The sequence below is a fragment of the Scyliorhinus torazame genome, chromosome 5 (genome assembly GCF_047496885.1).
Source record: "Scyliorhinus torazame isolate Kashiwa2021f chromosome 5, sScyTor2.1, whole genome shotgun sequence".
Lineage (NCBI taxonomy): Eukaryota > Metazoa > Chordata > Chondrichthyes > Carcharhiniformes > Scyliorhinidae > Scyliorhinus > Scyliorhinus torazame.
The window spans coordinates 143,608,523-143,660,470 of record NC_092711.1 but is presented as its reverse complement, the minus strand read 5'-3'; the positions used below and the strand labels follow the sequence as shown (position 1 = coordinate 143,660,470).

Genomic DNA, 51,948 nt, shown 5'->3' with positions numbered 1-51,948 from the left:
ATAAATGTACAAATAGCGAGGATCAGAGCATAGGGGCTAAAGATCAGGAAATAGCCAAAGATCAGGAAAAACCTGCCCAGAATGCAGCAGAATAGGCTGAGCAAGCTGATACTGAGCTGAAAGGGACCAGGGTCTGGACAGACTCTGAGCTAAAGAGGTTTGTGCACACAGATATTGATCTGAAGGACTTTTATATTCACAGACCCCTGAAGCAGATAATTCCAAATCGCCCTGAGGGAATTTCAGGTGGTGCTGTTCCCATGTGTTTGCTGCCCTTGTCCTTCATGACAGTCAAGGCTATGGGTTTAGAAGGTGATGTCGAAGGAGCCACAGGTCACTGAAAGGTGCAACACAGGTGGAGAAGGTAGTCAAGAAGGCATACGGCATGCTTGCCTTCATTGGTCGGGGCATTGAGTATAAGAACTGGCAAGTCATGTTGCAGCTGTATAGAACCTTAGTTAGGCCACACTTGGAGTATAGTGTTCAATTCTGGTCGCCACACTACCAGAAGGATGGGGAGGCTTTAGAGAGGGTGCAGAAGAGATTTACCAGGATGTTGCATGGTATGGAGGGCATTAGCTATGAGGAGCGGTTGAATAAACTCGGTTTGTTCTCACTGGAACGACGGAGGTTGAGGGGTGACCTGATAGAGGTCTACAAAATTATGAGGGGCATAGACAGAGTAGATAGTCAGAGGCTTTTCCCCAGGGTAGAGGGGTCAATTACTAGGGGGCTTGGGTTTAAGGTGCGAGGGGCAAGGTTTAGTGTAGATGTACAAGGCGTTTTTTACACAGAGGGTAGTGGGTGCCTGGAACTCGCTGCCAGAGGAGGTGGTGGAAGCAGGGACGATAGTGACATTTAAGGGGCATCTTTACAAATACATGAATAGGATGGGAATAGAGAGATACAGACCCAGGAAGTGTAGCAGATTGTAGTTTAGTCGGGCAGCTTGGTCGGCATGGGCTTGGAGGGCCGAACGGCCTGTTCCTGTGCTGTACTTTTCTTTGTTCTTTGTTTGTTCTTTGAGCCCTGGTGAGCTCATAGATCATAGAATTTACAGTGCAGAAGGAGCCCATTCAGCCCAGCGAGTCTGCACCGGTCCTTGGAAAGAACACCCCACTTAAGCCCACGCCTCCACCCTATCCCCGTAACCCCACCTAACGTTTTTGAACACTAAGGACAATTTACTTTGGCCAATCTACCTAACCTGCACATTTTTGGACTGTGGGAGGAAACCAGAGCACCCAGAGGTAACCCACGCAGACACGGGGAGAACGTGCAGACTCCGCACAAACAATGACCCAAGCCGGGAATCGAACCTGGGACCCTGGAGCTGTGAAATAACTGTGCTAACCACTGTGCTACCGTGCTGCTCCTCCCACTGTGCTACCGAGTTGCCCTGTCACTGTGCTAACATCCTGCCCTATCACTGTGCTACCGTGAAATATCTTGTAGATGGTACACTCACTGCCACCATTGTGCTCTGGAGAGTCACTGTTTCGGGTGGTGGATGGGGTACTGAACAAGCAGATGCATTGTCCTGTATAAAACATGATGTGAAGATGCCGGCATTGGACTGGGGTGGGTGTAGTAAGAAGTCTCACAACACCAGGATAAAGTCCAACTTGTCTCACTTCACCTGATGAAGGAGCAGTGCTCCGAAAACCTTTGATTTCAAATAAACCTGTTGGACTTTAACCTGGTGTTGTGAAACTTTTTACTGTATAAAACAGATTCCATAATTTAAATAAGACTGACCGATAAATAATAATTGTTGCCGAAAGGACTGTGACCGAGAAAACATAACCAATTCAGTCCACTTGAAAAAAGATCTGCTCTTCAAAGATATATCAGAAGAAATCCCATTTGGTGTTTGTAGTTGAATTTATTTCCTCAGCAGCTCACTCAGACACCAAACTGACAAAGGCATTGACTGGACAATAGTGGAAACAATGATCTGAAATGTTCTGTGAGCGAAACTTCTCTCTTTAACCCGGAATGGACTATGTCAGAGTTAAAGGCTAAATTACATTGAATATAAAGCACAGAAACAGGCCATTCAGCCCAACCAATCTCTGCTAGTATTTCTACTTCACTTCATCCTCCTCCCATGCTTTCTCATCTGACTCTATCAGTGTATCCGTCTGTTTATTTCTCCCTCATGTGTTCATCCAGCTTCCTCTTCAATGTATCGATGTTATTCACCTCCACCACTCACTGTGGTAGTGAGTTCCACATTCTCACTACTCTCTGGATAGAGGTTTCTCCTGAATTCAGTTTTGCTCTTATCCCTACAAGTGGGAAACACCCTCTGTTTATCAAAACCTTTGATAATTTTAATGACCTCAATTAGCCCCTCGACCCTGTATTTTGAAAAGAGAAAAGTGACCAAGCCTATTCATTGTGAACATTGAGAATAGATGATTCACTGAGAATGGGTGGGCTGGTCTAGAACAAACAAAGAACAAAGAAATGTACAGCACAGGAACAGGCCCTTCGGCCCTCCACGCCCGTGCCGACCATGCTGCCCGACTAAACTACAATCTTCTACACTTCCTGGGTCCGTATCCCTCTATTCCCATCCTATTCATGTATTTGTCAAGATGCCCCTTAAATGTCACTATCGTCCCTGCTTCCACCACCTCCTCCGGTAGCGAGTTCCAGGCACCCACTACCCACTGCGTAAAAAAACTTGCCTCGTACATCTACTCTAAACCTTGCCCCTCTCACCTTAAACCTAGTAATTGACCCCTCTACCCTGGGGAAAAGCCTCTGACTATCCACTCTGTCTTTACCGCTCATAATTTTGTATACCTCTATCAGGTCTCCCCTCAACCTCCTTCGTTCCAGTGAGAACAAACCGAGTTTATTCAACCGCTCCTCATAGCTAATGCCCTCCATACCAGGCAACATTCTGGTAAATCTCTTCTGCACCCTCTCTAAAGCCTCCACATCCTTCTGGTAGTGTGGCGACCAGAATTGAACACTATACTCCAAGTGTGGCCTAACTAAGGTTCTATACAGCTGCAACATGACTTGCCAATTCTTATACTCAATGCCCCGGCCAATGAAGGCAAGCATGCCGTATGCCTTCTTGACTACCTTCTCCACCTGTGTTGCCCCTTTCAATGACCTGTGGACCTGTACTCCTAGATCTCTTTGACTTTCAATACACTTGAGGGTTCTACCATTCACTGTATATTCCCTACCTGCATTAGACCTTCCAAAATGCATTGCCTCACATTTGTCCGGATTAAACTCCATCTGCCATCTCTCCGCCCAAGTCTCCAAACAATCTAAATCCTGCTGTATCCTCCGACAGTCCTCATCGCTATCCGCAATTCCACCAACCTTTGTGTCGTCTGAAAACTTACTAAACAGACCAGTTACATTTTCCTCCAAATCATTTATATATACTACAAAGAGCAAAGGTCCCAGCACTGATCCCTGTGGAACACCACTGGTCACAGCCCTCCAATTAGAAAAGCATCCTTCCATTGCTACTCTCTGCCTTCTATGGCCTAGCCAGTTCTGTATCCACCTTGCCAGCTCACCCCTGATCCCGTGTGACTTCACCTTTTGTACTAGTCTACCATGAGGGACCTTGTCAAAGGCCTTACTGAAGTCCATATAGACAACATCCACTGCCCTACCTGCATCAATCACCTTAGTGACCTCCTCGAAAAACTCTATCAAGTTAGTGAGACACGACCTTCCCTTCACAAAACCGTGCTGCCTCTCACTAATACGTCCATTTGCTTCCAAATGGGAGTAGATCCTGTCTCGAAGAATTCTCTCCAGTAATTTCCCTACCACTGAAGTAAGGCTCACCGGCCTGTAGTTCCCGGGATTATCCTTGCTACCCTTCTTAAACAGAGGAACAACATTGGCTATTCTCCAGTCCTCCGGGACATCCCCTGAAGACAGCGAGGATCCAAAGATTTCTGTCAAGGCCTCAGCAATTTCCTCTCCAGCCTCCTTCAGTATTCTGGGGTAGATCCCATCAGGCCCTGGGGACTTATTTACCTTAATATTTTTTTAAGACACCCAACACCTCGTCTTTTTGGATCTCAATGTGACCCAGGTTATCTACACACCCTTCTCCAGACTCAACATCTACCAATTTCTTCTCTTTGGTGAATACTGATGCAAAGTATTAATTTAGTACCTCGCCCATTTCCTCTGGTTCCACACATAGATTCCCTTGCCTATCCTTCAGTGGGCCAACACTTTCCCTGGCTACCCTCTTGCTTTTTATGTACGTGTAAAAAGCCTTGGGATTTTCCTTAACCCTATTTGCCAATGACTTTTCGTGACCCCTTCTAGCCCTCCTGACTCCTTGCTTAAGTTCCTTCCTACTTTCCTTATATTCCACGCAGGCTTCGTCTGTTCCCAGCCTTTTAGCCCTGACAAATGCCTCCTTTTTCTTTTTGACGAGGCCTACAATATCTCTCGTCATCCAAGTTTCCCGAAAATTGCCGTATTTATCCTTCTTCCTCACAGGAACATGCCGGTCCTGAATTCCTTTCAACTGCCACTTGAAAGCCTCCCACATGTCAGATGTTGATTTGCCCTCAAACATCCGCCCCCAATCTATGTTCTTCAGTTCCCGCCTAATATTGTTATAATTAGCCTTCCCCCAATTTAGCACATTCATCCTAGGACCACTCTTATCCTTGTCCACCAGTACTTTAAAACTTACTGAATTGTGGTCACTGTTACCGAAATGCTCCCCTACTGAAACATCTACCACCTGGCCGGGCTCATTCCCCAATACCAGGTCCAGTACCGCCCCTTCCCTAGTTGGACTGTCTACATATTATTTTAAGAAGCCCTCCTGGATGCTCCTTACAAACTCTGCCCCGTCTAAGCCCCTGGCACTAAGTGAGTCCCAGTCAATATTGGGGAAGTTGAAGTCTCCCATCACCACAACCCTGTTGTTTTTACTCTTTTCCAAAATCTGTCTACCTATCTGCTCCTCTATCTCCCGCTGGCTGTTGGGAAGCCTGTAGTAAACCCCCAACATTGTGACTGCACCCTTCTTATTCCTGATCTCTACCCATATAGCCTCACTGCCCTCTGAGGTGTCCTCCCGCAGTACAGCTGTGATATTCTCCCGAACCAGTAGCGCAACTCCGCCTCCCCTTTTACATCCCCCTCTATCCCGCCTGAAACATCTAAATCCTGGAACATTTAGCTGCCAATCCTGCCCTTCCCTCAACCATGTCTCTGTAATGGCAACAACATCATAGTTCCAAGTACTAATCCAAGCTCTAAGTTCATCTGCCTTACCCGTAATACTTCTTGCGTCTGTATAATACGTCTGTATAAATTAGATAGATAATCAGATTGTTCATGAACAGGTACTTGGTATTTGGGAGTTGTCGAGCAGTTCAAGTGGCCATCTTCAATAAAGCATTAATTTTCATTTGGACAGCATATTTAAATAAAAAATTAGAGTACCTAATTATTTTTTTCCAATTAAGGGGCAATTTAATGTGGCCAATTCACCTAACCGGCACATCTTTGGATTGTGGGGGTGAAACCCACGCAGACACAGGGAGAATATGCAAACTACACACAAACAGTCAACCGGGGCTGGGATCGAACCAAGGTCCTCAGTGCCATAGGCAGCAGGGTTAACCACTGTGCTACCGTGCCGCCCTATTGGTTAGCACATTTGACTTAATAAGAAATGCCAAGGATTTTCCAGGAACATTGTAAAACAAAGTTTCAGGAAGGTTGACGAAGATCGGGATGTGACACAAAATACTGCTCTCTCAGAAATTCTACATCTCATTCCCCCACATATTCTCTCCTTCCCATTCATTGCAACACTAATTCATCCCACTATCCTGCTTTTCTCCAAAATCTCATCCCCTGAAGGCGCTGACTCTCGAGTTCTGTTTCACACTAATCTATTGCCCTCCCCAATATTTCACCCAGGTGTCTAAATCTTCACACCTTAACAAACTGTTTTGCGAAGGGGGTGGCACATTAAAATCCACTGACTACCCATATGTACTGTCTCAGAGTGGGACTTCTTCTTCTTCTTCTTCTCTCTCTCTCTCTCTCTTCTCCCCCGCTCTTCTCTCCTGTCCCTCCGCCCCGCGCCCCCCCCCCCCCCCCCCCCCCATTTCATCCCAGTACAAGGGGTTTGGAGACTGGAGTCCGGATGAATAATGGCGGCCACAGCACCCACAATCCCCCGCGGTAACGAAACCACTCTATTCACCGGGCGGGTTGCCCGGACTGCGCATGTCCCTGGGGGGGCGATGGACAGCTGCGCATGTGCAGGGAGAACCAACCCCCTGACCTTTCTGCTGAGGTGTTGACCAATGGGAGCATTTGTAGGACCGGAAGGACTCTCGTTCTGAAGGGAAAGGAAGTGACTCCAAGGAGGGTTCAGACTCTGGAAAGGTTGGCCCAGGTCTCTCGGTGAGTGCACGGATTGTGCGAAAATTGTTGGTGGTAAATAGTGAGGAGGATAGTCTTTGGTTACAGGAGGACAATAATAATCTTTAATATTGACAAAAGTAACCCTGCAGCGTCCATCCAATTCAGTTAGAAATTATTGATCATCTCTGCTTGAGAACCTTCATAGGCAGAAAGTTCCAGATCATGATCAATCACTACCTCCTGTATCTTAACCAACTGATACAATCCTTTACATTAAACACAATTTTAGTCCTGTTACATATTTCCGTTCGGCTGGCAGTCTGCATGAAGATTTCCAGGGCTCTCTGTCCACGATTGTAAGCAGTGAGCTTGGATCTGTCAATCAGCACCTTCAGGAGAATTGGGAGGGTGAATATTAGATACAGCAGAGTGAGAATGGAGGGAGAGTGTGTGGGACGGAGATTTACAGCTTTTGGGAAATAAGAGAGGACAGAATGTTCCATAGAAACTAGAAATGTCTATTCTGAATTCCGATCCTGTACTGATAATGATGGTTTTTGTAAACTCCTTTCACAGGATATCAGAAGAGGAAGAATTACAGACAGAAATCTCAAACCAAACCTCACGTCTCGATTTGACAGATTCACTCAATTCACTGGGACCTGAATATCATCGGCCTTTGAATCGAGAAGGAAAAAGGTTTGTCTATTCTGCCTCCTTCAGATCGTTTTAACCATCAGTGTGACTGGAAAATCGCCGAGACACACACACCTGAGTGAGAGTGTTCCAGAGCACTGACTGGAAAGAGCTTTAACCAGTTACACAAACTGAAAATAAACAGCAGGGAGAGACCGTACACGAGTTCTGTGTGAGCCTTCAACTGATTGTCCAACCTGGAGAGACACAAGGACACCAGCACCATGGAGAAACCATGGAAATGTGGGGACTGTGGGAAGGGATTCAGATTCCCATCTGTACTGGAAACCCATCGACGCAGTCACACTGGGGAGAGGCCGTTCACCTGCTCTCAGTGTGGGAAGGAATTCACTAAGTTATCCCACCTGAAGACACACCAGCCAGTCCATGTCGGGGCGAAGCCATTCACCTGCTCCACATGTGGGGAGGGGTTCAGTACTTCATCTGAACTGCGTACACACCAACAGGTTCACACTGGGGAGGGACCATTCACCCACAGTGAGTGTGGGAAGGGATTTACTCAGGTATCCAATCTGCTGGGCCACACTGTCACTCACAGCAATGAGAGACCCTTTAAATGCTCTGACTGTGGGAGCAGCTTCAAAAGGTCTCACAAACTGATGAACCATCAGTGCATTCACACCAGGCAGAGACTGTTCAGCTGTTCTCACTGCACAAAGAGGTTTCAAAACTCATCCCATCTGCTGACACACCAGATCCTGCACACCGGAGAGAGGCCATTCACCTGCTGTCAGTGTGGAAAGGGATTCACTCAAATAAGCAACCTGCGGAGACACGAGCGAATTCACACTGGGAAGAGGCCGTTCACCTGCTCTGATTGTGGGAAGGGATTCACTCGGTTATCCCACCTACAGACACACCAGCGAATTCACACTGGGGAGAGGCCATTCACCTGCTCTGACTGTGGGACAGGATTCACCCGGTTATCCCACCTGCAGGCACACCAGCGAATTCACACTGGGGAGAGGCCGTTCACCTGCTCTGACTGTGGGAAGGGATTCACTCAGTTACCCAATCTGCAAGCACACCAGCGAGTTCACACTGGGGAGAGGCCATTCACCTGCTCTGAATGTGGGAAGGGATTCACTCTTTTAGCCACGTTGCAGGCACACCAGCGTCTTCACACTGGGGAGAGGCCATTCATCTGCACCGTGTGTAGGAAGGGATTCACGCGGTCAACACTTCTGCTGAGACACCAACAAGTTCACGAGTGATGAAGGGGTTGGATTCTGCTGTTATTGCTGCTGTTCATCACATCCAGGACTGAACCATGTTCATTCTGACACTTGGTGAAGTGGGAGGGTCGGAGAGTTTCTTTCTGCTGGACTGGCCGGTCTCACGACTTTGCCTCCAGTGGGCTGATACGCTTTGAGCTTGGGAGAGCACATTTCCACTGAAGTGATCCACAAAAGCTGATGAAGGACATTTTTTTCCCCCCATTACAGGTCGATCTAAAATAAATACAGAAAGAACTGGAAAAACGCAGCAGGTCTGGCAGCATCTGTGAGAGAGAAACAGAGTTAATGTTTCACGTCCAATGTGCCACAAGGTGCAATGATCCGAGAGGTGTAAAATACATGAATAGGATGGGAATAGAGGGATACGGACCCAAGAAGTGTAGAAGATTGTAGTTTAGTCGGGCAGCATGGTCGGCACGGGCTTGGAGGGCCGAAGGGCCTGTTCCTGTGCTGTACATTTCTTTGTTCTTTGTAACTCTACCTCAGAACTAAACAGAGGGGGAGAAATGTGATGGGTTTGATGCTGGTGAGAAAGGGGGAGGGTCAGACAGAACAAAAGGGAAAGTCAGGGATTGGTGAGATTAAATGACAAAAATGTTCTGAAATGACTTCCAGTGGAGGCCATGAGTTTATCGGCCGCACACAAGGTGGCTCCTGCTTGGAAGCTTGGGTTTCTGGCCCTTTCTGCCCGGTTAATGGGGACTTGTTTGTAAAAAGTGCAGAATAAGTGGAGGGAGTTGGTTTCTCCTCCAAAGTGGAATATCAGCAGGTTACAACACCCGGCAAAGGTCGAGTAAAGCCTTGGCTTGAGATGGAGGATCTGTGTGGTGCAGCAACTGAGAGTATGACGGAGTTGGAGGGTGTTTCGGCAGCATCGGAAAGAAATGCAAAAGGACTGGTCCAGGGTGATTGAGGAAGCAGTAGCCCCTCTTCGTGGGGCTTTGGAGCGGGTGGAGGATCGCCTGGAGTCACAAGGTGCGATGATCCGAGAGGTGGAAAGGACGGTGTTGGATCGCAGTGTTAGATCGTGTTGCTGGAGGCAGAGATGGTGATGCTGGGAGAGGCCTGCAAGGTGCTGAGGGCGAAGGTGGACGGCCAGGAGAATCAGTCCAGGCGACAGAATCTGTGAATTGTAGGCCTGAGGAAGAGGTGGAGGGAACAAGTGCCACGGGCTATGTATTGAAAATGTTCACGAAGCTGGTTGAGGAGGGGGTCTTCGATAAGGCCCCGGAGGTGGATCGGTCCCCCCGATCATTACAATGGAGGCCGAGAGCTGGTGAGCCACCGTGGGCAGTGATCGGCCGGATGCACAAGTTCCAGGAGAAGGAGAGGATTCTGAGGTGGGTGAAGATGACGTGAGACTGTAACTAGGACGGGAATCTGATCCGGATCTACCAGGACATTGGGGCCGACCTGGCCAAATGGAAGGTGGGTTTTAACAGGGCCCAGGCGGCGCTCTTTCGGCCAATGGGTGTTGTCCCTGGACAAACTCTGGGTGACTTTCACAAGGGCAAAGGACACTATTTTACGATGTCAGAAGAAGCGGATGACTATGTCAAGGAGCTTGGGTTGGAGGAGGACTAATGGTGGGATCTGTTCTGTCTCGACGTGTATATACAAGTTTTGTAAATATTATGTTTTTTGCATGTTATGACTCGGGCTCGTATGGATGGGTTCTTCCCTGAGGTTGAGGACAGATGTGAGAGATACAGGAGTGGGCCTGTCAATCATGTTCACATGTTTTGGGTGTGCCCAAAGTTGGGGGATTCTGGCCATTGATTTCCGAGACCCTGCCGGAATTGTGGAGGTGACGATGGCGCCGTGATCTTTGGTGGGGCTTTCTGGTGTTTCGGATCTGCCAGAGCTGAAGGAGGGTAAGGGGGTCTTCACCACTCTGATTGCCCTGCGGCGAATCTCACTGGGATGGAGGTCAGTCACCCCACCGAAAGTATCGGCATGGTTGGGGGATTTGATGGAATTTCTACAGTTGGAGAAGACGAAGTACGTTCTCCGAGGGTGAAGAGGGTTCTACGTAAGACGGAGGGTCTTTCTGTCTGTATTTGAGGATCTGTTTGTTGCCCGGGGAAGGGGGGGTGGTCAGTTGGGAAAGGGATGTTGGGGTAGTTTAGGGAAGAAAAGAGGGAAAATTATAAATCGTTTGAAAGCCAATGGTATTTGATTGTTGTTTATTTGTATAATTGATTGTGTTTGGAATAAAATACATATATTAAAAACGCGAACTAAAAGTCTAATGATCTTGTCCATTGTTGGTAGAAAAAACCCATCTGGTTTACAAATTCCCTTTCGGGAAGGAAATCTGCCTCCTTACCTGGTCTGGTCTACAAGTGACTCCAGATCCACAGCAATGTGGTTGACTCTTAAATGGCCCAGCACAAAGCTGTAAGAATCTGCAAGGATGTTTATTCCATAGAATGGAATTCTACAGTGCAGAAGGGGACCATTCGGCCCATTGAGGCTGCACCAACCGTACCAAGAGCAGCTACCTCAGTCTATTCCCCCGCCATATCCCCATAAACCCACTTAACAAGTATATCTTTGGACTGTGGGAGGACTCTAGAGCGATGGAGGAAACTCATGCAAACACGGGGAGAATGTGCAAACTCCACACAGATAGTCACCCAAGGCTGGAATTGAATCCGGGTTGCTGGCACTGCGAGGCAGGAGTGATATTTGAATGAAACCAGACTATTTGTGTGCCAAACATCAAAAGCAGCAATCAATAGACAGAGCTAAACGATCCAACAACCAATGGATCAGATCTGAGCTCTGCAGTCCTGCAAGTATCTTTGAGCCGCACAAATGCCAGGCAATGACCACCTCCCTCATGAGAGAATCTAACCACCTCCCCTTGACATTCAATGGCATTACCATTGCTAAATACCCCACTATCAACATCTTGGACAGCAGACAGACAGGAACACCACCACCTGGATGTTCCTCTCCACACACCATCCTGATTTGTAAATGTATCACTGTTCCTTCAGTCGCTAATAGCAGTGGATGTATCAACACCACATGGACTGCAGTGGTTCAAGAAGGCAGCACACCAGTACCTTCTCTAAGGCAACTAGGGATGGTCAATAAATGCTGGGTCGAGCCAGCAACGCCCACATCCCGTAACTATATGTATTGTTTTATTTAAAAATTCGATTGGGCCAATAATGAACTTGGGAGAAATAATACTGAGTAAGAACTGTCTACAAGTTGGACGGGGGTAAAGAGGGAGCTGGAGAATATTTTACATCCATGTTTGATCTGTTGCTTAAAGCATCTGTCCTTATGTACCAGCAACTTAGAACTCACGGCGTTCCTTCAGGAGAAAAGGTCGAGTAGACGTTACCCCAGGCGGGGCTAGAACAGAACTGGAAGACAACGGAGTGAAATTGAGTGAGGAGTCGGAGAGAGAGTTCTCCTCCCCCTCTAGGTGTGGACTGTAAGAATCCTGGGGGACTCCGTGCTTTGGGTTTTCTTGTTAATTAGTGAACATTAAATTAAATTCTATGACTGGCTGTGGATTTATTCTGAATTTGATTGGAACACTTCTTCTGTTTTTATTCCTGTTGTGATTACGCTCTTGTTAAGGATGGTCGACAGATGACAGGATGGGAAATTGTGGTTTGGGTCTTCACTGACCAAATGTTTTATTGATCCGAAAGGTGTAAAAGGGACCAAACTCCAACAGAAATCGAGCAGAGCTGAGAAAAGTCGACTTGCTGTGTGGGAACAGGGAGATAAACAGTTCCCAGAGGACAGAGAAAACAAGAATGCCTGGAATCCTGGACAACACTTAGGTGTCAAGGCCACCATGTTTTCACTGCTTGGCATGGGAATGCTGGCTCCCTGTACCGGGGACGGAGCGTGGGGAAGACAATTGAGAGTTTGGCGTGGCTTGGGCGGGTCCAGATGGTTCAATGACAAGTTTTGTAATTGGTCCGTTCAAATGTTAGCTCGGCAATGATTGGGTTAAATCAGTCTCCATAGACTTTGTGATGTAATAAGAAGGGATTCACCGAGCACAGAGATTTGTTGAAGTTTTACATATTCCACTGACTGGGGCCATGGCATCTGGGGCAGAGCAGGGAGCATTTACCTGGAGATGGTGCGTCTACCCAGAGTGTAATGGGAATGCTGCTGCACTTTGATATTACTGCTCAGACATCGGGGCAGGAGCAGGCCATTCGGCCCCTCGAGCCCACTCCACCATTCAATAAGATCAGGGCTGATCTGATTGTGGTCTTAACTCCACTTTCCTTCCTCCACCCTTTCACTCCCTCGTCAATCAAGAATCTATCAAATTCAATCCGAAACATTCACTGACCCTGCTTCCAGCACCCTCTGGGGAAAGAGAGATTTACAGACCCACGGCCCTCAGGAGAAAAACAATATTCTCATCCGCGTCTTAAATGGGAGACCCCTAATATTTAAGCAGTGTCCCCTAATTCTAGTCTCTCCCACAAGGGGAAACATTCTCTCAGCAATCTCTCTGTCAATTCCACTCATGATCTTAATGAAACACATGAGAACCTCTCTCATTCTTCTAAACTGCAATGGATACAGGCCCAACCTGTCAAACCTTTCCTCAGAGGATAACCCCCTCATTCCAGGAATCCGGGGAGTCAACCTCCTCTGAACTGCTTCTGATGCGATTATCTCATTTCTGAAATAAGGAGACCCAAACTGTACACAGTGCTCTAAATATGGTCTCACCAAGGTCCTGTACAACTGCAACAAAACATCCCGACTTTTATATTCCAGTCTCTTTGCCATACACAACATTCCATTGTGCTTCCCAAGTGATTTCAACTCACTCGATAAAGCCTGATTAAACTGTTCAAGGATTCGATCGAGCTGTACCTGCAAACTAACTTATTGTGACTCCTGTACACGGACGCCCAGATCCCTCTGTACCTCATCGTTCTGTAATGTCTCACCATTTAAATAATATTGTTTTATTTAATCCTTCCTGCCAAAGTGGACAATTCACATTTTCCCACATTATCCTCCATCTGTCGAGTTTTGTCCATTCACTTAATGTCCTTTGCAGACTCCTTATGTCCACTTCACAAATTACTTTCTGAACTATGTGTCATCAGAACATTTAGTCGCCATGCATTCAATCCCATCACTCAACTCATTGATATAGATTGTAAATAGTTGAGGGCCCAGCACTGATCCTTGTGACACTCCACTTGTCACATCTTACCAACCCAGAAATTACCCATTTAAACCTACTCTCTGCTTCCTGTGAGCTAACCAATCCTCTATCCCTGCTGATATGTTAACCCCCTACATCATGAGCTCCTATTATGTGTAATAACCTTTGATGTGGCCCCTTGGAAAATACCTTCTGGAAATCTAGATAAACCACATCTCCAGGTTTCCCTTTATTGACATTCCTTGTTACTTCCTCAAAGAGCCTGGATAAATTAGTTCATCCCTGAATCTCATTTTTAAACATTGTGTGTCAAAAGAAAAGGTCTCCTCCACCCCTCTGTCTCCTTTGCTAATTACCTTCGAGGGGCTCACTCTCTGTTAAAGAGCCTGCCAACCCCTCTCACCCACTTTCCCCAAAGTGAATGAATTTAATCAGAAAAAGACCAAAAAAACCGAATATTTTTAATGAAACAAGTTTATTAATGAAACAGAACATGGGTTTAAAGAAAATTATCAGAAAATGACTTAAGGATCAAAGACAACCAGAGTAAAAGAATAACCAGAATAAAAACATGTTCACAATGTTCCAGACCCAAATGTTTCTCTTCAGCTCCCCTGTACCTTGCTCCAGTGACTCCCCACATTGGACACAGGGGCACTGAACCTTGGGGTCATGTCCCCATCAGCCCCAGTTACCCCACCGTCGAACCCCGATTGGTTGGGGATCCATTTTCCAGTCAGTCCTCCAGCACCTTCCTGTCCCTTTATTAGTGACATACCCGTGACAATTTCCCAACTGGGGCGCAGGTCCCAGCTAAATTCAGTCCTCAGCTCCTTTGCCTGTCACTGATGTGAGTAATAGAGAGACAGAAAGATTCCAAAGGCTCAAATGGGAAGTCAAAACTTGTGGATTCGGATCTCTGTGAAGATCAGTAATTAATATTTAAAAAATCAAATTCCCAGTCAAATTAAAAGATCACATGACAAGACGTCTTTAGGACTTTTGCTGCAACAAACAAAATAGAAACAACATTAATCACTATTTTTGAAGGAAACCTACACAAAGTATAAAATATAACTTTTCCCTTTTACACAATCTAAACTTCCACTCCACATTATTCTCTCCTCTACCCCGGAAGTCGACACTTAATTGTCTCAGAACCAGTCCAAAGTGATTATTCATTCCAGAGGTTTCCGTTCTTTTCTTTTCCCAATCTGCAGGCTTTAACCCCAGAACTGTCATTCACAGCGAATGATTGGCGAGCTACCAGAAAACAGGCATAAATAGGTCATTTTCTGGTTGGCAAGATGTAACGAGTGGAGTGTCACAGGGATCAGTGCTGGGATCTCAACCTTTAACGTTTATATAAATGACTTGGATGACGGGACTGAAGGTATGATCGTTACATTTGCTAACACTGTGGCCAAAAAGGGAGAGGAGGTGGTGCTGCGCCGTTAACAAGGATGATGTCAGTACGTAAGGGAGGATCACAGATCAGGAATACAAAATGTGGAAACTGTTTGGGTGGAGCTAAGAAACAGCAGAGGGCAGCAAACATTAGTAAGAATTGTTTATAGACCACCAAACAGTAGTGGTTTTGTGTGCACTGTAAAAGCTTCTATAGGTACGTAAAAAGGAAATATTTAGCGAAGACAAACGTGAGTCCATTACAGGGAGAATCAGTAGAATGTATAGTAGTGTGAATAGAGAAATGGCAGATTACATTTAAAATTTAAATTTTTTTAAAAATTTAGAGTACCCAATAATTTTTTTACAATTAAGGAGCAATTTAGCGTGGCCAGTCCACCTACCCGCCACATCTTTGGGTTGAGGGGGTGAGACCCACGCAGACACAGGGAGAATGTGCAAACTCCACATGGACAGTGACCTGGGGCCAGGATCGAACCCGGGTCCTCAGCGCCGTAGGGAGCAGGGCTAACCACTGCACCACCTGTATATTACCTCCTATCCCACGTGCTTTCATTTTGCTAACTAACCTCCTGTGGGGTGTTTGTCAAAAACCTTCTGAAAATCCAAGTGTACTTCGTCCACAGACTCCCCTTCATCAATTCTGTTAGTAACATCCTCAAAAACTCCAAAAGGTTCGTCAAACATGATTTCCTATTCCTAACTCCATGTTGACTATTCTGAGTTTGCTCTCATATTCTATTTTCTCTTTATCAATTTTGTGGTCCTCCTTTGCTGAATCTAAACAAGTTCCCAATCCTCAGGCTTACTACACTCTTACCCACTTTCTGAACCTCTTCCTTTGAACTAATGGGAATCTTAAACTTTGCTTGCCACGGTTCCATCGCGTTTCCTGTTGGATTTTTGTTTCTAAAGGAATTTATATTTGATGTAAATATCTAATAATATTTTAAATGCTAGCAATTGTCTTATTGTCACACCTTTTATTGTAAGTTCCCAATGTGCCCACAGACAACTTGTCCCTCATACGTTGACAGTTTCCTTCTGTGAGAAACACCCAGATAAATTAAACAAAAGAACCATGTAACCACCATAGCCCATCTTCATGGCAATGTGGCATTGGCTTTGGGGGTTTCCAATCAGGAATGGGAACAAAATATCTTCCGACGTCCAAATACCCTATCACTCTGGTCCTCGTGAAACTTGCAACCAGGTATTCACAACAAAGCTCAAAGGACATCAGCCAACTGGAGGCAAAGTCGTGAGACCGGCCAGTCCAGCAGAAAGAAACCCTCCCACATCCCCATTGACCAACTGACAGAATGAACACAATGCAGTTCTGGCTGTAATTAAGAGCAGAAATATTAACAGCAGAATCCAACCCCTTGTTCACTTGTGAACCTGTTGGTGTCTCAGCAGGTGCGATGAAACACAAAATCCCTTCCCACATTGAGAGCAGATGAAAGGTCTCTCCCCAGTGTGCACTCGTTGGTGGCTCCGTAGGTGGGATGGATGAGTGAATCCCTTCCCACACTGAGAGCAGGCGAATGGCTTCTCCCCAGTGTGAACTCGTTGGTGTGTCTGCAGGGTGGATAACCGAGAGAATCCCTTCCCACAGTCAGAGCAGGTGAACGGCCTCTCTCCAGTGTGAACTCGCTGATGTCTCTGCAGGTTGGATAACTGAGAAAATCCCTTCTCACACTGAGAGCAGATGAACGGCCTCTCACCAGTGTGAACACGCTGGTGAGAGATAAGTTCTCGAGAGCTTTTGAAGCCAACCCCACAGTCAGAGCATTTAAAGGGTCTCTCATTGGTGTGAGTGACACTGTGTCTCCGCAGGTTAGATAAGTGAGCGAATCCCTTTCCACAAACGGAGCAGGTGAACGGTCTCTCTTCAGTGTGAACTCGCTGGTGGGACATCAGTTCTTGAGAGCTTTTGAAGCCACTCCCACAGTCAGAGCATTTAAAGGGTTTCTCATTGCTGTGAGTCAAATTATGTCTCTGCAGGTGAAATAACTGAGTGAAACCCTTCCCACACACGGAGCAGGTGAATGGCCTCTCCCCAGTGTGACTGTGTCGATGGGTTTCAAGCACAGATGGGAACCTAAATCCCTTCCCACAGTCCCCACATTTCCACTGTTTCTCCATGTTGCTGGTGTCCTTGTGTCTCTCCAGGTTGCACAATCAGTTGAGGCCTCGTTCACACACAGGACACGTGTGCGGTCTCTCCCCACTGTGATTAGGTTCAGTCTGTGTAACTGGTTAAAGTTCTTTCCACAGTCAGTGCTCTGGAACACTCTCACTCGGGTGTGTGTGTCTCGGTGCTTTTCCAGTCACACTGATGTTTAAAATCTCTTGAAGCCGACAGAACAGACAAACGTTTGTTCTAGATTGAAAGACCAATGATATTCAGAACCCAATGAATTGAGTGACTGTCAGATGTTGATGCAACGTTTGGTTTGAGATGTCTGTCTGTAAATCTTCCTATTCTAATATCCTGTAAAAGGAGTTTACAAAAAGCATCCCTGTCAGTACAGGATAGAAATTCAGAACAGACAATTTTAGTCTCTATGGAACATTCTTTCCTCTCTCATTCCCCAAATCTGTAAATCTCCATCCCACACACTCTCCCTCCATTCTCATTCTGCTGTGTCTAATATTCACTCTCCCAATTCTCCTGAAGGTGCTGATTGACAGATCCCTGCTCACTGCTTCCTGTTCTGGACACAGGGACCTGAAAATCTTCATGCAGGCTGCCAGACAGATATGTGTCTATATTCCTGGACTGAAAATGTTTTAATGTATAGGATTGTTCCAATTGGTTAAGATACAGGGGGTTGTGACTGACCATGTCCTTGAACTTGCTGCCCATGAGGGGAGTCAAGCAGAGATGATTAATAATTTTTAAATGAAATTGGATGGGTGCTGCAGGGTTACAGAATGGGACCCACTCGACACTGACAGAATTGCTCAAGGAGTTGGCCTCGACGCAAAATGTCCAATGGACTCCTTCTCTTCTGTTATAAATCTGACTGGAAATATATAACGTAGCTACAGTACGGGACAAGAATAATTAATGTACTTTATTTCAGAACCATCAGTAATATATCGGAACCATCAGTAATATATCTAACCTGTACCATATAACACATGGTGAGACACAGTGGTTTGCACTACTGCCTCACAGCATGAGGGAGCCGGGTTCAATTCCAGCCTTGGGTGATTGTGTGGAGATTGCACATTCTCCCCGTGTCTGCGTGGATTTCCTCTGGGTGCTCCGGTTTCCTCCCACAGTCCAAAGGTGTGCAGATTAGGTGGGTAAGCCATGCTAAATTGCCCCTTAGTGTCCAATAAGGTTAGCTGTGGATAGGGGGGGGCTTGGGCCTCGGTAAGGTGCTCTTTTGGAGAGCTGGTGCAGACTCGATGGGCCCAATGGCCTCTTTCTGCACTGTACGGATTCTATGAAGACAAATCTCAGAGAATCAGAGAGTTTACAGCCGAGCACGAGGCCCTTTGGCCCATCATTTCTGCGCCAGCCATCAAGGACCTCTCTATTCCAATCCCACTTTCCACCACTTGGACCATAGCCGTGTGTGCTTTGGCCTATCAAGGGCTCATCTCAATGCTTCTTCAATGTTGTGAGGGTTCCCGCCTCTGCCACACTTTCAGGCAGCAAGTTCCAGATTCCCACCACCCTCTGGGTGAAAATGTTTTTCCTCAAATCCGTTCTGAATCCCCAGCCCCTTACCTTAAATTTATGCCCACTGTTTACTGACCTGCCAACTAAGGGGAAAGCTTTCTTCCGATCTACTCTAGCTATGTCCTTCATAAATTTGTACAATAATAATCTTTATTGTCACAAGTACGCTTATATTAACACTGCAATAAAGTTACTGTGAAAAGCCTCTAGTCGCCACATTCCGGCACCTGTTCGGGTACACGGAGGGAGAATTCAGAATGTCCAAATTACCTAACAGCACGTCTTTTGGGACTTGTGGGAGGAAACCAGAGCACCTGGAGGAAACCCATGCAGACACGGGGAAAAGGTGCAGACTCCACACAGAGAGGGTGGAGGAATCGAACCTGGGACCCTGGCACAGTGAAGCAACAGTGCCGCCCATATCACATATCCCCTCAGCCTCCTCTGCTTCCAGGAAACTCCTAACCAGCCTCTACTCATCGCTGAAACGCCCAGGCAATATGCTGAGGAATCGCCTCTCCATTCTCTCCAGTACAATCACATCCTCCGTCTAGTGTGGCAACCAGAACTGCACTCAGTTCTTGATTAATAAGGGGATCAGGGGTTATGGGGAGAAGGCAGGAGAATGGGGATGAGACAATATCAGCCATGATTGAATGGCAGAGCAGACTCGATGAGCTGAGTGGCCTAATTCTGCTCCTATGTCTTATGAATCTCCTCTGCATCCGGGGCTTTTCACAGTAACTTCATTGAAGCCTACTTGTGACAATAGGCGATTATTATATTATTATTATCCTCTCCAGTGCAATCACATCCTTCCTCTAGTGTGGCAATCAGTACTCCAGCTATGGCTTAACAAGTGTACAGTTTTATACAGTTCCATCGTAACCTCCATGCTCTTTTAATTCTATACCTCAGCGAATAGAAGTATCCCATATCCCTTCTTAACCACCTTATCTACCTTCCCTTCTGACTTCAGGGATCTATGACAGGCACATTAAGGTCCCTCTGACCTTATGTACTTCCTAGGGTCCTACCATTCTTTTATATTCCCTTGCCTTTTCATCCTCCCAAAATGCATTGCCTCACACTTTTCAGGGTTAAATTCCATTTGCCACTGTTCTGTCCATCTAACCAGTCCAACTATATTACCCTTTAATCTTTCCTCCTCACTACTTATCATACAACCAATTTTTGTATCATCTGCGAACGCACTTGATCTTACCTCCTCCATTCACACCCAGATCATTAATGTACACAACAAAGAGCAAAGGGCCCAGCACTGATCCCTGTGGAACACCACTGGACACGGGCTTCCAGCCACAAAAACAACCTTCAACCATCACCCTCTGCTTTCTATTAGTAAGTCAATTCTGGGTCCAATTTGCCAATTGCTCTGGATCCCATGGGCTCTTGTCTTCTTGACCAGTCTCCCATGTGAGACCTTGTCAAATGCTTCACTGAAGTCCCTGTAGTCTACATGAACTGTACTGCCATTAGCTACACACCGAGACAGCTCCTGAAAAAAATCAAGTCAAATTTGTAAGACATGATCTCCCCTTGACAAAACCATACTGACTATCCTTCATTAATCCTTACTCCTCGAAGTGGAGATCAATTCTGGCCCTCAGAATTTTTTCAAAAGTTTCCCTACCACTGAGGTTACGCTCACTGGTCTGTAATGTCCTGTTTTTTTTTTTACTTACTTCACTCCTTGAATAATGGAACCACATTATCTGTCCACCAGCCCTCCGGCACCACTCGTGTGACCAGAGAAGATTTGAAAATTGTCAGAGTCTCTGCAATCTCCTCCCTTGCCTCCCACAGCAGCCTGTGATACATCTCATCTGGGCCTGAGGATTTAAACAAGTGACCAACTGAAGGTGAGAATGCGAAAAGAAATGGAAAGGGGGAGAAAAGAAAGTGTTTTACTCACAGATGTTGGGGACAGGAGGAAGGTGCAGTCTGTGTGAAGCGCAATCTTCACTCACAGCCAGAGGAGCAGCAACTTTACTGGGCAGACAGTGGAAGAAGGTCCGTCCAACCATTGAACCAATGGCCGGACTTGATTGTCTGGAGGACCTTCCGGTCCTCCTGGGATGCCATCGGCCAAGCTGACGTAAGGGTGGGCGGGGTTTACAGGCCAGCCGCGATGAGCTGCTGTCCAATCCCGGATCAGTGATATTATTCCCAATGGGAGACCTTGCGCTGGGAAGTCTTTGTGACGTCACAATGACGCCGTGCCTGAATCGTCCAATAGCAATTAGTCTGCTGCGCGCTGACGTCTGACGTCTCAGGGCGACAGTGCGAAGGCCGGTCACGCGGACCCAGGAACCCCGCCCCCACCGATTGTGTCCCCTCTTCCTGCACCTCCTCGAGACAAGGTTTCCAGACAGCCGGCCGATATTCCAGCCAGAGTGAAGTCTCTCACTCCACCCCCGGCCTGGGACTGCTCATGTCCAAGGGAGAGGGGACGTTGCGCACGGGCAGAGGAGAACCCATCTCTTGAACTTCCTGCTGTGATGTTGACCAATGGGAATATGTTGACAACCGGAAGGACTCTGGTGCGCCAGCCAATCAAAGCGTGGCCTTTGTGTGAATGAAGATTGAGCTTTACACTGACTAAAACTTCATCCTGTCTCCATCTGTGAGTAAAACACTTTCTCATCTCCCCCTTTCCATTTATTTTCTCATTCTCACCTTCAATTGGTCACTTGCAGCAACTGAAGGGAAAGGAAGTGAATCCAGGGAGGGTGCAGACCATGGAAAGGTTGATCCAGGTCTCTCTCTCTCTCTCTTAAAGATAGGGACATCCTTTGCTCCCACTGCTTGACACATTTATTTGTCTGGCTGGAATGGAGGGAGTGTGTGTGGGATGGAGAATTACAGTTTTGGGGGAAACAAGAGGGAAAATAATATTTCATAAAAACAGAATTGTCTTTTCTGAATTTCTATCCTGTACTGATAATTAATTTTGGAAACTCCTTTTACAGGATGTTTAAAGAAGAGGATTTACAGACAGAAATCTCAAACCAGACATGTCAGCATCTGCCAAAGACATTCAGTTTCACGGGGGCTGAATATCATTGGCCTTTTGAGTCTCGAGAGGGAAATGTTTGTTTTGACTACTTCAAAAGATTTTAATCATCAGTGTGACTGAAAGAGCACCTGAGACACACACCGAAGTGAGTGTTCCAGTTAACTGACTGTGGAAATAACTTTACACAGCCTGAAAAAAAATCACACCATTCATAGCAGGGAGAGACCGTCCGTGTTCTGTGTGTGTGAACCAAGCCGTCAACTGATTGCCAAACCTGGCGAGTCACGTAAACACCTGCCGAATGGAGAAACCATGGAAATGTGGGGACTGTGAGAAGGGATACAAAGCCCCATCTGAGCTGGAATTTCATCGATGCAGCCAGACTGGGGAGAGGCTATTCATCTGCCCTGAGTGTGGGATGGGATTCGCTCGGTTATTTAACCTTCAGTTATACCTGCGAACTCACACCCGGGAGAGGCCGTTCAGCTGCTCTGAGTGTGGGAAAGGATTCACCAAGTCATCCAACCTGAAGTTACACTAGAGAGTTCACACTGGAGAGAGGCCGTACACCTGCTCTCAGTTTGTGAAGGGATTCATTGATTCATCCATTCTACAGAAACATCAGCGAATTCACACCAGGGAAAAGCCGTTCTCCTGCTCTGAGTGTGGGAAGGGATTCACTCAGTCATCCCACCTGCAGACACATCAGCAAATTCACAATGGGGAGCGGCCTTTTACTTGCTCTGCGTGTGGGAAGGGATTCACTCAGTTATCCAACCTGCTGTCACACCAGCGGGTTCACAGTGGGGCGAGGCCTTTCACATGCTCCATGTGTGGGAAAGGATTCATTGATTCATCTACTCTGCAGAGACACCAGAGAGTTCACACTGGAGAGAGGCCATACACCTGCTCTCGGTGTGTGAAGGGATTCATTGATTCATCCACTCTACAGAAACATCAGCGAATTCACACCAGGGAAAAGCTGTTCTCCTGCTCTGAGTGTGGGAAGGGATTCGCTCAGTCATACCACCTGCAGACACACCAGCGAATTCACACCGCGGAGCGGCCTTTTACATGCCCCGCGTGTGGGAAGGGATTCGCTCAGTCATCCCACCTGCAGACACACCAGCGAGTTCACAGTGGAGAGAGGCCGTTCACCTGTTCTGTGTGTGGGATGGGATTTATTTGTTCATCCGAGCGGCTGAGACACCAGGACAGTCACACTGATTAGAGACATTTTCGATGCTCTGACTGTGGTGTTAATTGTATCTGTTGGGTTTCAGTATCCACAGTATTGATTGGATGGTTACTTGAGCAAATATAAAGAGCCATTCTTCATGCCCGGTGGGCACTGCGGGGGTTGGGCTGCATCATTGACTCACAAGATAACATTTTAGTTTCAAGTTTTATAACTTTGGTAATTGGTTTTGTTTCACTGCCCAGTCAATGTTCTTGTTTGTTTTAAAGGAGCAGAAAGAGATGCTGACTGACATCAGGTGGTGACAGGTGGTGTATAAATGGAACATTTCACTCTGTGAACAAATCCACACCAAATAGAGATTTAGTCCACCCTAAGACTGGATTATTAATGGAGGTTCGAGCCCACACCAAACTGAAAGGTGAAGAAAAATACGCCACCACTTATAAAGGGGGAGATCAGGAATCAAAACCTCCATTCTGTTTACAGACCAGTAGAGAGAGGAGAAATCAGGGCTGTTTAAATTAATTCCCCTCCTTTCTGTAACAAGAAACACTTACAGACATGGAGTGGAGTGGGGTCAGGAGATATCTACCTGTAATGTTTAACTCTGTGAATAAATCTATACCAAGTACAGATTGGCTCCAGTTTCTTCCTTCACCATAAAGCTCTCAGGATTATAACATGGGAACACAGAATGCCTGCCGGATGGTGAAGGTTGGAAAATAACATTTCAGACAGAATCTTACAATCCCAGTAGTTTTTGTGAGAAATAACTGAAGCAAGTGGAAATTGTCAGGGTCTGATTACCCGCTGCTGTTCTCGAAGTCTGAGCCATACGACCAGTGGAAGAATGAAGTGGAGATGTGGACAGGGGTTACGTCCCCACCAAGGAGGAAACAAGGTCTGGCCTCGGCATTCTCACTTCCTAATAAAAGGCAAATCAGAAGCAAAGTATTCTGGGAGCTGGACTCCCGTCGGTTGGATCCTGATTAAAGTTTGGATTTTCCATGAGGGTTTTGTTGATGAGGTTTACAAGAAAGATGATCTATTGGATGTCTATGATGCACAGTTGGACTTGGACAGATTGTGAAGGAGGGTGAAAGCATCTTTTGCAGATCCAGATATCACAACAAAAGACAGAATTAATAGGTGAATGAACACCAGGAATGACTGGGGAACAATTAACAGGAGTTTCAGGTCCGACTGAAAATATCATTATGAGATGAACTGCCCAAATTGGAAAACCAGGGTCATCAAAGCGACACATGGCAGAGTGAATTCTGAGGCTGAAGGTGATGATGATCAATCTGAAGGAATTGTCTTCATCACAAGGAGCTTTGGTCCAGTATTTTATTTAGCAAATGCAAAGTCCCCAAGCCAAGCAGTTTCTTCCGGTCCTGCTGTAGTGCGGATAGGCCTCCACTGAGTCTGTGGATTGGACCATCTTGTATGATGTGTGCATAGGGAGCTGGTACGAATGCCCCATCTGTGGAGGTTGGTCAAGCAGGGGCCCTGGCTGGTTCTGAACCTGTTAAGTGTGGACACTCTTTCCTGGGAAGGTTGAAAGCAGGCAGCTGTTGGGTTGGGTTTGAGACCAGGTACTTGTTTGTCAAGTCCAATGATTCCCATTCATTTGCCCAGGTGGAATTTGCGTTGACATCCCGTGTGGGAGGATTTTTCCAGATTGGCCTTCTTGATGGGAGACATACTTTGGGTGGGCTGAATACATAGAAACATACAGAGAAAATAGAAGCAGGAGGAGGCCATTCAGCCCTTCGAGCCTGCTCCACCATTCATTATGATCATGGCTGATCATCAAGTTCAATAAGGGCAAGACTTCTGGTGGTGGCGAACGCACATCAGGTGGCTCTCCACCCAAACAAACCCAACAGAGGCTATTTATCGGGAATTCCGGTTTAAGAAGCCGGAGAACTGAACACCCTACCCTCCCCCCCTACACACACACACGCGGGGGGGGGGGGGGGGGGGGGGGGGGGGGACTAATGGAGAATGGTGCTGAAAAGGGAGCTAAAAGCCATGAAGGAGGCGTTCAGGACGGAGTTCCACACGATGATGAAGGAGGTGATGTCGGAGGCGACAAACACAATGCAGCGAACCATCGAAGGCCTGGGAAGGAAGGTGGAGGCCCAGGGGAAAACAATCCTGGAATTGGAGAAAGCTCCCTCGGACCAGAGCGACAGGATCGGAGCTCTGGAAACTGAGGTGAGAAGGTTGGTGACAGCCCAAGGGAGCCTAAGAGGGAAAGTGGAGGACCAGGAAAACAGGTCCAGACGGCAGAACGTCAGAATAGTGGGTCTGCCAGAGAGGACAGAGGGTAGGTTAGGTGGGGTTACGGGGATAGGTTGGAGGTGTGGGCTTAAGTGGGGTGCTCTTTCCAAGGGCCGGTGCAGACTCGATGGGCCAAATGGCCTCCTTCTGCACTATAAATTCTATGATTTTATGAATAACCTGAGCCTTCCCTCCATCGCCACTGATCCCTTTAGTCCCAAGAGCTGTCTAATTCCTTCTGGAAATTACACAACGTTTTGGCCTCAACTATTTTCTGTGATAGTGAATTGCAAAGATTCACTACTCTCTGGGTGAAGAAATTTCCCCTCACTTCAGCCCTAAAAGGTTTACTACCCATTTTCCTCCAATTATGACCCCCAGTTCTGGACTCCCCCACCATCGAGAATATTCTTTCTGAATCTACCCTGTCTAATCCTGTTAGAAGTTTGTAGGTCGGGCTGGTTTCTATTGATGTGATCCGATCAGTATGGTGGGAGAGGCTGTTATGATCTGGTCAGTATGGTCGGAGAGGCTGTTACGATCCGATCAGTATGGTCGGAGAGGCTGTTATGATCCGATCAGTATGGTCGGAGAGGCTGTTACGCTCCGATCAGTATGGTCGGAGAGGCTGTTACGATCCGATCAGTGTGGTCGGAGAGGCTGTTATGATCCGATCAGTATGGTCGGAGAGGCTGTTACGATCCAATCAGTATGGTCGGAGAGGCTGTTCCCAGCTTTTCTCGGTGGCACCACGTGTTTCCAGGATTTTACTCAGATTTTCCCATTTTGCAGAGCTATGAGCCGGGGCCTCCTCGACCGATTTCTTTAATTCCACCGGCAAGCTTTGGTGATGTTTCTCTAATCCATCCACCACAATGCGGTCGCCGTTGCCGATGGCTGACGATATAGTCGGCAGGGGAGAGGGAGAGCCCGCCCTTGTCACCTTATTACTTGCCGAGCCCTGCGACACCTCAGAATCTGAAGAGTAATTGCACCTTTCTTGTTTTTTCCCCTCCCTGGGTATTTTCAGTGGGTTTGTAACTTCACCAATCAGGTTGTTGGGTTTGGAAGTTCCCGTAAGTGTCTGTTGTACCTGAACATCTATATTTAGAACTTGTGAGTCCCCCTCTCCTAAATACGTCACTGAAGTCCCCCAGACTCACATTTCTGTCCTCGGCCTGCTGCAATGTTCCGGAGAAGCCCAACACAAGCTGGACCAACAGCCCCTCATCTTCTCATGAGGCACTTTACAGCCTTCTCAACTCAACACTGAGTTCAACAACTTCACACCCTGAACTCTCTCCTCCATTTTGATTTGTTTTTTGCCGAGTGCCAGTCTGCATCTTGTTTTCATGTTTTTTGCTTCCAGACAGAGCTGTCCTTTATTCTGCCATTAACACTTACTGTGGACCAATGCTTTGATTCTTTACTACAACCATTACCTCTCCCTTTGCCTTTTGTTCCAGGACATTTTTGACATTTAATCTCACCCACACTCTAACCAATCCCTGACTGATGGATCTGTGTGTCTATTCGGAACCCTGGATATCCGTTATCCCTTCTCAGTTCCCAAATAACAGAGGTCAAGTCTGTGCTTTTTGGCAAAGTCCACTTGGACTTTATTTGTCAGCTTGTGCCACTGGTAAACATGTTTTCAATACAAAATTTAGAAAGTTTTCAACTAGCCCTGCAGCAAGCTAGTCAGATTGATTGTCTTTAGCGAATACAGTCGTGAGTTTTCATTCAATTACAGATCGTAGTAATTCTTCAAATCATAATACAGAGGATGAAATAACTAAGTAATTTAAGCAAAATAAAGACGGTGATTGGTAAAAGCAAGCAGCAAAGGAAATAGGTTTCAGAAATATAGATGGGGTGATCCCAGGATGCGTTTTTCCATCCCGGTTTGTGATTTTTAAGGATATTGTTATCTTAATGTCTCACCTTTTTACTTCTGATTGGCTTTAACTAATTTATAATTACTCGATTGGCTTTAACTAATTTATAATTACTCAATTCGGCCAAAATGCCTGTCCCTCAATTTAAGAGAGATTGTATTTAAATGCACTGGTGCAAATTTTCCATTCCATCGCTTGCCAAGTTTCCAAATTATCCACACCTGCATCTAACATTAATTGAAAAACACAGTTTTGATTAAGACATTATCACCCTAGACTGGCTGTTACCACAGAAACTGGACTACTCGTTCTTAGGATAGCAGCACCAGTTCTTACGATACAATGGGGCCTTTTAGCTAGTTGACATCACTGACCTTGCAGATGTGAAACCTAAGAAATTAAAATGTATGATCTGGATTAACCCTTAGTGGATTCCCAGCTATTGTTGCACTCAAGTAATGCTGAAATGAAATGAAATGAAAATCGCTTATTGTCACTGGTAGGCTTCAAATGAAGTTACTGTGAAAAGCCCCTAGTCGCCACATTCCGGCGCCTGTTCGGGGTGGCTGTTATGGGAATTGAATCATGCTGCTGGCCTGCCTTGGTCTGCTTTAAAAGGCAGCTACTTAGCCCTGTGCAAAACCAGCCCCTAATATGCTTAATATGATTATACTTAATTATTCTTAATCAGTTCTCATTTAACCCTTTTACCTCTATCCACTTGTGGATCATTTCAGTGGATTATGTTCTCTCCCAGGCTCAAAGAGCATCAGCCGAGTGGAAACAAACCCAGTGAAACGGGCCAGTCCAGCAGAAAGAAACCCTCTAACTTCACTCGCTGTCAGAATGAACATGGTTCGGTCCTGGATGTGATTAACAGCAGCAATAACAGCAGAATCCAACCCCTGTCATCACGTGTGAACTCCTTGGTGTTTCAACAGATAGGATGACCGAGTGAATCCCTTCCCACACAGAGAGCAGGTGAATGGCCTCTCCCCAGTGTGAACTCGTTGGTGTCTCAGCAGCTGTGATGAAACACAGAATCCCTTCCCACACTCTGAGCAGGTGAACGGCTTCTCCCCCAAGTGAACTCGCTGGTGTGCCCGCAGGTTGGACGAATCTCCAAATCCCTTCCCACACTGAGAGCAGGTGAACGGCTTCTCCCCAGTGTGAATTCGTTGGTGTTTCCGCAGGCTGGATAACTGAGTGAATCCCTTCCCACACTGAGGGCAGGTGGATGGCTTCTCCCCAGTGTGAATTTGCTGATGTGACTTCAGGTTAGATAACTGAACGAATCCCTGCGCACACACAGAGCAGGTGAACGGCCTCTCCCCAGTGTGAATGCGTCGATGAGCTTCGAGCCTTGATGGGAAACTGTATCCCTTCCCACAATCCCCACATTTCCATGGTTTCTCCAAATTTTGGGTCTCCTCGTGTCTCTCCAGGTTGGACAATCAGTTGAAGCCTCGTCCACACACAGAACACGTGTACGGTCTCACCCCGCTGTGAATGGTGTGACGCTTTTTCAGGCTGTGTAACTGGTTCAAACTCTTTCCACAGTCAGTGCTCTGGAACCCACTCGGGTGTGTGTGTCTCGGTGCTTTTCCAGTCACACCGACGTTTAAAATCTTTGAAGCTGACAGATCCGGCAAACATTTCTCCTTCTAGATTCAAAGGCTGATGATATTCAGGTCCCAAGGAATCAAATGACTCTGACAGATCCCAGATGTGACATTTGCGACTTAGGTCTGTAATTCCTCCTCTTCTAATCTCCTGAAAAAGGAGTTATCCCTGTCAGTACAGGATAGAAATTCATAAACAGACAATTCTAGTTTCTCTGGAACATTCTTTCCTCTCTCATTCCCCAAAAGCTGTAAATCTCCGTCCCACACACTCTCCCTCCATTCACTGTATCTAATATTCACCCTCCCAATTCTCCTGAAGGTGCTGATTCAGGCTGATTGACAGATCCCTGCTCACTGCTTCCTGTCCTGGACACAGAGATCATAACAAATAGGAGCTGCAGTCGGCCATTCGGCCCATCGAGTCTGCTCAACCATTCAATGAGCTCATTGCCGACCTACCTCAGCACCATTTTCCACACTATTCGCCATATCCCTCGCTATCTTCAATATCTAGAAACCTATCAATCTCTGTCTTGAAAATACGTGATGACTGAGGCTCCACAGCCCTCTGGGGGAGAGAATTACGGCAGCATGGTAGCACAGTGGTTAGTACTGCTGCCTCACAATGCCAGGGTCCCGTGTTCAATTCCAGCCTTGGGTCAATGTCTGTGTGGAGTTTGTACGTTCTCCCCGTGTCTGCGTGGGTTTCCTCCGGGTTCTCCTAGATGTACGGGGTAAGTGGATTGGCTGTGCTAAATTGCCACTTCGTGTCCAGGGATGTGCAGATTAGTTTATGGGGTTGCAGGGATAGGGTGGAATATGGATCCGTGCAGGCTCGATGGGCCGAATGGCCTCCTTCTGCACTGTAGGGATTCTAAGAATTCCGAAGCAGCACCACATCCTCGAGTGAAGAAATCCCTCCTCATCTCAGCTTTCTCTACATTTTCCTGCCGGTTCCCCACAATCCTCGACCATCTCGTCAATCGGAAATCTGTCGTGAAGCAGGCGCGGGAATAGCTGCTTTCCGCAGGTTCTGGTTCCACTCGCCGAGAATCCGTCATTTATCCCGATTGCCCAGCACTCATCTACCTCATCTTGAATTAATATTTGTTGCCATGTCCCTCGAACGCTTCGGATTAGGTTTGGTAAGATTATGCTGAAAAACATCAAGAAATCCGCTGATAAAAGTGTGCAGGCGGATTCAGCGGGGCTGGAGCCGCCTTTTCAACATGGCAGCCTGACCCTCTGGAGGTCTCGCGACCCCGCGCTCTCCGGGACTCTCTCAGAGGCGGTGAAAATGATGACTGCCGACATTCTCCGTGTTGTTGACCAGAGGCTGAGTGAGCTGACTCAATATCTGTGAGCTCATGAGGCCGAGCTGCAAAACACCATGAAGAGGCTCGATGATCCTGAGGAGAGAATCCTGAATGTTGAGCAAGATGCCTCCTTGGCGAAGGCAACAATTCAATCCTTGGAAAACCGGCTGAGTGGTGTGGTGGACTCCTGGAGAACCGAGGGTCAGAGAAATAACATCCGAGTCGTCGGCCTGCCAGAAGGTGTGGAGGGTGAGGCTCCCGTTAGGTTCTTCGAGGACCGGCTGCCATGTTTTCTCAAGCTGGATGTGAAGCCTGGGCGTTTCAAATTAGAAAGGGCACATCATGGACTTCCAGTAGCAGCCACGGAGCGAGTGGGCGCACACAGGGCGGCTCAGCCACGGAGCGAGTGGGCGCACACAGGGCGGCTCAGCCACGGAGTGAGTGGGCGCACACAGGGCAGCTCAGCCATGGAGTGAGTGGGCGCACACAGGGCGGCTCAGCCACGGAGCGAGTGGGCGCTCACAGGGCGGCTCAGCCACGGAGTGAGTGGGCGCACACAGGGCAGCTCAGCCACGGAGTGAGTGGGCGCACACAGGGCGGCTCAGCCACGGAGTGAGTGGGCGCACACAGGGCGGCTCAGCCACGGAGTGAGTGGGCGCACACAGGGCGGCTCAGCCATGGAGTGAGTGGGCGCACACAGGGCGGCTCAGCCACGGAGTGAGTGGGCGCACACAGGGCGGCTCAGCCACGGAGCGAGTGGGCGCACACAGGGCGGCTCAGCCACGGAGCGAGTGGGCGCACACAGGGCGGCTCAGCCACGGAGTGAGTGGGCGCACACAGGGCGGCTCAGCCACGGAGTGAGTGGGCGCACACAGGGCGGCTCAGCCACGGAGCGAGTGGGCGCACACAGGGCGGCTCAGCCACGGAGTGAGTGGGCGCACACAGGGCGGCTCAGCCACGGAGTGAGTGGGCGCACACAGGGCGGCTCAGCCACGGAGTGAGTGGGCGCACACAGGGCGGCTCAGCCACGGAGTGAGTGGGCGCACACAGGGCGGCTCAGTCACGGAGTGAGTGGGCGCTCACAGGGCGGCTCAGCCACGGAGTGAGTGGGCGCACACAGGGCGGCTCAGCCACGGAGTGAATGGGCGCACACAGGGCGCTCAGCCACGGAGCGAGTGGGCGCACACAGGGCGGCTCAGCCACAGAGCGAGTGGGCGCACACAGGGCGGCTCAGCCACGGAGTGAGTGGGCGCACACAGGGCGGCTCAGCCATGGAGTGAGTGGGCGCACACAGGGCGGCTCAGCCACGGAGTGAGTGGGCGCACACAGGGCGGCTCAGCCACGGAGTGAGTGGGCGCACACAGGGCGGCTCAGCCACGGAGTGAGTGGGCGCACACAGGGCGGCTCAGCCACGGAGTGAGTGGGCGCACACAGGGCGGCTCAGCCACGGAGCGAGTGGGCGCACACAGGGCGGCTCAGCCACGGAGCAAGTGGGCGCACACAGGGCGGCTCAGCCACGGAGCGAGTGGGCGCACACGGGGCGCTCAGCCACGGAGTGAGTGGGCGCACACAGGGCGGCTCAGCCAGGGAGTGAGTGGGCGCACACAGGGCGGCTCAGCCACGGAGCGAGTGGGCGCACACAGGGCGGCTCAGCCACGGAGCGAGTGGGCGCACACAGGGCGGCTCAGCCACGGAGTGAGTGGGCGCACACAGGGCGGCTCAGCCACGGAGTGAGTGGGCGCACACAGGGCGGCTCAGCCACAGAGTGAGTGGGCGCACACAGGGCGGTTCCTGCTCGAAGGTGTTGGTTTTGTCCCTTTTTGCCTGAGTTCCGGGTACATTCAGTGGTAATGTGGAGCGAGAGTGCAGGGCAAGAGGTTCTCCCCTGGATGGGCATGTTTATGGGCTATCAGACCCGGCTGAAGACAGGTAAAGAGCTGGTGAAAGAGTTGGGGAGACTCTTGGCGCTGTTCCAATTACAAAGGAGGCGGGGGGGGGGGGTCATTGACAACGGGAAAACTGCAGATGGAGCAACTGATGGGCTTCATTAAAGAGGAGATTGGGCAGCAGAGGGAATGCAGAGCGACTGGTCGAGGCGATTGAGGGGGCAGTGGCACCACTTCGCGGGACCCTGTAACGGTGGGAAAGTGCCTCGAGATGCAGGGGGTGATGATCCGGGAAGTGGAGAAGGTGGAGACTGATCAGAGTGACCGTATTGTGCTGTTGGAGGTGGAGGTGGCGATCCCGAGGGAGTTGTGTAAGTCACTGCTGCCGAGGGCGGAGGAGCAGGAGAACAGGTCCAGGTGGCAAAATCTGTGGATTGTGGGTCTGTCAGAGGGAGTGGAGGGAATGAGTGCTACGAGCTTGGTCGCCAGGATGCTGGCATCATTGGTGGAGGAGAAGGTGTTGGACAAGGCCCCAGAGGTGGATCAGGCTCATTGGTCCGTGAGACAGAAGCTGAGAGTGGGGGAGCGGCCGTGGGCAGTGATCGTGCGGATGTAGAAGTTCCAGGACAAAGAAAAGATCCTGCGGTGGGCCAGGGCACGGCAGGACTGTGAATGGGAGGCAAACCGAATCAGGATATATCAGGACATTGGAGGGGAGCTGGCCAGGAGGCGGGCGGGGTTCAACAAGGCCAAGGCAGTGCTGTACCCGATTCGGGGTGCTGTACCCGGCCAGACTTTGGGTGACCTGTGGGAACCGGGAATATTATTTTGGGCCGCCGGAGGAGGTAAATGACTTTATCAAGGAACATAAGCTGGGGGAGAGCTGAAAGGTGACTCTTGAGTGGAGGAGTTCTGTCCGTGAAAGTTGGATTTTGTCATTGTTTGCCGATTGGGGGGGGGGGGGGGGGGGGGGGGAGGAGTTGAAAAGTTGGAAGCGGAGCAATTACACCCCCCCCCCCCCGACTTTTGTTGTGTTTTGGGTATTTTTTCTGGACGTGTTGGTATTTTCAGTCTTTACTGTAGTCCGGTGCTTGTTGCACATGGTCACGTTTCTACGAAAGGTCAATGCAGGTTGTATGGAGGCTGGGCTTGCGGCCTTCGGGTGGGAGTTGCCATGTTAGCAGGTAATGCCAGTGAACGGAAGTGTAGTGAGGCAGGGGGGGGTGGTGGTGGGGGCACGGCGACGTGGGAGGTATGGAGGATGGGTTTGGTCGTGGGCAGGGTGAGGGGCCATCTTGGGTGGGCCCGGTTCAATGTGGGGATGGGGGAGGGGGTGGTAACCCAATGGTGATGTTGGCGGACACTAGAGGGGGGTGGAGGCGTAAGCCTCTGGTGAGAATCGTGACATGGAATGTCTGCCGACTACATGGGTGGGTCAAGACGTCCTGTATGTTTCCACACCTGAAGAGTTTGGGAGCGGAGGTGATTTTCTTGCAGAAGATGCATCTCAGGGTGAAAGGTCAGTTGAAAATGAAAATCGCTTATTGTCACAAGTAGGCGTCAAATAAAGTTACTGTGAAAAGCCCCTAGTCGCCACATTCCGGCGCCTGTTCGGGGAGGCTGGTACGGGAATTGAACCATGCTGCTGGCCTGCCTTGGTCTGCTTTAAAAGCCAGCGATTTAGCCCAGTGTGCTAAACCAGCCCCATGAGACTGAGGAAGGGATGAATGGGTCAAGTGTTTCACTTGATTGGAAGTCAAGGGGGTGGCCATTTTGTTGAGCAAGAGAACAGGGTTTACGGGGGCCAGAGAGGTGTTGGACCTGGGAGGTTTGTGATAATGAGTGGGGCGTGAGAGGGGACGGCGGTGGTGTTGGTAAATGTGTCTGCGCCCAATTGGGATGATATTGGTTTTGTAAAGAGGTTACTGGGAGCGATTCCGGACCTGGACTCTCACCAGCTGATCATGGGAGTGGATTTTAATTGTGTAATGGAGGCGAGATTGTGGAGATCGAGCCCCAAGTCGATGGGAAGGTTGAGAATGATGAAAGAGTTGGGGGGGGTTCATGGAAAGGATCGGGTTGGTGTATCCGTGAAGGTTCGTGAACCCGGCAGAGAGAGAGAAAATAATCCTTCTTCTTGCATGTGTATAGGGTGTATTCCCGGATTGATTTTTTTGTAGTGAGCTGGGCGGTGCTTGAATCTACAGTGCAGAAGGGAGGCCATTCGGCCCATTGAATCTGCACCGGCCCTTGGAAGGAGCACCATACCTCAGCCCACACTTCCAACCTTCACAACTTCCCCGTAACCCCACCTAATCTTTATTGGACACAGGGCATATGAGCATGGCCACTCCACCTAACCTGCACATCTTTGGATTGTGGGGGGAAACCGGAGCACCCGGAGGAAACCCACGCAGACACGGGGAGAATGTCCAGACTCCGCACAGTGACCCAAGCTAGGAATCGAACCTGGGATCCTGGTGCTGTGAAGCAACAGTGCTAACCACTGTTCTACCGTGCCACCCATATCACATATCCCCAGCCTCCTCTGCTCCCAGGAAACTCCCAACCAGGCTCTCTTCATCGCTGAAACGCCCAGGCAACATGCTTATGAATTTCCTCTGCATCCTCTCCTGTACCATATAATCTGTACCATATAACTACACGAGACTGTCTCTGTGCTATATTAATTCACTGTCTCCTTAAATGTCAGCCATCTCCTGGAGAAACTAGCCCTTTAATTGTAACCATAAGGAAATAGACCATCCTTTTAGCCAGACAAGTTAATGTGTCAAGCTGAGGGAGGAAAGGATGTCAATGTCTTTAAGAGAGAGAGAGAGAGAGAGACCTGGGCCAACCTTTCCAAAGTCTGCACCCTCCTTGGATTCACTTCCTTTCCCCTCAGTTGCTGCAAGGGGAGAGAAAAGAAAGTGTGATGTTCGAGACAGGAGGAAGTTACCGTCTTTGTGAAGCCCCAGTGTTGCTCATTGTTCAGCTTCCGCATTCAGACAACGGGGGAGCTGATTGGATGGTGGAAGAAAGTTCTTCCGGTTCACCAACTCTTCCTATTGGTCACAAATTTACTGCTCACGCACGTGAATCCGTGGTGACGTCTCAGGGTTCCAGTGCGCAGGCCCGGCGCGCGGACATAGCAGCTCCGCCCCACTCATAGTTCCTTCTCCTCCAGACAAGATTTCCAGACAACCGGCTGACGGCTCCGGCGAGAGCGAGAAGCCGCTGGGTGATTCCCCTCCCCCCCCCGCGGCACGGGACTGCGCATGTCCAAGAGAGAGGAGAGGCTGCGCATGTGCGAGGGAAAGCCCAGCCCCTGACCTTCCTGTGAGGTGTTGGCCAATGGATAGAGTTAGGACCGGAAGGACGCTGGTCCTCCAATCAGCGCAGGCTTTGTGTGAAAGGAGATTGGGCTTCACACAGATTGAAACGTCCTCCTGTCTCCAACATCTGTGAGTAAAACATTTTCTTTTCTTCCCCTTTCCATTTCTTTTCTCATTCTGACCTTCAATTGATGACTTGCAGCAACTGAAGGGAAATAAAGTGAATCCAGGGAGGGTGCAGACTCTGGAAAGCTTGGCCCAGGTCTCTCTCTCTTAAAGACATTGAGAAGTCTTACAACACCAGGTAAAAACCCAACAGGTTTGCTTCGAATCACTAGCTTTCGCAGCACTGCTCCATCTTCAGCTCCTTCCATTCACCTGAGGAAGGAGCTGTGCTCCAAAAGCTAGTGATTCGAAACAAACCTGTTGGACTTTAACCTGGTGTTGTAAGGCGTCTTACTGTGCTCATGACAGATCCATGATCATCACTTCCTGTCAGAACACAGATCATAACAAATAGATGCTGCATTCAGCCATTCAGTCCATAGCTAACTCATCCTTGAATATAATCAATGACCCTCAGATCCCACTGGTCCCTGTGGAAGAGAAATCCAGAGACTAATAACCCTCTGAGGGAAGAGAAGACTGGAAATATATAACGTAACTGCATACATTATTACACAACTAGAAACAATAATAAATGTACTTAATTACAGAACCATAAATATTATATTAAATATGTACCATATAAAAACATTAGACATATCTCTGCCTGATTTTAATTTTTTTCTTTCTAAAAGTAAATTTAGAATACCCAATTCCTTTTTTCCAATTAAAAGGCAATTTGGCATGGCCAATCCACCTACCCTGCACATCTTTGGGTAGCATCTCCACATCATGGCTTAAAGACATTGACATCCTTTGCTCCCTCAGCTTGACACATTTATTTGTCTGGCTAAAAGTGTGGTCTCTTTCCTAATGTTCACAATTAAAGAGCTGGTTTCCCCAGGAGATGGCTAACATTTAAGGCAGTGGGCAGCATGGTTAATCTCTGCTGCTTCACGGCACCGAGGACCCGACTTCGATCCAGGCCCCGGGTCACTGACCGTGTTGAGTTTGCACATTCTCCCTGTGTCTGCGTGGATCTCACCCCCACAACCCAAAGATGTTATGGGCAACAAGTCGGAAAATGGAGAGAAAGCTGAGATGAGGAGGAATTTCTTCACTCGAGGATGTGGCGAAGATCTGGAATTCTCTACCCCAGAGGACTGTGGAACCTCAGTCATCAAGTATTTTCAGACTGAGATTGACAGGTTTCTCGATATTGAACATATCAATGGGGGATAGTGTGGGAAAATGGTGCTGAGGTAGATCGGCCAATTAGCTCATTTAATGGTTGAGCAGGTTCTATGGACTGAATGGCTGAATGCAGCTTCTATTTGTTATGATCTGTGTTCTGACAGGAAGTGATGATCATGGATCTGTCAATCAGCCTGAATCAGCACCTTCAGGAGATTTGGGAGGGTTAATATCAGATACAGAGTGAGAATGGAGGGAGGGTGTGTGGGATGGAGATTTACAGCATTTGGGGAAAGAAAGAACATTCCAGAGAAACTAGACTTGTCTGTTCTGAATTTCTATCCTGTACTGACAGTGATATTTTTTGTAAGTTGTTTTTACAGGATATTAGAAGAGGAGGAGTCACAGACAAAAATTGCAAGCGTCAAGTCTCGATCTGACAGTCACTCGATTCCTTTGGACCTGAATACCATCGGTCTTTGAATCTAGAAGGAGAAATGTTTGCCCGTTCTGTAGGCTTCAAAATATTTTAAACATCAGTGTGACTGGAAAAGCACCGAGAGACACGCACCTGAGTGAGAGTGTTCCAGAGCACTGACTGTGGAAAGAGCTTTAACCAGTTACACAGTCTGAAAGAATATCACGCCATTCACAGGGGGGAGAGACCATATATGTGGGTTCTGTGTTGTCAAGGCTTCAGCTGATTGTTCAACCCGGAGAGACACAAAGATTCAAAATATGGACAGACCGTGGAAATGTGGAGATTGTGGGAAGGGATACGGAGCCCCATCTGCACTAGAGGCTCATCGGCGCATTCACACTGGGGAGAGGCCATTCTCGTGCTCCCAGTGTGGGAAGTCATTCACTCAGTTATCCCACCTGTGGACACACCAGCGATTTCACACTGGGGAGAGGCCATTCTCGTGCTCCCAGTGTGGGAGGGGATTCAGTGATTCCTCCACCCTGCACAGACATCAGGCAGTTCACACTGGGGAGAAGCCGTTCACCTGCTCTCAGTGTGGGAAGGGATTCACTCAGCTATTCCCACTGAAGACACACCAGCGAGTTCACACTGGGGAGAAGCCATTCTCCTGCTCTCAGTGTGGGAAGGGATTCAGTTGTTCATCCAACCTGCAGGCACACCAGAGTTCACACTGGGGAGAGGCCATTCAACTGCTCTCAGTGTGGGAAGGGATTTACTCAGTTGTCCAACCTGGAGACACACCTGAGAGTTCACACTGGGGAGAAGCCATTCACCTGCTCTCGGTGTGGGAAGGGATTCAGTGTTTTATCCAGCCTTCAGAGACATCAGCGGGTTCACACTGGGGAGAAGCCGTTCATCTGCTCTCAGTGTGGGAAGGGATTCATTCAATTATCCAACCTGCAGACACACCAGCGAGTTCACACTGGGGAGAGGCTGTTCACCTGTTCTCAATGTGGGAAGGGATTTTGTGTTTCATCACATCTGCTGAGACACCAACAAGTTCACAATTGATTGCTGGGGTTGGATTCTGCTGTTCTTGTTTCTGCTTCAATTGCCTCGAGGACGGCATTTTGTTCATTCTGACAGTTGGTCAGTGTGGATTGTTGGAGGGTTTCTTTCTTCTGGACACTTCAGTTTCACAACTTTGCCTCCAGTGGGTTGATGATATTCAAGACTTATGAATACCTGGCTTTAAATTGCATAATAAAAGAATCACAGAGTGAAAGGGCTTTTGGAAGTTAAAAGATATATAGTTCCCATTTCTGTTTGTTATCCCCTAAATCATGCCATGTTGCCATGAAGATGGGCTGTGGTGGTTACGTGGCTCTTTTGTTTAATGTATCTAGATGCTTCTCACAGAAGAAAACTTGCAGGGTATGAGGGGCAAGTTATCTGAGGTGGACGGGGAAACTGATAGGCGATAGGGAATAGATAATAGTTAAGGAATTATTACATATTACAAGGGCCAGTTAGCTCAGTTGGCTGGATGGCTGGTTTGTGATGTGGAGCGACTCCAACAACATGGATTCAACTCCCATATCGACAGGTTATCCATTAACCTTGCCCCTCATCTGAGGTGTGGTGACCTTCAGGTTAAATCACCATCAGTCAGCTCTCTCTCTCAAAGGGGAGAGCAGCCTACGGTCCTCTGGGCCACTGATGACATTCATTTATTTTTAAAAATAAATTTAGACCACCCAATTTGTTTTTTCAATTTAAGGGGCAATTTGGCGTGGCAAATTGACCTCCTGCATATCTTTTTGGGTTGTGGGGTTGAGACCCAGGCAGGCACTGGGAGAATGTTCAAAGGTGACTTTCATTTCACATGAATGCAACAAATAAAGATTCTTTGTTTTAAATATTTTATTGAGGTCTTTGAAAATGTTTATAACAGTAATATAAACAATGACATCAATATGGTAAAATAAATATTTCCCCCATCCTAACCCAATCTTCACACACCTCAACCATACAACAACAACCCTTGGAATATTGCATCTGCTGACATTTTAATTTCCCCCCCAAAAGTCGACGAACGGCTGCCACCTCCAGGTGAATCCTAACATTGACCCTCTTAAGGCGAACTTTGTTTTATCGAGACTGAGAAACCCAGCCATGTCACTAACCCAGCTCTCTACACTCGGGGGCTTCGAGTCTCTCCACATTAACATGATCCGTCTCCGGGCTACCCGGGAGGCAAAGGCCAAGATGTCAGCCTCTTTCGCCCCTGAACAAAGAAATGTACAGCACAGGAACAGGCCCTTCAGCCCTCCAAGCCCGTGCCGACCATGCTGCCCGACTAAACTACAATCTTCTACACTTCCTGGGTCCGTATCCCTCTATTCCCATCCTATTCATGTATTTGTCAAGATGCCCCTTAAATGTCACTATCGTCCCTGCTTCCACCACCTCCTCCGGTAGCGAGTTCCAGGCACCCACTACCCTGATCTCCCGGATCTTCCGACACTCCAAAGATCGCTAACTCCGGACTCGGCACCACCCGTGTTTTTAGTACCATGGATATTGCCTTAGCAAAATCCTGCCAAAACCCTCTAAGCTTCAGGCATGCCCAAAACATGTGGATATGATTTGCTGGGCTTCCTGCGCACCTCGCACACCGATCCTCAACCCCGAAGAACTTACTCATCCTAGCCATGGTCATGTGTGCCCGGTGGACTACCTTAAATTGTATCAGGCTAAGCCTGGCGCATGATGAGGAGGTATTAACCCTGCTTAGGGCATCTGCCCATAGACCCACCTCTATCTCTCCTCCTAGCTCGTCCTCCCACTTGCCCTTAAGCTCCTCCACCTGCGTTTCCTCCGCCTTCGAAAACTCCTGGTAAATATCCGATAACTTTCCCTCTCCCACCCAGGGACTGGAGACTACTCTATCCTGTAACAGGTTCGCAAGGGCCAAGCCCCCGACTGTTGCCCTCTCTGGATCACCGTCTTCCTAATCCTTGCCACCCTATCTGCCCACACAAAACCAACCTAATTCACCCCCATAAATAACGATTTCGGCAAAAAGGCCGGTCGGCACTGAAATAAAAATAAAAACCACGGCACACTGCTCATCTTAACCAGTTGTACCCGATTGTGGACAGATTTAGTGCCTTCTCTGCTTCTAAGATCAATTTTACTGAGTCCAAGGCCATGCCGGTGGGGAGGGGTTGAGGGGTAAGATCCCTCCTCTTGTTAACTTCCCCTTCAGATGCTCCCGCCTTGGGATTTAAATATCTGGGAATGTCAATGACCCCCCTCTTTCAGACAGCTATATGCGGCCAACTTTCCACAGCTGATGGTGACTATTAGGTGGGACCTTGCCCGGTGGTTGACTCTTCTGATTTCATGGTGAGGGAGGATTGTCTTCATTAAAATGAATGTGTTGTCCAGACTTTTGTACCCTCTGCAGATGCTGCCTGTACTGCTGACTGGAGTTGTTAAGGAAATTAATGGAATGATTAGTACAGTTATCTGGAACAAAAAGAAACCTCGCCTCAAGTTTGTTAAGCTCCAATCACCAGGAGCTAAGGGAGGGTTGGGTCTCCGGAATATCGGGCTATATCAATTGGCCTCTCATCTAAGGTTCATAAGAGATTGGGTGAGGATGGACCCAACATCCCTCTGGCTCGATATAGAAGCAGACCAGTCACTTCTCCCTCTATCCAAAACTGGCATAGGCTGATTACAGAATGCACCCCCATGGAATTTTTAATGTCTATAGTTCATTCAAAGTCTGATATATTTGGTAAATTATGCGACCCCTATCTCAGATATCTCGGTTCCAATTTGACTGACTTGCTCCTCCAGGGCTTTCAATCAGTGAATTAAATTCAACTTAGGCCGGGAGTAGGGCACAGTAAGGCACAGTGGTTAGCACTGCTGCCGCACAGAGCCAGGGACCCAGGTTAGATTCCCTGAGTGGCTATCTGTGTGGAGTTTGCACGTTCTCCGTGTCTGCTCCGGTTTCCTCCTACAGTCCAAAGATGTGCAGGTTCAGTGGATTCATCATGCTAAATTGCCCCTTCGTGTCCAAAGGTGTTAGGTAAGGTGGGCTGACCATGATCAATGCACAAGGTTACGGGGATAGGGTGGGAAGTTTGCCTCAGTGAGTGCTTTTTCTGAGGGTCAGTGCAGACTTGAAAGAGCGAATGGCCTCCTTGTGCACTGTAGAGATTCTATGTCATCTATTTTATGATATTCATTTCAATTCAACTATGCTGTTAGTCCATTTGTAATATTTTGGGGTGTGCATTGTTCTCCTTCCATTTTTATATAACCTTACCCTCTTTCTCCACTTACTATGCTAACCTGTTAACTGGTTGTTCAATAGATCAGGCAGTTCATCTCGAGGCTCTGGTCGCTCAAATATCCTGCCACAAATTAATTCTGCAATGTGTTGCTTGTATTTATGCTGGCCGTATCAGTTGTTCTGCACTGTACCCATTTTCCACAAATTTTCTATTATTCTGTTTCATTCATTGTTTAAAAATTGGTTAAAAAAGATAACAAAAGAAATATTAAAAATATTAACTCATCCATGAATACATTCAGCGAATCCCAGACTCCACTGGTCCATTTGAAAGAGAAATCCAGAGACTACCAACACTCTGAGGGAAGAGATGACTGGAATTATATAACGTAGCTACAGTACAATAGTACACTACTGAAATAATAATAAATATACTTCATTATAGAACCATAAACAATATATCTAATATGTACCATATAACAACACTGGACATATCTCTGTCAGATATTAATTTACTGACCCCTTAAATGTCATCATCTCCTGGGGAAACCAGCCCTTTAATTGTGAACTTTAGGAAATACACCATTTTTTTAGCCAAATAAATAAATGTGTCAAGCTGAGGGAGCAAAGGATGTCAATGTCTTTGAGAGAGAGAGAGACCTGGGCCAACCTTTGCAGAGTCTGCACACTCCCTGGATTCACTTCCTTTCCCTTCAGTTGCTGCAAGTGACCAATTGAAGGTGAGAATGAGAAAAGAAATGGAAAGGGGAGAAAAGAAAGTGTTTTACTCCCAGATGTTGGAGACAGGAGGTTTAATTCAACTTCAGCTTTGTGACATCATAAAGTACCCTGACTGAATCAGCCAATAGGAATTACTCTATCCGCGGTGTCGTCACCGGGTTCCAGTGCGCGAACGCAGGAGCCCCGCCCCCACCCGTTCAACCCCCTCCCTCCTCAAGAGACATTTTCCAGGCTCCAGCCAGAGCGAGAAGCCGCTCGGTGACCTCAACCCTGCCTGAGACTGCGCAAGTCTAAGGGAGAGTGGGAGCTGCGGATGTGCAGGGGAGCTCACCTCCTGACCTTCCTGCTGAGGCATTGGCCAATGGGAACAGTTACGCGACCGGAAGGACTCGTGTCCTTCAGCCAATCAGAGTGCGGGGTTGGTGTGACTGAGCTTCACTCCGGCGGAAACCTCCTCCTGGGCCTTCATCAAACAAACCTCCAGACGCCGCTGGTTCTCCAGCATTCTGCACCTTTCATCAGCAGTGGCAGAAATGATCATCCCCGCCCGGCATGAGCTTTACACGTCTGGAGGGGGAAATACCAGGGGCCGAGTTAACGGAAGAACTCACACTCTTCCGTAAAATGTGCAGTGAATGAAGTATCTCTGATCAGGGAGGCATCAAACCTCCACTTTTTCGACCTGGGGTGAACCCTCGAGCAGAACCAACAGAAAAGCGGGGCGGGGGGCGGGGCGGGGGGGGCGCATTTAAGATGTTCCCTGTGGTGCAAGCGGACACCAGGTCGTCCTCGGCACGAAGAAGTCGGCGATTCTAGTCTGACATTGCTGTGGGACTGGAAAGAAGGTAAAATCTCCACCCCTCGGGTGCAAAGTTCCCCAAATATCCACATAATCCACCTCTTCACAAGCCGAGACCAACGCCCGAGCCTGGTAACCGGGAGCTTATCCACCAGAGGATATAAGTGGCCGTTGAAGTCATCAACCACAAAGACTTAGTCAAAGCTAACTGCAAAATCCACAAAACCCTTCACAATGAACTCTGGGGAGTCATTCGGGGATCCATAAACATTCATTATTGAAACAACATCTCCATGCACCAACCCTCTGATGATCACATATCTACCTCCTTTATCCTTGGTGCAGGTTTCAACCTCAAAAGGGATATTTTTATTAATAAGGATTGCCACACCTCTGCTACTTGATGACAAAGAGGCAAAAAAAAATCCTCCCCACCCAATCCGGCCTCAATTTAAAGTGTTCCTCATCATAGAATCCCTTTCAGAAGGATGCCTTTCAGCCCATCGATTCCGCACCTGCCTTTGAAAGAGCACCCTACCGAGGCCCATGCCTCCACCCTATCACTGTCACCCAGTAACCCTACCTAACCCATTTGAACTTGAACGGGCTTTTTTGCATGTCCAATCCACCTAACTTGCACATCTTTGCCCTGTAGGAGGAAACTGGAGAACCCAGAGAAAATCCACACAGACACGAGGAGAAGGTGCAAACCAGGCAGTCACTCGAGGCCCAAATTCAACTTATATCTCTGGCGCTGGAAGGCATCTGCGCTAACCACTGTGCCACCTTGCCGCAACAAATGAGTTTAAGCTAGATGAGTTTCCTGCAATAAAGCTATGTCGATTTTCTCCTTACGAAAGGAGAGGATCTTATTCCTTCTGATAGGGTGATGGATGCCCTGTACATTGCCTGAGAAAATTTGCAGATTAACTGCCACCATTAGTTAGGCGACAGAGAGAACAGGAACAGATTTTCACACCACAATCGGGCGGGCGTCATTAACCCCCTCCTCCAACTCACTTTACACCACAGGCACCAAGGTATCCCCAAACTGCTCCTTTCACAGACAAAAAGCTCCTTTCAGCTCCATTCACTGTACCAGAGTAGGGTAAAGTCAACAACACATAAACCAACCCATAATAACAAAAATACAAAAGAATCACGACCACAATAGATCAAAGGGAACTTTTCTCAATAAGACTGAGGACCCGGAGGGTTCTCCCCACGGCCAGACTGTTGTTACCCTCAGGATACCTTCTCTAAACTGAGGAGAGGAAAAGGAGGGCCAACAAGGGAATGGAGATCGAATGTCCCTCCTACATTTTAGACCCACCCGTGAAGACCTGCATCCATCACCACCCACCCTTCGGCAATGGCACCACTCGGTTCCGCCATGATTAACACTCGGATAATAGAAGAAAGACTACAGATATTAAGCACACGGCACATCTACCATAACTGAGATAAGATAATACGAGTCCCTGGAATACTGAAGGAGAAGAAGACATTCAATTGGCGCTCACAGAATAACAACTCCCTTCAACAGGATAAAAGATAACAATATCAGGCAACAACACCATGATAGCGAAAGAGTCTGGATTAGAGCCTGAGTTAGTCTGAGCTGCAAACCATCCCTCCAAATCCTTGCCCTTCAAAGATTTAGTGAAGACCAAGGCATTAGTTGGATTATCGAAAGACTTGACGGAGTTGTCGGATACAATTTTCAGGGTCGCTGGGTAAAGACCATAAGACATAGGAGTGGAAGTAAGGCCATTCGGCCCATCGAGTCCACTCCACCATTCAATCATGGCTGATTTCAACTCCATTTACCCGCTCTCTCCCCATAGCCCTTAATTCCTCGAGAAATCAAGAATTTATCAACTTCTGTCTTAAAGCCACTCAATGTCCCGGCCTCCACCGCCCTCTGTGGCAATGAATTCCACATACCCACCACTCTCTGGCTGAAGAAATTTCTCCTCATCTCTGTTCTAAAGTGACTCCCTTTTATTCTAAGGCTGTGCCCCCGGGTCCTAGTCTCCCCTGCTAATGGAAACAACTTCCCTACATCCACCCTATCTAAGCCATTCATTATCTTGTAAGTTTCCATTAAATCTCCCCTCAACCTCCTAAACTCCAATGAATATAATCCCAGGATCCTCAGACGTTCATCATATGTTAGGCCTACCATTCCTGGGATCATCCGTGTGAATCTCCGCTGGACCCGCTCCAGTGCCAGTATGTCCTTCCTGAGGTGTGGGGCCCAAAATTGCTCACAGTATTCTAAATGGGGCCTAACTAATGCTTTATAAAGCTTCAGAAGTACATCCCTGCTTTTATATTCCAAGCCTCTTGAGATGAATGACAACATTGCATTTGCTTTCTTAATTACGGACTCAACCTGCAAGTTTACCTTTAGAGAATCCTGGACTCGGACTCCCAAGTCCCTTTGCACTTCAGCATTATGAATTTTGTCACCGTTTAGAAAATAGTCCACGCCTCTATTCTTTTTTCCAAAATGCAAGACCTCGCACTTGCCCACGTTGAATTTCATCAGCCATTTCTTGGACCACTCTCCTAAACTGTCTAAATCTTTCTGCAGCCTCCCCACCTCCTCCATACTACCTGCCTCTCCACCTATCTTCGTATCATCGGCAAACTTAGCCAGAATGCCCCCAGTCCCATCATCTAGATCGTTAATATATAAAGAGAACAGCTGTGGTCCCAACACTGAACCCTGCGGGACACCACTCGTCACCGGTTGCCATTCCGAAAAATAACCTTTTATCCCAACTCTCTGCCTTCTGCCTGACAGCCAATCGTCAATCCATGTTAGTACCTTGCCTCGAATACCATGGGCCCTTACTTTACTCAGCAGTCTCCCGTGAGGCACCTTATCAAAGGCCTTTTGGAAGTCAAGATAGATAACATCCATTGGCTCTCCTTGGTCTAACCTATTTGTTATCTCTTCAAAGAACTCTAACAGGTTTGTCAGGCACGACGTCCCCTTACTAAATCCATGCTGACTTGTCCTAATCCGACCCTGCACTTCCAAGAATTTAGAAATCTCATCCTTAACATTGGATTCTAGAATCTTGCCAACAACCGAGGTCAGGCTAATTGGCCTATAATTTTCCATCTTTTTCCTTGTTCCCTTCTTGAACAGTGGGGTTACAACAGCGATTTTCCAATCCTCTGGTACTTTCCCTGACTCCAGTGACTGTTGAAACATCATCACCAACGCCTCCACTATTTCTTCAGCTATCTCCTTTAGAACTCTAGGTTGTAGCCCATCTGGGCCCGGAGATTTATCAATTTTTAGACCTCTTAGACATAAATCGACATAATTCACTCCGGAGCCTTGAGTTCCCTTCAACCTTCATCGAAGCCTCGATGCTTCGTTTGTGTGTCTGCCGAAAAGTCCTGGAAGAAGGAAATCCTCACTCCCTCATGGAGCCAGGTCCCACCTCACCTTACCTGTCGCCAGGATCTTCTGGTGATCTTTCAAGTTGTGGAAGTGAATGGTTACAGGCCTGGGATGAAAACTATCCCTCAGCCTCAAAGACATGATCCGGGGCCCTTTCTAATTTGAAACACCCAGGCTTCACATCCAGCTTGAGAAAACGTGGCAGCCGGTCCTCGAAGAACCTAACGGGAGCCTCACCCTCCACACCTTCTGGCAGGCCGACGACTCGGATGTTCTTTCTCTGACCCTCGGTTCTCCAGGAGTCCACCACACCACTCAGCCAGTTTTCCAAGGATTAAATTTTTGCCTCCGCGGAGGAGGCATCTTGCTCAACATTCAGGATTCTCTCCTCGGGATCGTCGACCCTTGGTGTTTTACAGCTCGGCTCATGAGCTCACAGATATTGAGTCAGCACACTCAGCCTCTGGTCAATAACACGGATAATGTCGCTGACATAGGTCGGCCAATCATCCCACAGAATAGACAAGCAGGCTCGATGGGCCGAATGGCCAACTGCAGCTCGTATTTGTTATGATCTCTGTGCCCAGGACAGGAAGCAGTGAGCATGGATCTGTCAATCAACCTGAATCAGCACCTTCAGGAGAATTGGGAGGGTGGATATTAGATACAGCAGAGTGAGAATGGAGGGAGAGTGTGTGGGATGGAGATTTACAGCTTTGGGGAATGAGAGAGGAAAGAATGTTCTCTAGGAACTAGAATTGTCTGTTCTGAGTTTCTATCCTGCACTGACAGTGATGTCTTTTGTAAATTGTTTTTATAGGATATTAGAAGAGGAATTACAGACAGAAATCCCAACCGTCACCACTCAATCTGACTGAGTCTCTCAATTTCTTGGAACTGAACATCACCAGACTTTGAATCCAGAAGGAAAAATGTTTGGCTTTTCTGTCGGCTTCAAAAGATTTTAACCATCAGTGTGACTGGAAAAGCACCGAGACACACACACCCAAGTGAGAGTGTTCCAGAGCACCGACTGTGGAAAGAGCTTTAACCAGTTACACAGCCTGAAAAAACATCACACCATTCACAGCGGGGAGAGACCGTACACGTGTTCTCTGCGTGGACGAGGCTTCAACTGATCGTCAAACCTGGAGAAACACGAGGACACCCGCACCATGAAGAAACCTTGGAAATGCGGGGACTGTGGGAAGGGATTCAAGGCTCCATCTGCACTGGAAACTCATCGACGTATTCACACTGGGGAGAAGCCATTCACCTGCCCTCAGTGTGAGAAGGGATTCACTCAATTATCCGCCCTGCGAAGACATCGACGCATTCACACTGGGGAGAGGCCGTTCACCTGCTCTCAGTGTGAGAAGGGATTGACTACTTTATCGAGCCTTTGGAGACACCAACGAGTTCACACTGGGGAGAGGCCGTTCACCTGCTCTCAGTGTGAGAAGGGATTCACAGAGTTATCGAAACTACGGATACATCAGCGACTTCACACTGGGGAGAGGCTGTTCATCTGCTCTCAGTGTGAGAAAGACTTCACTGAGTTATCGAAACTGCGTATACACCAGCGGGTTCACACTGGGGAGAGGCCATTCACCTGCTCGCAGTGTGGGAAGAGATTCACTCAGTTATCCAGCCTGCGGAAACACCAGCGAGCTCACACTGGGGAAAAGCCATTCACCTGTTCTCAGTGTGAGAAGGGATTCACTCGGTTATCCACCCTGCGGATACATCAGCGAGTTCACACTGGGGAGAGGCCGTTCACCTGCTCTCAATGTGAGAAGGAATTCACTCAGTTATCCAACCTGCAGAGACACCAGCGAGTTCACACTGGGGAGAGGGCATTCAATTGCTCTCAGTGTGTGAAGAGATTCACTACTTCATCAAGCCTGAGGATACACCAGCTTGTTCACACTGAGGAGAGGCCGTTCACCTGCTCTCAGTGCGGGAAGGGATTCGCTCAGTTATCCCACCTGCAGACACACCAGCAAGTTCACACAGGGGAGAAGGAGTTAACCTGCTCTTCGTGAGAGAAGGGATTCAGATATCCATACACTCTGCAGGAACACTAGCGAGTTCACACCTGGAAGAGGCCATTCACCTGCTCTGAGCAGGGGAGACATTCAATGATCTGTCCCAACTACAGAGACACTAGCGAGTTAATTCTGGGGAGAGACCATTTATCTGCTCTCAATGTGGGAGGGGTTTTGTGATTCATCACACCTGTTGTGACTCCAACAAGTTCACAATAAATTACAGATGTTGGTTCCATTGTTATTGTTTCTGCTCTCACTGACATTGAGGACTGCATTCTGTTCATTCTGACATCTGGTGAATGGTGATGATTGGAGGGTTTCTTTCTGCTGGACTGGCCGGTCTAACACCTCTGCCTCCGGTGGGCTGACCATTTTTGACGCTAGTTGCTATTATCTGGTTCCAAGTTTGACGAGGAGCACAGAATGAAAAGGTGTTTGCACGTTGGAAGATATTTAGTTCCCAAAGCAGCCACGTTGCCATGAAGATGGGCTATGGTGGTTACAGGGTTCTTTTGTCTAATTTATCTGGATGTTTCTCGCAGAAGGAAACTGTCATGGTCTGAGGGGCAAGTTGTCTGTGGTAGATTGGGAAATTACAATAAGCATATCACTGAAAGTGGCAACGCAGGTGGATAAGGCAACTAAGAAGGCAGACGGCATGCTTGTCTTCATTGGTCGGGGCATTGAGTATAAAAATTGGCAAGTCATGCTGCAGCTGTACAGAACCTTAGTTAGGCCACACGTGGAATATTGCCGACAATTCTGGTCACCAAAAGGATGTGGAGGCTTTGGAGAGAGTACAGAGGAGGTTTACCAGGATGTTGACTGGCCTGGAGGGTATTAGTTATGAGGAGAGGTTGGATAAACTCGGATTGTTTTCACTCCAGCGACAGAGGTTGAGGGAAGACCTGATAAAAGTTGACAAAGTTATGAGTGGCACGGACAGAGTGGATAGTCAGAAGCTTTTTCCCAGGTTGGAAAAGTCAATTACCAGGTGACAGAGGTTTAAGGTGCGAGGGGCAAAGTTTAGAAGAGATGTGCGAGGGAAGATTTTTACACAGAGGGTGGTGAGTGCCTGGAACTCGCTGCGAGAGGAGGTGGTGGAAGCAGGTACGATAGTGACGTTTAAATGGCATCTTGACAAATACATGAATAGGATGGGAATAGATGGATACAGACCCTGGAAGCACAGAAGGTTTTAGTTTAGACAGACATAATGATCCGAGCAGGCTTGGTGGGCCGAAGGGCCTGTTCCTGTGCTGTACTGTCCATTGGTCTTTGCTGTTCTTTGTATGACGATAGACAGGCAACCACTCGCATTTTATTCACATAAAATATAGATTCCTTTCAGAAGCAAAATTTAAACAGCAAAAGTGAAGCTATCGTGGCTAACAAGAAAAGTTAAAGATTCTATTAGATCAATGGAGGAGACAATATAGTCGTGAGCCTGAGGATTGGGAACTTGTTTTAGAATTCAGCAAAGGAGGAACAGGAAACTGATAAAGAGAAAATAGAATATTAGAGCAAACTGGGGAGAATTGGAAAAGCTCCTATAGGAATGTGAAAGGAAAAGATTAGCAAAGACCAATGTGGGTCCATTCCAGGCAGAGACAGGAGAGTTTATAATGGAGAATAAGGAAATGGCAGAGAACTAAACAATGTGTGTCTGTTTCACAGAGGAAGATACAGAAATTGTCCCAAAAACACGAGAGAACCAAGGGACCAGCGAGCACGAGGAACTGAAAGAGATTAGTATTCGTGAAAATGTAGTACTGGAGAAAATAATGTGGTTGAAAGTTAATAAATCCACAAAAGCTGATGCTCTACATCCCAGGGTGTTGAAAGAGGTGGCTGTAGAGAGAGTGGATACATTGGTGATCATCTTTCAAAATTCCATAGATTCTGGAATGGTTCCTGCAGATTGGAAGGTGGTAAATGTAACCCCACTATTTAAGGAGAGAGAGAGAAAACGGGGAACCACAGACCCATTAGCCTGACATCAGTAGGAGGGAAAATGCTACAATCTATTATAAAGGATGTGATAACATACGAATTAGGAGCAGGAGTAGGCCACTCAGCTCCTCAAACCTGCTCCACCATTCATTAAGTTCCCGACTGATCTGATTGTAACCTCAACTCCACAGAGGCCCCTGAGAAAATAAATCTGAGGAGATAGTAATAATATTCTTTATTATAATCATCTTTATTATTGTCACAAGTAGGCTTACATTAACACTGTAATGAAGTTACTGTGAAAATCCCCTAGTCGCCACACTCCGGCACCTGTTCGGGTACACAGAGGGAGAATCAGAATGTCAAATTCACCTAACAAGCACGCCTTGTGGGAGGAAACCGGAGCACCCGGAGGAAACCCGCACAGACATGGAGAGAACGTGCAGACTCTGCACAGACAGCGACCCAAGCCAGGAATTGAACCAGGTCCCTGGAGCTGTGAAGCAACGGTGCTAACCACTGTGCCTCCATGCCGCTGTGTCAGTTGTGGGGAACAAGAAAATGGCAGAGGAGTTAAACAGATATTTTGCATCAGTCTTTATGGTGGAAGATACTTTGAATATCCCATTAATACTAAAGAATATGGAGGGTGCAATTAAATACCATCACTGGAGAAGTTGTATTGGACAAACTAATGGGGATAAGATAAGTCCCCTGGATGGCTGCATCCTAGGATCCTAAAAGAAATGGCTACAGAGAGAGTGGATGCATTGATTGTAATTTTCAAAAAATCCTTGAATTCTGGAGAAGTACCAGAGGATTGGAAAACTGCCAATGTGACAACCCCCGATTCAAAATGGGAGGGAGGCAAAAAACGAGACACTGTAGGACGATTAGCGTAACATTTATTGTTGAAAAAAATGTTGGAATCAATTATTAGAAAGTAATAGCAGCACATTGAGAAAATCATAATCTAATCAAGCAGAGTCAGCATGGCTTTGTGAAAGGGAAACCGTGTCTGACTAATTTATCAGAGTGTTTCGAGGAAGTTTCAACCAGAGTGGATAGAGGGGGACCAGTAGATGTGTTGTATTTAAACTTCCAGAAGGCCTTTGACAAGGTACCTCACAAAACGTTAAGTCATGAGATAAGAACCCATGGTGTTGGCGTGGATAGAGAATTGGCTAATGAGGAGGAAACAACGAGTGGGGGTAAGGGGTTCTTTTTCAGGTTGGTGACGTGTAACCAGTGGGGTTCCACAGGGGTCAGTGCTGGGGCCGCAACTGTGTACAATTTATATTAATGACTTGGAGGAAGGAAGCGAACGTACTGTGCCCAAATTTGCAGACAACACAAAACTAGCTGGAAAGGCAAGTTGCGAGGGGGATACAAACAGTTTGCAAAGAGCTATTGATAGGTTAAGCAAGTGGACAAAATGTTGCCACATGGAGCATAATGTGGGAAAATGTGAAGTTCATTTCGGAAGGGAGAACAAAAGAACAGTATTATTTAAATGGAGAAAAACTGCAGAAAGCTGCAGCACAAAGGGACTTGGGGGAACTTGTGCACGAAACACAGAAAGCTAGCAGACAGGTGCAGCAGGTAATCAGGAAGGCTAATGGAATGTTGGCCCTGATTCCAAGGGGGATGGAGTATAAGAGTCGGGAAGTCTTGCTGCAGCTGTACAGCTGAGAGCA

The 51,948-nt window shown here is 47.8% G+C and overlaps 3 protein-coding genes and 1 long non-coding RNA gene across 5 annotated transcripts; 3 read left to right on the top strand and 1 right to left on the bottom strand.

Moving 5' to 3' along the window:
* Nucleotides 1-6,392: 6,392 nt before the first annotated feature.
* Nucleotides 6,393-11,721, top strand: LOC140419954 (uncharacterized). The gene is made up of 2 exons (XM_072503997.1): nucleotides 6,393-6,438; nucleotides 6,976-11,721. The coding sequence occupies exon 2, from the start codon at nucleotides 7,320-7,322 to the stop codon at nucleotides 8,328-8,330; it is 1,011 nt and encodes a 336-aa protein (XP_072360098.1). The 5' UTR covers nucleotides 6,393-6,438; nucleotides 6,976-7,319; the 3' UTR covers nucleotides 8,331-11,721.
* Nucleotides 11,722-26,783: 15,062 nt separating this feature from the next.
* LOC140419957 (uncharacterized) lies at nucleotides 26,784-34,967 on the bottom strand. The gene is made up of 2 exons (XR_011946110.1): nucleotides 34,873-34,967; nucleotides 26,784-28,859 (listed from the first exon to the last, which is right to left on the bottom strand). It is a non-coding gene; the product is annotated as an uncharacterized lncRNA (long non-coding RNA).
* A 269-nt stretch (nucleotides 34,968-35,236) lies between these two features.
* On the top strand, nucleotides 35,237-38,892 carry LOC140419955 (uncharacterized). 2 transcript variants are annotated; one of them, XM_072504000.1, is made up of 2 exons: nucleotides 35,237-35,377; nucleotides 36,931-38,892. In XM_072504000.1, exon 2 carries the CDS (start codon nucleotides 37,286-37,288, stop codon nucleotides 38,210-38,212), a length of 927 nt encoding a protein of 308 aa, XP_072360101.1. In that variant the 5' UTR covers nucleotides 35,237-35,377; nucleotides 36,931-37,285; the 3' UTR covers nucleotides 38,213-38,892. The 2 variants fall into 2 exon arrangements, with proteins under 2 accessions (XP_072360101.1, XP_072360100.1); XM_072503999.1 differs by having other exon boundaries at nucleotides 36,919-38,892.
* Nucleotides 38,893-42,761: 3,869 nt separating this feature from the next.
* On the top strand, nucleotides 42,762-48,535 carry LOC140419956 (uncharacterized). Its single transcript, XM_072504001.1, has 2 exons — nucleotides 42,762-42,869; nucleotides 47,068-48,535. Exon 2 carries the CDS (start codon nucleotides 47,423-47,425, stop codon nucleotides 48,290-48,292), a length of 870 nt encoding a protein of 289 aa, XP_072360102.1. The 5' UTR covers nucleotides 42,762-42,869; nucleotides 47,068-47,422; the 3' UTR covers nucleotides 48,293-48,535.
* The last annotated feature ends 3,413 nt before the right edge of the window (nucleotides 48,536-51,948 follow it).

What these genes read in the sequence shown, in the direction of transcription:
- LOC140419954 (XM_072503997.1), top strand. Translation starts at nt 7,320, where the DNA reads ATGGAGAAACCATGGAAATGTGGGGACTGTGGGAAGGGATTCAGATTC.
- LOC140419955 (XM_072504000.1), top strand. Translation starts at nt 37,286, where the DNA reads ATGGACAGACCGTGGAAATGTGGAGATTGTGGGAAGGGATACGGAGCC.
- LOC140419956 (XM_072504001.1), top strand. Translation starts at nt 47,423, where the DNA reads ATGAAGAAACCTTGGAAATGCGGGGACTGTGGGAAGGGATTCAAGGCT.